At 38.1% G+C, this 72089-nt stretch overlaps 1 protein-coding gene across 2 annotated transcripts; it reads right to left on the minus strand.

Moving 5' to 3' along the window:
• Window positions 1-242: 242 nt before the first annotated feature.
• kcng2 (potassium voltage-gated channel, subfamily G, member 2) lies at window positions 243-41696 on the minus strand. 2 transcript variants are annotated; one of them, XM_048201882.1, is made up of 3 exons: window positions 41022-41696; window positions 27961-28841; window positions 243-2786 (listed from the first exon to the last, which is right to left on the minus strand). In XM_048201882.1, the coding sequence occupies exons 2-3, from the start codon at window positions 28762-28764 to the stop codon at window positions 1950-1952; spliced, it is 1641 nt and encodes a 546-aa protein (XP_048057839.1). In that variant the 5' UTR covers window positions 28765-28841; window positions 41022-41696; the 3' UTR covers window positions 243-1949. The 2 variants fall into 2 exon arrangements, with proteins under 2 accessions (XP_048057839.1, XP_048057840.1); XM_048201883.1 differs by lacking the exon at window positions 41022-41696 and having other exon boundaries at window positions 27961-28987.
• Window positions 41697-72089: the final 30393 nt, after the last annotated feature.

A 72089-nucleotide genomic window follows, 5' to 3' on the forward strand; every position in this document is an offset into this window, starting at 1 on the left:
GTGCTTCAAAAAAAACAGTGTCCAAATCATATAGTATGGCAATACCAAGGTACTTTTAGTACTTTTTTTAAATATAAAATAGTGAAAATATTCTGCTTCACATTCTTGACTTTATGTAATTCCATCTCTCCTAATATGGAAAGAGGGAACAAGTAACATCTGTTGAGTTCGAGACCACTTTCCTTTTTAATTAAAAATATGTATAGGCCTATATTCTACAAACCAGCTATCACTCAAGACAATTTGAAAATAAGAAACCTTTATTCTTTTAAAGGGTATTTCATTGTGTTTATTACAACTGGCAGATCCTGAGACTATGGCATCTAAAAGCAGAATTATACAGAAATATGTTTAATTGTGTTTTCATAAACATAGTTATTGCAAATCAGCTATATAGGAGCATAAATTAAAGTTCAATAGCCTGTTTTGAACAGTGTGACACAATATATGCTCTTTCACCAGAGAAAAGCTCATTTTACCTTAAAGGATGATGCAAAATAAAATGTCAATCTTCACAGTCATACAGTTTTCACAGGTAGGAGCATCCATCTACCAGGTACACGAGCTTAAATAAAATTCAGTCATCACTCACTCTCATGCCATTCCAAACCCATATGATTTTCTTTCTTTGGTGGAACACAAAAGGAGATGTTTAAAGTGATTGGGGACAAACGTAGCTGAGCTCTCAAATCTCAGAACTGCTTTATATATATATATAGGAGGCCAGCTATTAAGAGCTGTGCAGGTAAACCTCACTTACCTGACCTCAAGAGACACATTTAGGGGCTGCTGATTTTAGAGTCCTTGTTAGCGGGCCCTTCTCCCATGCCGGTTAATGCTGGTTTGAATCGCACTCGGAGTGCAAGTAGGACCAGTTACATTGGTGCCGTGACCCGGAGGAGAGGTTTAGGTGAGTGGTATATAGCTGTGCAGGTAAACCTCACTCCCTTGGCCTCAAGAGGCAAGCTTTTAGCGCCTCGTTAGGACACCCCCCTGCCATGCCAGTTGATGCTGGTTCGAATCCCGCTCTGAAGCAGTGTAAGACCAGTTACATTGGTGCCGTGACCCGAATTAGAGTTAGGTTTATACAGGTGAATGTAATGAATGCCAGCTGGTAGATAGCTGTGCAGGTTTACCTCACCCTTTGTCCTCAAGAGGCAAGCTAGGGACAGTAACTTTTAGCACTTTTTTTTGGAGGTCCACCTCCCGTGCCAGTTTACGCTGGTTTGAATCCTGCTCTGAAGGAGTGTAAGACCAATTACATTGGTGCCTTGAACCGAATTAGTGAGGTTTAGGTGAGTGAATGGAACAGAAAGTAAACCTCACACCTCTGGCCTCAAAAGGCTGCAGTGTCTTTAGTGTCTTTGTTAGCAGACCTGCCACCTATGGCAATTGATGCTGGTTTGAATACCACTTTAGAGTGGTGTGAGTAGGACCAGTTACACCTCTTCAAAGGGCTTGGCATGATGGTTTACTGATGTCAAACCTATGCGTGACACATTTTTATTCTGAGTCAAAAGTGAGTAGGAAATCAAGTAGGAAAAAAATAACTTAATTTTTGCTTCTTTTTTCTCACACCAAGTTATCAGCTGGCTTCAGAAGGCTTTGAATAAGGTTACCATGAGTTGTATGGTGTTTTTTTTAATTGTTTGTGGAGTTTATAGTCCCAGTCTCCATTCATTTTTTTAACAGTTCCATTTGTGTTCTACGGAAGAAAGTCATGCATTTGGAACATGATGGTGAGTAAATGACAGAAAAATCATTTTAGGGTGAACTAACTCCTTAAAGGATTGTGCTTTGGACATACAAACCTGTCCATTTCAATGTTCCTTTCCCAGTGTCTATTATTGTCAAGTCACCTGATCAAACAGGTACTATATATATGGCCGCTCACCTGTAGCATGTCTTTGTACGTGGGATTTTTCTTTAGTCTTAGTTAGCTGTTTGCATTATGACTTTAATGATCGTCTGACCTGTGGAACTCCTTGACTTGCCACAGCCACAGATCTGCGGTGGTGCGCACTGACTGCAGTGGTCTCTATGATTCCATGTATCGAACTGTCAGTGTCTTGTGAATCCTCACTGTTTTGGGACTTGGTGCTGTCTTGTGAATCGGGTTTGTGCCGTGAGGCCCGACTCTGCTCCTCTTTTAGTTCCAGGTAGGAGCGTGAAAAAGTGTGAAATATGGATGTGACTGGGAATGCCATGAGCAGGATTCCACTTAGGATGCTGCTGAGTGCTACCACCTGGCCAGGAATGCTGCGTGGAACCATGTCACCGTATCCAACTGTGGTCATGGAAATGACGGCCCACCAGTAGCTCCCAGGGATACTGGTGAACTCCTGCTTGGCGCCCAGCTCGCTCTCAGCCAGGAAGACCAGAGGAGAGAACAGTGCCATGGCAACGCACAGGAACAGCAGGAGCAGTCCGAACTCTCGAGTGCAGCGGCGTACGGTCAACCCTAATGTCTGTAACCCCAAAGAGTGACGTGCTAATCGCATCACGTAGAAGATCCGCAGCGCTCGAAGAACTCGCAGGACCAATCCCACTTTCTCCAGGTAGTTGTTTCCTGAGCCTGTGGGACGGTCGCTTACAGAGAGTGAGTCCACTATTAAAGTGATGTAATAGGGCAGGATGGCCACCACATCGATGATGTTGAGGGGTGTGCGCAAGAACATGCACTTGCTCTGTGTCTGGATGAAACGGAGCAGGAACTCCAGGGAGAACCAGCCCACACACACTGTTTCCAGCACAAAGATGTTGAAGCACCTCTGGGAGCACTCACCCTGATAGAGGAAACACATGTTAGTTGAGGTCAGGGTCTGGGTTTCACATTCTGTTGAATCTCTTTAGTCATTAGAGTCTTTGTGTAAGGGTCATTATGCAGTATATGTCTCAATATTTTGGATAAAATATTATGCCCTGTATTCTAAAAGAAATAAATCCTATTAGTTTTAATTGGTGAATTAATTTCAATTTAAATTCAATTTATAGTTTTTGTCCCTGTATCCTCATTTTCCATTTCCATCATGTTAGTCTTTTATATCAACAAGTGAGTTTACCTAAAAATGAAGATTCTCTCATTCATACTCACCTTGTTATAAACCCACAAGATTATTGTCATTTTCATAGCACAGATATTCTAATAAAAACAGATATTTCTATCCATCCATTCAAAGTCTAAATAATCAAAACTTTCAAGCTCCAAAAGGTTCATAAAGGCATCCTAAAAGTAACCCATTTGACTACAGTGGTTTAATCAAAATTTAATGAAGCATTTTACTTATTGATAAATTCGGTTGTGTTCAGAAGGCTTTGAACGTTTGGAACGCCATGAGGTTAAGTAAGAGAATTTTAATTTTTAGGGTGAACTATCCCTTTAACTAACAAAAGCCAATTTCATAATGACATTGTCTTTAACGAAGTGACATTATTTTTGTGAGTCAACAACAGCACTTACATCATTAAAGGGGGGATCACACATAGTTTCTGCCAATCTCATGTTAATACTCTGTCATACGTCCAATTCATGTTTTGAAACTTTGGCCATGTTTAGCTAGAGAATGCACCTATTTAACAGTCTAAATAAGTCCGAATTAGCAATGGATTTGATGAATTATGTGATGTTGTTGTGTCATTTGATTTGTCTCTATAAAACATTCATTCATGTTTGATAAAATTACAGAAATTGGTTTGTTATTATGAACATTTACCAAATTTATCTTTGTGCAAGCCAACTGTCAATCACTTTCTGAACAGATACTAGCACTTTGTATAACTAATCAAGTTATAATTAATAAAGTTTAAAGAATCTCTGAGCTTGACCAAAGCATGTTTCTGAAAGTCTGCTCTACACTTTTATAGAATTTCTTAAATTATAACACAATCACATTAATTTTAAAAAGTTAGAGAATTTAAAAGCTATTGTATAACTTCAGTGACTTGTAATTACTTGACAAGAGTCCACTTGAAGTCTGCAACTGAGGTACTGCATTTAATTTCATAATAAGTACACTTTTGTCTGGGAAACATTCTACTTTTGGGGTAATTTGTAATCATAAAGACAAAAACAAATGTTTCATGAATGCTGAAAAAATGCTGAAAACCAGGCAGATTTAATAAAAAAAATGTAACACATTGAATATACTTTGAAGAACAGTGAAGGTCATCACTAAATGTGAGGGAGAAACCGCACTGAATGTGCCCAGAACTGGCCACCCACCAGTGTCAGGACAAAAAGAAATGTAACCCTCTGGTTGTTCGGTCATTTTAGATGAAATGAATGGGAAATATGAAAAATACAAAAAAACAGAGCAATTTTTGGGGGTAAAATCTCCAAACTCCGTTAAAAAAAAAAAAATCTAATTTTTGGCGAAAACTAGTCTTTGATAATCTCCAAATACTTAAATCTAATAAAAGTAAGTAATTATGTCTGAAAACACTGTATTTATTCATATATAGGGCTATACAGGCATCTAGTGGCTACATCATGGTATTACAGATGATTTTCTTTATTTTTTTCCCACCAGGTGGCACTAATCTGCCTCCATTCAATAGATTTGAAGTACTTTTGCTCCATTTTTAACTTAAATACTGCGTCAATTGAAAAATCAATTGGTGCTTTTTTAATATAATTTTTTAAATATTTTATATAGAAATAAATGGTCCATAATGGTTCATAATTTAGATATGAATATTGTTTAGTGACACAAAAAAATCTCCTCAAAATAACAAATATTAAAGAAAAAACATTATTGAAATCAAATATAGTGCATTCATTTTATAAAATAGAAATGATTATACAATTAATGTTTCTGGTCTATTGCGAACAACACGAGTGTGACTCAAATGGAAAAATACCAGAGGTTTAAGGCAACTCTAAAGGAGTTAAGGTTCTCAAACTGTGCATGAGGCAACACAGAAATTTAGCCTGAATGGAAGGCTGGAGAGAGGAAAGACTTTAAGCCTAAAATTTGCCCAAAGGCATCTTACTCCACATTTAGATTAGTCTGTCTTCAGTGCTACATGCTAAAGCACACAACACAATAGACTGAGAACACCCCCTCAATGAAGAGCAGTGGTGGCACACATGCTTTTATGCAGCAGGACTGGAGAAAATGGGGGAAAATTGTAAAGGAAGCCTTAAAAGCATGAACGCCAATGATCTGGAATGGCCCAGAAAATGACCAGTTGAGCAACAATGGAATGACATTCTAACATTATAACTTGCTCAAACCAGCTCAGCTACAATTACTGCCAAGGGCTTTCAAGTACTAATATAAAGTGACCACAAAAAATGTGGAGACTTTTTAGATATTTAAAAGGTCTAAATGTCATTGCATCAAATACAAAATATTAACTCAAGTGGCATCTGCAAACAAATGCTGTTAAACTTTTTCTCACAACTTGTCACATTCGCAGCAATTATATCATGACTTCTAATCAGCTGGTGTGTGTAGGTGATTTTAAGTGGATGCATTAGATCAGGTTACCTCAAACTGCTTGTAGTATTTTTTGCAAGTGGGTTATATAATGTATTTATATGTTATATAATGCACTTCATACATTTTAAGGGATTATTCACCCAGAAATTAAAATTCTGTCATCATTTACTGACCCTCATGTCATTCCTGTTTGACTTTCCCTTTTGTGTTGAATACAAAATAAGATATTTCTCTTTTTATCTTTTTTTTCTTTTCTTTTTTTGTCCACACAATGGAAGCCACGCCTGGCTCCTCTCTCTCTTGTTATAAAAACACACAAAAGTACATAACTGCAGAAAAGCTAGTTCATGCGTTCAAGACCTCAAAGCTATTACTGTAATGCTCTACTGGGTGGTTGCCCTGCACGCTTAATAAACAAACTCCAGCTGGTCCAAAATGCAGCCGCTAGATTTCTTACAAGAACCAGGAAGTATGACCATATTAGCTCAGTTCTATCAACACTGTATTGGCTCCCTGTGGCGACCAGGGCGGGCGAGAGCCGTGAGGGAACGGCGCGAGGCCGGTGACGCAAGTGATAACGAGCATCACCTGGGAGGCGCACCGGCCTTGAGTCTCTCACGGAGGAGCTCCGGGAGCATAAAAGGAGGAGCAACGACCGTGAAGGACGAGAGAGGACCAGGACCATTTTATGTTTTATTATGTTTGTGTGGCCGGCAGACATCCGCGAGGGTCTGCCGGCATTACTTTCATTTTGTTCTTTGTTTATTTTGAATTAAAGTTTTGTTGAACGTTCGCCGGTTCCTGCCTCCTTCTTCCCACATTTACGAACTGTGTTACATTGGTGCCGAAACCCGGGAGGAAGGAGGGACATGCTGTCGGAGAGCCCTCGCTGCTGAGGGGGATCGCGGTGCTGCGGAGTTCGGGCAGCAGTGTGAAGACCGCGAGGGCTGCCCGAGGCGGTGGTGCTGGAGCCTAGTGACAGGTGGGACGGAGAGCTCGAGGCCGTGCCCCTGGGACGAGGTGGGGTGGCTGCCGTCCAGGAGGGAGCGGAGGAGTCGCCGCCGTCCGCCATGGGCCAGAGCCTGCTGCCGTCCGCCATGAAGAAGGAGGCGGGAACCGGCGAACATTCAAACAAAACTTTAATACCAAAATAAACAAATACAAAATGAAAGTAATGCCGGCAGACCCTCGCGGACGTCTGCCGGCCACACAAACATAATAAAACATAACGTAAAGTCCAGGCCTGGTCCTCTCTCGTCCTTCACGATCGTCGCTCCTCCTTTTATGCTCCCGGAGCTCCTCCGTGAGAGACTCAAGGCCGGTGCGCCTCCCAGGTGATGCTCATTATCACTCGCCCTGGTCGCCACACTCCCTATTAAACATCTTATACATTTTAAATTCTTGCTAAATACTTACAAAGCACTAAATGGTTTAGCTCCCTAGTACTTGAGCGAGTTCTTAACGCATTACAGTCCTTCACGTCTATTGCATTCTGGCTAGTTGATAATACCTAGAATATCAAAATCAACTGTAGTTGGTAGATCATTTTCTTATTTAGCACCCAAACTCTTGTATAGTCTTCCTAGCCTTGTTCGGAAAGCAGACACACTCTGTCAGTTTAAATCTAGACTAAAACACATCTCTTTAATCTGGAAAACCCATAACACATTATCAATTTCTATTATTTGAATCAGTTAAATGATTGTTAGGCTGCATTAATTAGGTCAACCGGAACAGGGAACACGCCTAAAACACCCAATGTACTTGTCATAACAAGAATAGCATCTATGCTAATATGTCTGTCTACCGTAATACCGTAGGTTACCCTAGTCAACAGAATCCAGTCCATATCCAGATCAGATGGTGGACCTGCAGCTAGACATGACCACAACGCAGCCCTGAATGTCAGCAGAGACTACTAGACTGCTACCGATCCGATGCAGTCTGAATTATAATCACACCATGTTTGTTTGTTGGCCGAAGGAGAACTGGCCCCCCAACTGAGCCTAGTTTCTCCCAAGGTTTTTTTTTTTCTCCATTCTGTCACCTGATGGAGTTTGGGTTCCTTGCCACTGTCATCTCTTGCTTGCTTAGTTGGGGACACTTAATATTCAGCAATATTATTGATCTGACTGTACTGACGCTGTTGTATGAGAACTGAACTGAGCTGGACGTTGACATCACTGTTTTCGGCAGAACTGCTTTATAGATGAAATTAACTAATTTAATATTTGATGATCTTTACAACGGAACTGAATCGACACTGAACTGACTTGCTGTATCTGTATTGTATAAAGCGCTATATAGCGCTATATAAATAAAGATGACTTCACTTGATAAAATCAATGTGCATTCATGTGGATAAAAAAGTGTCTAGAAGTTTTAGAGTTATTGTAGAATACGGATTGTAGTCATTTTAAAGTATTATATATGTTAAACATTGGTAAATATTTCTAAAACAAAATGCTGAAAATTCCACAAGGTGGAATCATTAAAGCCATCATAGATATAGTATCATCAGTCTAGATGTATATAGCCAACACTGATATCAGAACCCACATATGTCTCAATTTTTAAAATTCTGACTAAATAATTAATCATTAATAATGTCTCAGTTACAAAGTTACAGACTATAATGAACTAATGCCTTTATTTATAATGCTAATTAACAGAGATTTGCAAACTTTGCAATTTAATAACTTATTAATATGTTATTATTACTGAGTCTGACACAGATACTGCAAACTGATTAGTAGATCAAATTGACTTTTCTGCTTAATGGTCGTGTCAAGAATTACACAGCAGACCAGTCATACTTGAGCTGTTTGACGCATAATGCTGTTTCTGAGGGAACAGACTTGTACAATCCTGCAGGCCATGTTTAATTACAAATTACTCTGGGGAAAAAATAATCAATCTACTCTGAAGCCCTGATTGAAATGTATTAATGAGTTTCATCCAGACAAATATGGTTTCCCATCACAGATCAGACAGGCAGTTAGAAAACTATTTCTAATTTATAAAAGGTTTCATTTTCCTTACGAGCCCTGCATGATCCCCAGCTTCCTCTGAAACAATCAGGTTTTTGCATGCAGTTAATGAACTGCATTAATATTAAAAGGTATAATTATATGTGATTATTGCCTAATAATGAAAAGAGTTAATGAAGAGAATGTTTTAGTTGTTATTTTAGAGTTTTCTCAAGTTAAAGTGCATGCCTTAAAAGGGATCATTTAAATTTGCCATATTTATTACCCCTTATGAGATTTTCTGTGGAACACAAAATGAGATACATAGCAGAATGTCCATGTTGCTTGATTCCATACAATGAGAGTGAATAACTGGATCATTCAAGTTCTAAAATGGACAAAGAAGCACAATAAAAGCATCATGAAAGTGGTCCATATGACTCGTGTGCAATATTTCAAGTCTTCTGAAGCCATTTTATGGCTTTGTGTGGTGATCAGACTGAAATTTGAGTCAACAATCTTGAAAGCTTCAAAAGATGTGGTCACCATTCACTTTCATTGTGTGAAAAAGAGCAACAGAACTAATATTCTGGATAACTATTGTTCCACAAAAAAAGTCATACAAGTTTGGAGAGGTGGTTAAATGATGACTATACTTATTTTGTGGGCAAACTATATCTACTATATAAGCAGCCTTGGAAAGGCATGGATTAGATTTACATGTTACTGTACATAATATGTGTATGTATGTGGAGGAATGTTCTCATACAAACAGCAGTGCTTTTACTCTGAGCTTCCTCCAGGCACATTTGCCACGAGGCAATGTGGAAACAGTCATCTGTAATACATTGTGTTTGTGTGTTGTTTCTTATATTTTCCGTTTGTATTCACAAATGTGTACTGTCCAAAGATGTTATAGTTGTGAATTTTAAATATTCTTTTTTATTTCTCATTTTATTTTACAACCAGAATTCCGAAAAAGTTGGGACGTTTTTTAAATTGGAATAAAATGAAAACGAAAAGACTTTCAAATTACATGAGCCAATACTTTATTCACAATAGAACATAGATAACAACAAATGTTTAAACTGAGAAATTTTACAATTTTATGCACAAAATGAGCTCATTTCAAATTTGATGCCTGCTACAGGTCTCAAAATAGTTGGGAAGGGGGCATGTTTACCATGGTAAACCATTACCATGTGGTTTTCTTTGACATTTTTTTGTTTGATGTTGCTCTAAAACCTATATACCTTTCAGCATTCATAGTGCCGTCCAAAACATGCAAGCTGCCCATACTGTATGCACTTATGCACCCTCATACCATCAGAGATGCTGGCTTTTGAACTGAGTGCTGATAACACGTTGGAAGGTCTCCCTCGTCTTTAGCCCTGAGGACACAGCATCCGTGATTTCCAACAAGAATGTCAAATTTGGACTCGTCTGACCATAGAACACTTTTCCACTTTGAAACAGTTCATTTTAAATGTGCCTTGGCCCACAGCACACGACGGCGCTTCTGAACCATGTTCACATATGGCTTACTTTTTGCATGATAGAGCTTTAGTTGGCATCTGCAGATGGCACGGCGGATTGTGTTTACCGACAGTGGTTTCTGGAAGTATTCCTGGGCCCATTTAGTAATGTCATTGACACAATCATGCAGTGATGCAGCCTTGTCCCTTACGCACAGAGATTTCTCCAGTTTCTCTCAATTTTTTGGTGATGTTATGAACTGTAGATGATGAGATTTGCAAAGCCTTTGCAATTTGAAGTTGAGGAACATTGTTTTTAAAGTATTCCACAATCATTTTTACACACTCTTTCACAGCTCTGCCCTTTACTTCTGAGAGACTCTGCCTCTCTAAGACATCCCTTTTATAGCTAATCATGTTACAGACCTGATATCAATTAACTTAATTAGTAGCTAGATGTTCTCCCAGCTAAACCTTTTCAAAATGTCTTGCTTTTTCAGCCATTTGTTGCCCCCGTCCCAACTTCTTTGAGACCTGTAGCAGGCATCAAATTTGAAATGAGCTCATTTAGTGGATAAAAGTGTAAAATTTCTCAGTTTAAACATTTGTTATGTTATCTATGTTCTATTTCATTTTATTCAAATTTAAAAAACGTCCCAACTTTTCCAGAATTCGGGTTGTAGTTTTAGTTTGTGTATTTTGTTTCTGTATAGTCTGTACAATGTCCCCACAGAGATGGCAATATCCAAAATCCTTGTCCTTGTAGGGACATTTTTTGGTCCCCATGAGGAAAACAGCTTATAAATAATAAAAATGATGTTTTTTGAAAATCTAAAAATGCAGAAAGTTTTATGTGACAGGTAGGGGTAGGGAATAGAATATACTGTTTGTACAGTATAAAAATCATTATGTCTATGGAAAGTCCCCATAAAACATAAAACAAAAAACCCAACGTGTGTGTGTGTGTGTGTGTGTGTGTGTGTGTGTGTGTGTGTGTGTGTGTGTGTGTGTGTGTGTGTGTGTGTGTGTGTGTGTGTGTGTGTGTGTGTGACAGAGTAAATGCATTTAAAATCCATTAGGTCAATTCTTTGAAATGCTCTTATGTTGTGATTTTATTGTTTTGTTTTGATGGGAAGCTTTTTGGATGAGGGCTAGGGCTTGTTTTTTCTCTTTTGTGCAGTAACACTGATCAAATTAAAACCAGACAATTACCCATTTGAGCGAACACAGAGCCTTGATCCACTCTGAGCTCAAGACATGGCTTAATCACGCTGCAGGATGAGCTGTGAGTGCGCATGAGTGGCCATCATTCAACATGACTGATCGGATATACGCTGATCCAGCATTTTCCCCAAACAAACAGAGAGAAAGAGGCCTATAATGCATTTCATCAATATTATTTAGCATATGTTCAGTTAATTCACTTCACTGAGTGTGAAATTTACTTCAGCCCACCTCTCTCGCACATACAGTTTAAAACAGTTCGTCAGGTATGCATCACAATCACAGAAAGTTTGCCACAACAGGTAGCCTACCAGAATAACTACATTTTACCTTATTGAGAAATTCACTACAATGCCACTGTCAAGACACTGAATGAGAGTCTTGTGTCAGAAAATTGCAATCTATAAAAGCAACTCTGGGGCTAGTTGTCACATTGGTTTTAATGACCTTGTTCAAAATTGTCTAAAAGAGAATCATTTATGTGAATTCTGTCCAAAATATAACTAAAAATATATTTTTTGCTATAGCGGTTGTGTAATGACACAACTGACATACACAGGACTTTTTGATATATCAGGTTGGGCTATGTTGTCAATGTGTCTTTTATGTGTTGTATATTAACATAATTTATTCATATTTTATATTAAATTATCATTTTTTTCTGTTTCATAAAAATTAAAAATCTGTTAAAACATGCTAAATATTTTATATAATTAATAATTATGTATTTAATACAATTTAAATACAGATATGTATTGTAATTCTTTTCATATTAAAACAAAAGTATTCTTTAAATCTGTCTGTTTCTATTGTGACGATTTACCATTTACAACATGCAGGCTTTCTTTGGTTATAGGTTTTTTTGTTTTGTTTTTTAAGGTATGTGTCTACAAAAAAAGAGAGAAATATTCACTGGAGTAAAAGCCCCAGTCCCACCTACACGTCAGTTAACGTGTGACAATGTAAAACAGTAACAATGAATCAAATGCAGTTTTAGTAAAGGCTGTTATTTTTTAGCAGAAGTAAGAGCAGTGTTTTAATAACTGTTATTTGCCGTGAGATACAGCGGAAACAATCGCACGACCCTCTCACATTCCCCACGCTTTCTGAAGTCTGTCAACTTCAAAATTCAAAGAGCTGCCTGCTAACAGCTTCTTTGAATTTCATTTCCAAATTTCAAGTGAATATGCACGCAGCCTTTGCTTTTAATTTGTTATGAATAAAGACTTTTTGCATAAATTGAACTCTGTCAACTAGCTTGTCAGTCTACCCTGAAAGTCTCTGAAAGTCTGCATTCATGTGGATATGAAGTAGAGCTGCTTCCCTGTGCTGGCAGTCCGTTTGAATACATGTCTTTGCCAGAGAGAGTATGTGTATGATAGTAACCTGTAGGATAATCAGTTCATAAAAAAGTAACTGAAGTCATTTTTTGTAATTAATGGGAGTAAAATCATGTGTTTAGCAGCCCTGCCCCTATTGAAGAACATATGTCTTCTTTATCAAAGTTTGCTCCTCACTAGACAAGTTTGTGGAGGTCTGACATCCATTGTAAAAAAGTATACTTTAGCATACTTTCATAAAAGAGTACCGGAATGATATACTTAAAAGAATTCACTTAAGTGTGAACTGAATGAAATTTATGTAATTTCATAATTAGGGCCCGGGCACCAATGGTGTGAGGACCCTATTGTAATTGCTTGGTCAAATTATTCTTCTTCTCCAAAATGAATTGCATTTTTGAGGGCTTAAACATGCTCGAAAACGTATGAAACTTTGCACATGCGTCAGAAGTGGTGAAAATTTACCTCTGATATGGGTTTTAGAATTAGGTGTGACAAAATGGCTCGATAGCGCCACCTTAAGAGAATCAATTAAGTGCCGTTTGCACTACATTTCACGTACAAGTATGAAATTCAGTAGACAGATGTAACAGCCCATACCTACAAAAAAGTCAGTGAGAGCAAAATCTGAAAACCCAGCAGGAAGTAAGATATTTTGAATTTTCTCTCCAAAATGTTTGCAGTTTTTGCCATTTCCAGACGTTGTACTCTAACAAACTCTTCCTAGAGATTTTATCAGATAAACACAATGTTAAATTGCGAAGATCTAGAGTTTTCACTGAAGGGCATGTCCGTGGCGGCCTGACAAAATTCTATAGCAAGTTGTTGTAACTCAGGCGTACAATGTCCCATCTGCCCCAAACTATGTTTTATTAGAGTCCTGCCCTGAAGACATTTACATGACAATATTCAGTTATAGTAATAGCTCCACCCATTGGCGACAGGAAGTGACGTGTTTAACAATGTGATGCACTACTAGCAACATACTAAAATATGCAATTGAGTGCTAAACATGCTACAAACGTTCTAAAACATGCTAGCAACACTTAGCTGAGTTCTAAAGCATGCTATTATCGTCATGAAACAGGAAGTTGTTGTAACTCAAGGATACAATGTTCAATCCTCAAACTTCACATGTTTGATAATAGTCCTAGCCTGAAGACATCTACATGCCAAAATGTAGTCATATCGTCACCAGCTGGTAGCAGGAAGTGTGGCAAATACAAATGACTGATGCAGTAATATATAAGAGGATAAGAGGAGAGGTTTTCCTAAAGACACCGGGTGGCGGTGGCACGGGTGCGAGAGCCCTTTCATCACTGCTTGCAGCTTTAATTACGTCTGTTGTCTTTGAAATATGGGTTAAGTGTACTGCCAAATGTACTGACAAGCATTTATGGTAAACTAAAATAAACTTTAATGTCATTGCTATTGAAACTTGCATGTATGTCATGTATTTAAATTTATTTGTAATTACACATCTTGCAATCTAGTACATTTAAAATATGAAATATTTAAATGTAATATCAAATAACAGTCAAATAACATATTATGATCAATATATTAGTCAACACTTCAAAATAAGTGTACTTCTTTAAAGCATGACAGAATATTATCAAAACATGGTGATTTAATATGTACACTGTAAAAATTGCTGGGTTATGGGCAAGGTCAGTTTTTTTAAAGATATTCTTTTAATATTTGAAGTGCACTATACAATACACTATACACTACACAATACAATTAAGCTTTTTTTTCACAAGGGATGCCTCGGTCAAAAGAGATTTCTGGAAATGTTCACAAAACTTTGGAGTCTACCAATAGTGTGAAAATGTGAGAAATCTAAAAGTGGTCATCCGACCAAAATCTAGAAGTTTAATATTCACAAAAAACACCAGGGTAACGTCTAAGCATAGGCTATATGACTCTCTTGCATTGGCTAAGGTTAGTGTTTATAAGTCCACTATCAGACAAACATTGGACGTGAATGAAGTACATGGCAGGATATCAAGAAGGAAGCCAATGCTCTCCAAAAACAACATGGCTGGCATCTAAAGTTTGCCAAAGACTATGTTGACGAACCAGAAGTCCGTTGGAAGAATGTTTTGTACACAAATGAGTCCAAAATAACACTTCTTAGTTTAAACAAGACATTTACATTTAGTGAAAACCAAACTCTACTTTTAAGGATACTAGAAACAGCAACATAAAAGTGTCATTAAAAAAAGACAAATATTGTTATTATAACTTTTTTAGTTGTCCCAAACTAAATGATCTCCTAAAGCAATATTCTGAAATGCTTGTACAATACAATGATAATCAACTTTCCAAGATTCTCACCAGGCAATGCTATTGTATATTGAAATATAGCTAATCACATGTCCTGGGAATGCCATGTAAATATGATGACCTAATGTTCAAATAAAGCTACAAATAATAACAATAAATCTAGTTACAAAGCTATAATAGTAAATCTAGTTTTTAACTGCTTTTCCTAAATTGACCACTAGGAGTGATAAACCAAACAAATATGCTCACTCTCAGTTTGGCTTTATAATTGCTCCATTTAAAGGGGCTCTATGTAGGAATGACACCCAGTGTTCAAAATAGGTACTGCAGTCCAAATTCAAAATATTGTTTGCCCCGCCCCCTCATTCAAAGATGCGGGTAGCCAGCAACAAGATGGAGCGCAATTCACAATGAAAGCTAAGGAGACTTACACACTGTAAGTTGATGAGTTTTATCAGTTTTAATATGCTGTTGTTCATAGAGATATTTAGATGGATTCAGAGGCTTTTTAGGGTTGACCCAGTTTGTTTGTTGGTTTCCATGGTAGCAATACGCGGTGTTTTCCGCCAACTGGCAACCTACTATTGGATAAACTGGCAGCACATGGTTTTGCACAGACCAAAACGAAGACAGACATTCCGACACGGAACGCACATTTTCAAAGTAGAATATCTGGCTGTAGCATTGTTTTTCTGAGAAACAAGTAGGTGAACTTAGCATGTTTCCTAAATATCTGCAAACATATTGGGGTATTTTTATGCTTTATTAAAGTAAAAATCCTACATAGAGCCCCTTTAAATGTATTACATTCACAATTATAAAAATAGCACAGTTTCACAATAAGTATATTGTCTGTCCTGATCTCCTCAGGTACAGGCTGTTTATTGCGGTTGCGTAACGGTTCTCAGGATGAAATACTTTCTGTCCATCATCACCTTTTTATTTCCTTCTAAATCGGGCAGCAATTCGGCAATCATCTTTGACAGCCCTCTCATATGTCTCTTGCTTTATCTCATTCTCTCAGTCAGGGTCAAATGTTTCCAGTGCTCTCCTGTCTGAGTGTGTGGGCACGTCTGAGTGCTTCAGCTGGATTTTGGTGCTCCAGAATCCATCAGTACAATTGGCCTGTCCTATAGTTGCAGACAGCTTTGATATATTAACTGTAAAACCCTATACAGATGAGTGACAGGAGTAATTATGTCTTCCAGCTTTAATGATATTATCAATATTTTTTAATTTTCACTATACATGACTGCTTCACTTGCGTCATTCTGTCAATATTCATTTAGAATCACGTAAGAACAAAATGTTTTGTGAGACCGTCTGTCCTCCTTTCTCTCACTGGACCCTCTCGCTCAGTCCCAGCGGCTGCTAGACACCATAACTCAGGGTCAAGTGCTCAGTTAGACGCTAAATAGACTGACAACTATGATATTGCTCTCTTCTCTTTGTCGGAGCCTGTTTGGGATCTCAAGAGGGGCATTTTAGCTCTGATGGATGGGACCAGTTGCCTGTGGTATAAAGGTGTGTGTGTGTGTGTGAGTGCAAAAATCATTATTTTTGTCAATAACCGTTTCAGTCTTAGCACTAGGTTGCACTCAGAGATCACTACAAACAGCATAATTAATGTTTATGACAATCCTGACCAGTGATTGGAGTAAATGGTATTTACATGCAGTGGGGTCCAAAAGCCTTTCCAAAATATCTCCTAAAGCAATATTCTGAAATACTTCTACAATAAAAGCACATACACAAAAACATTCACATTACGAATGTTGATAACAATTCTGAACTGTGATTGGTTTATATGCAGTGGAGTCCAAAAACCTGAGACAATGCTGAAAATCTGGAATTTATTTCATTTAAACCCATTTATTTAAAGGTCCCGTTTTTCGCAGTTGGACATAGTGGTGTATTAGAGGTAAAAAATGATATAAATACTGTTCGGTTTCTCGCACAAACCGATCGTTTTGTGTCTTAGGACATCAATGTGTCGTCACAAGCCGCAGGGTTTAATTTGGACTTGTCTATGCATGATTTATTTACTCTTAAAGTAGAAGTTCCCATCCACTAGCATTATTTGAGTGACAGACGGCAACGGTTGGAGTTAAAAATCATCATTTGTGTTCTACTGAAGAAACAAAGTCACCTACATCTTGGATGCGCTGGGGGTAAGCAGATAAACATCAAATTTTCATTTTTGGGTGAACTATCCCTTTAATAAAACATAATGATTTAAAATGTACTTTAAAGTAAAACTTCTAATTTGACATCACAAAATGCATTATTTTAAAGTGTACTTAAAGGGTTAGGTCACCCAAAAATGAAATTTCTGTCATTAAAGCTGCAGTCCGTAACTTTTGGCGCTCTAGTGGTTAATAAACAAAACTGCATGCGTCTTGTGGAAGAATATTGTAGCCGGAGCTACTCTTCTCTGACGAGTCGCGCAGGTACTGGGCTATAATATACGCACTTATTATACATGTACTGTGGTGATTCAGGATAAGACAAAAACAGAGTTTGGAAAATGGATTCATGATATACTCACTCAGTATATAAATTTTGTAAATTTTGAACACAAAAAAGTTATGGACAGCAGCTTTAATTACTCACCCTCATGTTGTTCCACACCCGTAAGACCTTTGTTCATCTTCAGAACACAAATTAAGATATTTTGATGAAATCGGAGAGGCTTTTTATCTCCCATAGAAAGCAACAAAATTACCACATTCATGGTCCAGAAAAGTAGTAAAGACATTGTTAAAATAGTCAACGTGACTACAGTGGTTTAGCCTTAATATTATGAAGTGACAAGAATACTTTTTGTGTGCAAAAACAAAACAAAAATAACAACTTTATTCAAAAATGTCTTTTCTAACCTGTCAGTCTCCTATAAGTACCCTTAAGTGGCCTTTTATTTCATTAATGTTATATTATGTGCAAATAGAGGGTTTTTTTATTTATTTTTAAGATGTGAAGTACACCACAAGTGTACATTCAATACAATTAAGTGCACTTCTGTTTCACAAAAGCCACTGAATCTGTGGAATAATCAGGTGTGCTCAGAAAACATGCCATTTATCATTGTCTTCTGTGCGAGAAAAGCTATTCACAGGACTCATCAAGTGTTTTCTCTTTTCAGACTGTCTCTGAGTCGCTCAACTAATTCTCTAATTGAGGCACTTTAGTGCATCACAAACTCATTATAGATAACAGCAGGTTTCCTCAGAGGCCACAGATAATGTGTCTAGTGTGATAATGTAATTGTTTGCTGTTGTATAATGAATGAATTGAGAGTTAGGTCAGGTTTTGAGTTGAGTTTGTACACTTATTGTGACATTAGCGTAGGGTAATGTTGCATGTGAGGCTATCTCAGATGGCATGCAAACGGACTGCCTACCAAGTTGTTTTTAAGTTATTAGGCTGCTACAATAAGCACTTCTGAGAAAGGACCAGTGGCTGGATTTGCCAAGGGTTTGTGAGGTTCATGGCATCAAATTTTTCTCAGACATTTTGACCCCAAGTACTAGTATACTAACGAGAAGTACACTTTACAATACTTTTAATAAAGTTCTTATTACATACAAATAACATACTTTAAAATAATATTCTTAAGTGTGAACTGAATGTAATGTTTTTGGACACTTAATTGCATGTTAACTGCAATTAAATGAGAATGTATTACAGTTTAAATTTATATTCTATTCAATTAGCTAACTTTAGGGTGCTTTTTTGACCCACTTATACAGAACTTAAAGGTGTAGTGTGTAAATTTTAGCAACATCTAGTGGTGAGGTTGCGAATTGCAATATAGAGAAACTACGGTGGCCAACACAGGATAAAGATGTCGTCGTCTGAGACAGCAGAGAGTAGCCAGTCAAGCAAACGCGCTCTGTAGAGCAGTTTGTCCATTTAGCTACTGTAGAAACATGCCGGCACAAAATGGCGACTTAACATGTAAGGGGACCCGCTGTGTATGTAGATAGCAATGGCTCATTCTAAGGTAATAAAAATATGGTACACTATAGGGACTTTCGCACCGAATAGTTATGAGAACTAGCCACTAGGATAACTAATTTCTCCCCCCGGGCCATGTTCCTGGTTGCATTCACACTGGGAATAGGAACTCAGAAGCCGCCGACAGTGGCGCCTTTAAGCGCTGCATTTATAAACGCTAAAAAATGGTGGATGGAGGAAGTCGTGATTGGAGCTGTGATTGTTGCGTGTCGTGGGTTTCATGATAACGGAGATGGAATGTAAACCAATAATTAACGTGACTGAAAGAGCAAAAAGTGGGGCTATGAGACAAAATCATTTGACAACTTTCAGTATTGCATATCATCGAGTCTGAAAAAAGAACACAAGCCTGCAGACAACAGGTAAATGCTGTTATCGCTGTTTTCCATGTTCGTGAAGTAAAAATGTTTACATGGCTTTTCAAAAATGCAGGGTGCCCGTGTTTGACCAGTCAAACACAATGAGCTCATTTCAAATTTGATGCGGGGTACAGGTCTCAAAATAGTTGGGACAGGGGCATGTTTACCATGGTGTAGCATCTCCTCTTCTTTTCAAAACAGCGTCTGGGCATCGAGGTTATGAGTTTCTGGAGTTGAAATTTGGTTCCATTCTTGCTTGATATAGGTTGCCAGCTGCTGAAGAGTTTGTGGTCGTGTTTGACGTATTTTTCATAGGTGAAAGATCTGGACTGCACACAGGCATGGAAGGTCTCCCTCGTCTTTAGCCCTGAGGACATGGCGTCTGTGATTTCCAACAAGAATGTCAAATTTGGACTCGTCTGACCATAGAACACTTTTCCACTTTCAAATGTCTTAAATGTGCCTTGGTCCACAGGACATGATGGCGCTTCTGAACCATGTTCACATATGGCTTCCTTTTTGCATGATAGAGCTTTAGTTGGCATCTGCAGATGGCACGGCGGATTGTGTTTACCGACAGTGGTTTCTGGAAGTATTCCTGGGCCCATTTAGTAATGTCATTGACACAATCATGCCGATGAGTGATGCAGTGTCATCTAGGGGGCCCAACGACCATGTGCATCCAATAAAGCTCTTCGGCCTTGTCCCTTACACACAGAGATTTCTCCAGTTTCTCTCAATCTTTTGATGATGTTATAAACTGTAGATGATGAGATTTGTAAAGCCTTTGCAATTTGACATTGAGAAACATTGTTTTTAAAGTATTTCACAATCTTTTTACGCTCTCTTTCACAGCTCTGCCCATCTTTACTTCTGAGAGACTCTGCCTCTCTAAGACATCCTTTTTATAGCTAATCATGTTACAGACCTGATATCAATTAACTTAATTAGTTGCTAGATGTTCTCCCAGCTAAATCTTTTCAAAATGTCTTGCTTTTTCAGCCATTTGTTGCCCCCGTGCCAACTTTTTTGAGACCTGTAGCAGGCATCAAATTTGAAATGAGCTCATTTAGTGGATAAAAGTGTAAAATTTCTCCATTTAAACATTTGTTATCTATGTTCTATTGTAAATAAAATATGGGCTCATGTGATTTGAAAGTCTTTTAGTTTTCATTTTATTCAAATTTATTTAAAACATCCCAACATTTCTGGAATTTGGTTTGTATTAACTTTAAAGTAATTTTTAAATTCTTATGTTTTTCAATATTATATTTAAAGTAAAACTTTAATTTGGCATTATTACAAAGTGCACTTTTATCCAAAAGTACAGTTTTTTAAAAATATACTTTTAAGATTCGAATTACACTACAATTGCAAATTCAGTACTATTAAGTCATTGAAGGGTCATGAAAACCCCCTGTTTTACCCTGGTCATTCACACCTCAAAGCTCAAAAAACTTTGTTAAAATGGGCGTGTAAATCTCTGGAAAAGTGGGAGTGTAGAGGGGGAGAAGAGGGGAGAGAACAACCAATGAAACACAGACATACAACACACTCATTATATAGAATAATGAATATTAATATATGAGCACAGAGAAAATGACAACAAACTCCCAAGCACAAGGGAGAAATGCAAAATAATATTTAATAGGGCTAATACTAGGTTACTTTGATTATGTTTACGAGCACTGCAGTCTCAAAATCAGTCTTTTGTCTTTAGAATAATCGTGTCGTCGCGTTCAGATTGGCTACACCGCTGTATCAGTGTCCAGTTTGCACATATAATTCATTTGAAGCAGACTTGATGAAATATGTGTGCATACACCGTGCTGGTTCATGTTTGGTGCAGGAGAATGTGTGAAATGTCTATAAAAACTTTAAACACGGATACTTTATTCTGTATATGAGCTATGAGCCACATGGCTAGTGTTGAACACAACGCGAAGCTCTGCGCTGAAACCGATCATATGCGCGCTCCGCGTGTATATCATAACAATAGTATTTTTCATGTGTTCGTATTCAAACTCCAGTTCTGACCGCATCGTGGACAAAAAACAACACAACACTCATGTGCTGTCGTGCTGAGGGAAACATACGGCTCGTGTGTTTGAACGCAGCTAGAGCAGGCAGAGGTGAATGAGCAGCACTTTTGTGACATTTGAATTGTGCAAACATATTTTCCTTATGTTCTAGTAGATTACAGCAAAACAATCCACATGCACCCAAACTTCTGCTCTGGTCGTGTTGCAGGAAAACGCATTTTTGTGTTGTAGCACTGAGGAAACGAGCACCAACAATATGTCTCTGAATGACAAGAGACCGAGGCAAGAGAAGTGATACTCCTCATGCATAATATCGCAATTATAATCTTACGCATACTACAGCGCAGTGATTGGATTGAATGAGCTTTAAAGGTGCCCTAGAATTAAAAATGTAATTTATCTCGGCATAGTTAAATAACAAGAGTTCAGTACATGGAAATGACATACAGTGAGTCTCAAACACCGTTGTTTCCTCCTTCTTTCCTTCCTCCTCCTAAATCTCATTTGTTTAAAAGACCTCCGACGAACAGGCGAATCTCGGGGTGTACGCCCCCAATATTTGCATATGCCAGCTCATGTTCAAGCATTAGACAAGGGCAGGACGTCTGGATGTGCACAGCTGAATCATCAGACTAGGTAAGCAACAAGGACAACAACGAAAAATGGCAGATGGAGCAATAATAACTGACATAAGTCATGATATCATGATATTTTTAGTGATATTTGTAAATTGTCTTTCTAAATGTTTCGTTAGCATGTTGCTAATGTACTGTTAAATGTGGTTAAAGTTACCATCGTTTCTTACTGTATTCACAGAGACAAGAGCCGTCGCTATTTTCATTTTTAAACACTTGCAGTCTGTATAATTCATAAACACAACTTCATTCTTTATAAATCTCTCCAACAGTGTGTAATGTTAGCTTTAGCCACAGAGCACTATCAAACTCATTCAGAATCAAATGTAAACATCCAAATAAATACCATACTTACGCGATTAGACGTGCTGCATGATGAACACTTTGTAAAGAACAATTTTGAGGGCTATATTAGCTGTGTGAACTTTGTTTATGCTGTTTAAGGCAAGCACGAGCTCCGGGGGTGGGGAGCGTGAGCATTTAAAGGGGCCGCAGCCTGAATCGGCTCATATTTAATGATGCCCCAAAATAGGCAGTTAAAAAAAATAATAAAAAAAAATCTATGGGGTATTTTGAGCTGAAACTTCACAGACACATTCAGGGGACACCTTAGACTTATATTACATGTTTTAAAAAGACGTTCTACGGCACCTTTAAGTCATGAATAAATGTACAAACTGTTGACGTCAGCATGTTCGACCAGCCCTACTTGGAGCCAACCAGCACTCCGGATCTTGCCGGTAGTACACGATGACTTCAGATTTTGTGACGTTGCTCCGACTTTGCTTTTCAAACCGGAAGATAGAAATCGCTCTGAAAAATGCAAAAATAACTAATTTTAACTTTTAAAAAAAATGAATGAGTACCTTTAGTGTTTTCAATGATGTGCAGCCTATACATATCTGTTCACAGCTCAAAAAATGTGTTCTGGGGTTTCATGACCCTTTAAGTAAGATGCTTACTTACTTACTAAAGTGTTTGTTAGGTGATTATTAATAGTGGCCTTATGGCAGTACAGTGGTTATACATTAGCCATTTTCACCAAAGACACAATCCCACAGCACAGAGATGCAGTGCTTTAAAAAAAAAAAAAAAAAACAGCCCTGTACAATATGCCTCTCAGACCCTGTAGGTTAATAAGAGACAAGTGTTTGTGTATGTGTGTGTGTCCACGCATGAGTGTTTAGTGTTGGTGACTGTATATGCATGTGTTCACATGGATATTCATATTTCTGTTTCAGTGCGTGTGTGTGTGAGGGGGTTCCGGAGCAGAATTCATTGCTGGCAGTGATTGATTGTCTCTTTGAAGATAAAGAGCTCCCTGGATTCCTCCTGCTGTTCTTCGGTGTGGCCCTTTGATTGTGGAAGACACCTCTCTTTCTCTCTCTCTTTCTCTCTCTCTCTCACTTTCTCTTTAATCTCTGCCGTCTTTATTGATGTCATGCGGAGGGCTGCGCTCCAGTACACAAACACTTCTTAGTCACAACTCGGAATGGTTGAGAAATGCACCGACAAGCCCTGGGCACAGGATTATCATTGTGGATGTTGAGTTTTCCCTTAAACTCTAATCACATCTGATGTCAATATTATCACTAATAGTCAAGGCATTTCAGATATAGCCTCGTATTACTAGTGTTATAACATGCCTTAGGCTTGATTAGCACATTATAAATAGTGTATCTGAAGTTCACTGCAGCAAATATGACTAAAGTCTCTTCTATTGTTACATTTTTAATGAGTAAAATATTAAAACTGCTTTGTATGTTACCAACCAAAAAGCAAAGATAAAAAAATGAATGAATGTGTGCGGGGGTCAGATTTTGCTGTTTTTGTGATGTTTAGGTCTTAGGATATAGCAAATATATTAGCATACTATATATATATATAAAACAACAGAAGTCTCCTTCATGATAAGCTCTGAAGTTCTAAAGCGGCATTACATGATTCATAGGAAAGGCAATCCTAAAATGCACTAAGAACTACCAAAAGCTGATTGAAAAATAAATCCAAGATGATGGATGAAGCGGGATAATTATACTGTAAATATATTTAATACGCTTATACTAATTCCAGTACTATTGATACAAAGTTTGTTTTATTTTAAGGTGTCATTGTTACAGTGTAATTATATAAATAAGTACTCGGTAATATTATTTACTTACATTAGATGTTGTAATTATGCCTGATTTACTCTTATTATTGTAGTAGTACATGTAACATGTATAAATATAAAAACAAAGTGTTGCTATGGCGATTAATCACAAATTTTCCATTTGGCCTAGTATTTGTGTGTGCTATGTATGTTTTGTGTAATTCCAGAAACGGCAGCTTTGACATGTTGATCATTAGCTTAGCATGACGCTAACACCAAACTCTATTGGAATCAACTGTGATCAGAGTTGTTGCTTATGTACAGTATTTCAAATCAGACATGTGTATGTTAGGATGTGTCCATAAAAGTATGTGTGTTAGTGTGTACTATATATCTATAGTTTGAGGACAAACTATACAAACTGGGTTTTGTCCCAGAAACAGAGCTTACGAAATCTGACCAAACCTCACTTTGGAGACATTTTGGGACATACTAAATTATGAAATATTTTCTAAATAAAGAAATACTGTTGTTTAACAGTTTAAAAGTCCAGTTTTCTTTCAGGGGTTGGGATAGTCCCTGCAAGTGACAAAACCTCTCATTAGAGATGTCCTTAATTGCTAAACTGATTCATAAGTAAAGAAAATACTATCGTTTGAAAGACTAAAGTGTTAGTGTTTTAGGGGTTGATTTGGTCTATAGTAATTATAATCAGCTTTAAACAATAGAAGTCACTGGGATGTCCTCAGGAATACAATGAAACAAAGATGTGTGAGTGAGTGTTGGCATGCATGTGTTTGTATGTGCGTGTATGCGAGTGAGTGAATGAGTAAGCACATGTGTGTTGGTGATAGAGGAACAGCTGCCAGGCTTTTACAATAGTTCTGTGGAATATGGCTAATTTGGTATTCATGAGACTGGGCCCTGGACTTGAGATGCTGTCCCCCAGGCTGTCATGCCTCTTTCTGTCAGAAAAATATCCCTCTACAGTACACAGTCTAGCTACTGAAACTCTCTCCTTCTGAGTCTCTGTCTCTCTCTCTCTCTCTCTCTCTCTCTTACACACACATAGACACACACACATACACACACACACACATCTCATGTAACTGAATTGTTTACAGAGAAAATGATTCACTTCATCAATTGCAGTTTTGTCAAAGGCCAAACTGAGAGTCGGGTTTTATACCCAGAGGTCTTTTAAGTAGTTATACTTTAACTGAAATATCATTAACTTTACATTTTATTAGTTTAAAAATGTTTGCTGTAGTTTTGCTTAGCATAAATTCTTAAGTGAAAAGTTCACGCAAGTTCACTGAAGTCTGAATCAAATTTGATTTCCAGTATAAATCTCTTCTGTTTAAGGGTGCGTTCACACTTGTCATGTTTGGTTCGATTAAAACGAACCCTGGTGCGATTGCTCGGATAGTGCGGTTCATTTGAACATATGTGAACGCTGCCATCCGAACCCTGGTGCGCACCAAACAAGCGGACCGAGACCGCTGAAAAGATGGGTCTCAGTCCGCTTCCAAACGAACTCTGGTGCGGTTCGAATGATATATGAACGCAACACGGACCAAAGACATGTAACCGAACCAAAAACAGGAAGACGAGACCCTAAAAAGGACAGAATCCTCACGCATGTCGGTTTTTCTCGTCATAGTCATGAGTTTGCCCATCACAGGCATCAGACGCGCGTCTCCATGCAGCAGATCATTTGTGTGTGTGTGTGTGACGGATGGATTCCCGCCGGTGTTTTGACTACTTTACACATTTTATAAGCTCTTCACGAGTTCCCAGCTGGCCAAAATACCATCACATGCAGGCTACGTGACGCTACGCACACACAACGAGCGCATTTACCTCAGAAAACAGCATTGTTTTGGATGTTCGGTAAGTTCCGTCTCAAAATAGGCAATACGTCATAAAATCCGACCAATCACGTTGTGAATGTATCCCTATGCCTTAAGGTTCGGTATCTTTTGGTTCGGTGATAAAATTGCCAATGTGAACGCTAACCGGACCAGGACTAAATGTTTTTTTTTCTTCTTTGGTCCGGACCAAATGAACCAAACGAACCGAACTACAAGTGTGAACGCACCCTAACATTTAAAGGGATAGTTCACCCAAAAATGAACGTCCAGTTGTCATGTCAGTCTAAATCCATTTGATTTTCCTTCTTGCATTGAACACCAAGTTGGAAATTTTGAAGAATGTAATGTTGTTTGTTTTCGAAGCAATGAATAAGTACTGGAGCTTTCAACCTTCAAATAGGATGCAAAAGCACCATAAAAGCAGCCCAAATATATCATATATCATCTATATTCATAGCTTCCTAACTTCTGTTTGACCTGTTCACAGTCCAAAACCAGTCAAAACTCATTCAAACTGCTCTAAAGACTCCTGAAAATAACCATGTGTGACTCTGAGGTTGACAGAAACTATAAGTGAGTGGGACATATCTGTTTTGCACCATCTATGTCGATGCAACCCACATCTTTAGAGATATGCAAGAATTCATTCCTTAGCCACACATAAACTCTCCAGCTTACTGTCAGACCGCTGATGCTGCCTGGTGTGATATTTACATTAATAATTACACAGCAGAACAAGGTTTTTCATAATCCATTTTTTAGTCTTGTTTCACAGTAAAGAAACATCCTTACAATGAGATATGTTATTTAAGAAGCAAAAATGCATAAGTCCCCACACTGACCGTAATAAATATTTAGACATTTAAAGAGATAAATTAATCTTCTGATGAAGATTTTTAGAAAAATAATCCATCTCTGTGAGTCCATATTGCAAGTGTATGGGACCTTTAAATTTGGTGCTTTAAAAAAAAAAAACACACACTTCCGGCCAACTGTCATACGCTGTCATCAGTATGTTAAGAAGGGTAATGTAAGTGTGTTTCACAACATGCTTACATTCATTACAAGTGAATGCACACATGACGGTTGGCCATACATAATAGTTTATAGTTAAAGTACCTATCATTTAGCTTTAGAAGACATTAGGGCTTATCATTGGGTATTCATAAACTACTGTTTCACACTGCACATTCCTAAACCCCGGTTAAAGTCCTTATCTGCATATTTGCAGTGTCAGTGTCACGGACTGGACAAAAGCAGCACGTGACCTATTTATATAAAGGCATAGCATTGTGCGTTCTCATATTACACATTGTTGACTGTAATATCAAGTTTTTTTCTGAGTGAACTTTTCGAACTATAAAGGTAAGAATCGCAGTCTCTTCACTTTCAAAACACTGCTTCATGAAATTTCGAAGCTTTTGTTTCGAATCAGTGATTCGGATCACGTATCAAACTGCCAAACTGCTGAAATCACGTGACTGGTTCTCCGAACCACTGATTCGAATCAAAAGATTTGTAAAGCTCCGAAGCAGTATTTTGAAATCGGCCATCACTAGATATTGTTGAAAAGTCGTTATTTTTTGCCGCACAAAAAGTATTCTCGTTGTTTTGTAATATTAAGGTAGAACCACTGTAGTCACATGAATTGTTTTATATATGTCTTTAGTACCTTTCTGGATCTTGAGAGGTTCAGTGACATTGCTGGCAATAGAGGCTTCACTGAGCCATCGAATTTCATCAAAAATATCTTAATTTGCGTTCCGAAGATGAACGAAGGTCTTAGGGGTGTAGTCATGTTTAGAACGACTATAACCTGGAGTTAAGCGCAGTGTGAAAAGCCCTACTGATTCACAAACGGGAGTCGTATCGTATGGATTATTCATCTTTACTTTGTGTGTTTTTTGAAGCCTTAACTTTGAGGTATCTATTCACTTGCATTATATGGACTCATTATATTATTTTTCTAAAAATCTTTGTTTGTGCTCTTCTGAAGAAAGAAAGTCATATACATGTGGGACAACATTAGGGTAAGCAAATGATGAAAGAGTTTTTAGGTGGAGTATCCTTTAAAAAAATTCTATATTGCCTGAAAGGATGTTTAGATATTTTCAACTGGAAAACTAGCTTAAAATACTGATGAAGAAAGTATTTTTCTGTCACACAAGCCCTAGTCTAGAGCATTTAAGTGTACACTCACCCTCTCCTCCTCCTCCCTCAGGTCAGGCATGGTGCTGACACACAGTGTAACTGCCGTGATGGCCACAAACACCACCGAGAGGCAGGCAAAGATCTTCCCAGGAATCCCAGAGTGAGGGTTCTCCACCATGTCTCTGAGGCTGTGCATGCACCCACCCAGACGCCCCTCCTCTGGGCTTCCGACAGCCGGCGCCTCCTCACACGACTGGGGCGTGGTCAGCTCGACCTCCTCCTCCTCCTGCCGGAGTCTCTCCCGCTGCTCCTCTTGCCGAAGACGGAGTTTTCTCAAGCAGCACCACTCCAGGCTGGCCTCCTCCACACCCCAATACAACAGCTCCTCCTGAAAGGACAGCGCGCACATCTCCCGCAGAAGACGGAGCTTCCCGGCCGCCAGGAAAGTGACAATGGAGCGGAAGGCGCTGGGGCTTCGGTCAAAGAAGAACTCATTGCAGTGCGCGTCATAGTCATCACATAAGTCGAGGATTTCCTCAGCATTGCTGCAGCTACGTAACTTTCCCAGGCGTGTCAGTGGGAACTCCTCAAGAGTGGACCATGGTATGCGATAACGAATGCCGCCCACATTGATGATGGCTGTACGGTCAACTAAAGCACCCTCGTCCACTCTGGCCCCTCGATTCCGGTGAACCTCGTCCTCCTGTACGCCGGGCTTGCACTGCAGTTGCGCGCGTTTGTAGAACACACCCTTTTTGCTGCTGATTTCATGGGGGTTCTCCAAAGGGTTAAAGTGGAAGGAGGTAAACTGATGATCAGTGCTGCCTGCTAGGAAAGCCACCTCTTGGTACATCTCTGCCACGTGGCTGTGCAGGCCGTACACTCCACAAAATCACAGTCTACCAGGTCACGGTGGTCATCATGGTAGAGCTTTGAGAGATAAAAGAGGCAGATATTAATAAAGACTTATGCTATGCAGTAGTTTCTTCTCCAAGTTGCAAGCACAAGGGTCACAACACAACAAAATTAGCACAGAAAACAACAGATTAATTAGTCCTGATATATCCAAAACACACTGGATATACTCCACAACACAAAGGGAAAACTCCCTTGTACACTGCACATAATTAAAGGGTTTTTATGTTTTGTATTGTTGCAATGTTGGTAGTATATGTGAATGAACAATGTACACTTTTTCTTCATGTTATCTGCACCCAGATATCCCTATTTATTGTCAGCAAATGTCCAACAGATGACACAAAATGTGTCATTTTGACAGCTACAGTGCTTTTATTAAAACTACAGATCAGATGTCAGCATTTTTATATTCCCAGCCATGGACAGTCAGAGTGACAGAAGGGCAGAAGTGTTTTTGGCAAAAGGAGATGCCACAGCTCTATTTATCTGTTTTCTCTAGTCAGCACAGATTTAAAAAAAAATTAATAAATAAATAAATAAAATAAATGTGTTTCTACTGCATAGAAACCAAGCTTTGACAACCCAGACAGCAACATAGTGTGACCCAGATCCGGCCCACATCTGGAATGTGTGGATTACATGCGGACCAGATGTGGGCCGGATCTGGGCCGACACTATGCTGCTGTCAGAAAACTCTTTCAGTCTTTCAGTTATTTAATCTTTTTCCCTGAAAGTCTGAGTTAGAATAGTTTACAAGAATGTGATTATGACCACAAAAAGGCTATCACACGGACTCCATTTCTGTCACCTGATGGAGTTTGAGTTCCTTGCCACTGTTGCCACTGGCTTGCTTAGTTGGGGACACTTAATATTCAGTAATATTATTGTTTTGACTGCACTTGAACTGAATTGACAGTTGGATGATGACAACACTGTTTTGTGCATAGTAGCTGATTCAACTTTGTTTCATAATTGACAAATTTTGCAACATCGACACTGTTATTGAACTGAAATGAATCAACATTGAACTGACTCGCAGTGAATAAAACACTATTGTCTTCTGTAGAGCAGCTTTATAGTGGAATTAGATTCATTTCAAAATTGATTAACTTTACACAGTCATTGAACTGAACTGAATCAACACAGAACTGACTTCAGCTGAATAATGACACTATTGTCTTGACAGCAGAATTGAATTCTGTTGGCATCATTGATCATAATTTTCCTCTTTATCACTGTATTATTTGATCAGATGTTCAAAGGGGACCTATAATGCCCCTTTTTACAAGATGTGATATAAGTCTCTAGTGTCCCCAGAATGTGTCTGTGAAGTTTCAAAATACCCCACAGATCATTTATTATAGCTTGTCAAATTTGTCCCTATTTGGGTGTGAGCAAAAACATGCCATTTTTGTGTGTGTCCCTTTAAATGCAAATGAGCTGCTGCTCCCATGCCACTTTCCAGTCGAGGGCGGAGCTTTAACAGCTTGTGCTTCAGTTGAAGAAAGCTAGAAAATCTCACGCAGCCAAAATGAGGATTGTCAGTAACGGTGTTCAGCCTAACATTGTTCAAACCGGAGTCGGACGCTGATGGAGAGACTCAGGAAGAAGTTACAACTAATAGAATACATCTAGACGTTTCTGAATGGTTAGTGGATAAATATATGTAGTTGTTGTGGAGTTGATTCAACTCATCGAATAGCATGTGCAAATCCAGAGTTGAATTGACCCTTGTTTGTGAAGCAGTCCGGCGTAAAATGACAGCATGGCAACAACACTCTACTACAACAACTCTTCCTCTTCTCTAAAGCAGCCCAACATGGCCACGCCCCCTTTGTTGTGTGTTCTTCGGGGTTTATGTAAATTTTAGGGTTAGTGATGTCACTAACTGAGGAAGAAGCTTGTTGTAGTTCCTGCCAGCCGATTGTTGTAGTAACTTTGCAGATGTTGTTTATGCTCTAACAGCAACATTACACACTAACTAAAGTTAAAAAAGTGAAATCATAATCAAACACCCCTTTAATGTCCCCTTTAATGTTTAAAACATCCCTGCAGCACTCTATAGACAAAAACAACTCAACACAATCAGAGCCAGACATAACAGAAGGGAATTGTGCACAACTTCCATTGTGTTGTGTCTTAAAGGAATTGTTCTGGTTGTTATTTTTCCCCATGCAATTACAAATAATATGGACTGAACCTTTCAAGCTTCAAAAATGGACACAAAAGAACCGGGTGCTTGAGGTATATTCCATGTCTTCTGAAGCCATATAAAAGCTTTGTTTGAGGATCCTTAGTGTTCATGGGAGTTTGTGAGACAAGTATGTTTGGTGATTTGGATCGTTTAAATGAATCCGGTTCACAGAACCATTGTGAATGATTTTTTCATGGATCAGTTTAACAAACTTAATGATTTAGTTACACCATTTAACAAGTACATATGAATGTGTATTGAATATGCACTTGTAGCGTACTTCAAATCTTTTTTTTAAACTGGACTTGCATATATATCATATTAATGAAATTAAAGGCCACTTAATGATACTTGAAAAAAGTACTTTTTAAGTTTTACTTTAATGTACATTTTATATTACTATGTTTTAATAATCTTTTGTCATGCTTTAAAGACTATTGTATGTTATTCAACATTACATTTAAAGTTAATATTTTGAAAATGTACTAAATTGCTTCATCATTTACAAATATTGTATGACCTGACATACAGATTTCAATATAAATTACATTAAAGTATATTTTAGATATAAGTAATAAGTATAAGTAATTAAATATAATAATAAAATGACATATATATAAAATTACTAATAAAGAGAACGCGCTGTCTGTGAATGTCCGGTCACACACACAAAGCACAGAAAGCAAGCCGAATGGAGTTCTCTGTCACGCTTGAACAAACAGTAACACGCACAATAATGCCGAAAATAACCGTTTTGTTGAGTATCCTCATAAGAGCAGCCTTGAATGAGTTAAATGAAGTCTTAAAACGAAAGTAAAGAGCTGTGAGAAAGTGGGACGCGTGTGAGATGTGCGTCATGTGCAGCAGCTGCAACTCTTAAAGTGACAGCAACCACTAATGCCTTCTGTCATTGAAGATAATGAAAGAACAAAGGTAACAGAGAAAATTACTTACTGCTCTTGACTAAAAAACTTTTGTAGTTTTAATAATGATTATCTATATTTAATTTAGGCTATAAATTATGCAGTGTAGACTGTTAGGAAAAATACAGAAACTGAATAAAGTTACCAATCTGTTAGACAGGAAGGAAAGGCACAGGTAAATATGACATTTATTATGGGTTTATGTGAGGATTGTTCTAAGTTCACTTACATTAAAAGTTGTTATATTTTTGAAGCCTAATAAATGTAAAAAATGATATAGCTTTCAATTACACTGTAATGTTGAATGGCTATAATTCATGTTTAAAATTGGGGGGAAAAATCAATTTCATTGAGACATCAGTGATACTGGCCTTCAGGTGCCATTAAACAAGTATATACTGTCTTCATGTTGTTTCTTTATGTTGTTTTAATTTGGAGATTAACTGTGAAATTATTACATAATAAAATATATTAAAAACGTATAAGATTTTGAGTGAAAATGAGTACACTTTTGCATGTGTGCAGAATTTAGCCTTTCCAATCCATCATTCCATGAACTCTGGATTTAGAATAAGTAGCTTTCAGCTCGTTGACTGTATCGAGGGCAAAAATACTCACCAAAAATACGTAACGAAAGCATAAAAGTAATAAAGTAAAGTAATATATTCATTGCCTTAGTCCCTTAATTTTTTTTTTTTTTTTTTTCAAACAGAAGAGAAAATAGGTTCTCCCATGGCTTTGGAAGTTGTAATTGCTCATGAGTATCGGGATGCAGTAAATTCATGTCAGCACAACACAAGTTGAATCCCAAAGCAGAGGAATTAATTATGATGTTTTCTTTTCTATTCATGGGTAAGTTCCTAAATGAGCCATGTTCTCTACACAATAACAGAGTAAGGTCCAGTGCTCTCAAACGAACATAGGTATAATTAGTGTGACTGCAATAAGAGATTTATGAACCTTCTTACGCCAGAGGATTCAATCTGTAATCCTGAGAAACGGCCATCAGTCTCACATAGGCTAGTCAACCTTTTGTGAAATTAAAGCATGATGTATTCAAACAAAAAGGAATCTAAGACTGTCATTTCCCTCATTATGTTTATTTACTAAGACATCAGAAATGACTAATGAAAGGTGGTGCTATCATATTACTGAACATTAAAAAGCAGCAGGCAGAATTTTAAAGCTCACTTAAATCAAGTTTGTATTTCTATCCTAATTTTAATACAATTTATGAAATCTCTTTTAGATTGACTCCTCTAAAGTTATGATATGAGAAGCAATTAAAGAAACTTTGGAACGTCATACAAGATGCAGCTTCTGTCTCGCCTGGGCTTTAATTTTATTTCTTAACATGTTGCCTGAGCCTAGAGGCTTCTGACAATCCAAATGAATCACTGTCTAACTGAAAGATGCCATGTGTTACCGCTCAATCCATGAGTCAATATATGACCCAGCATTTCCTGCATGAAGCTCATACTGCGTATGAGCTCAAACTGCACATAATGTGCCAGTTGAAGTAGGTGCCAAGGCGTTTTGAAAAATGCAAATGAGGCAGACTTTCTCTTGTCCAAAGATGACACTAGGAAGCAACGTCTAAAAATGATAACTGATTTTTAAACATGTTTGAGTATAGTTGCGCAATGTAGATGAATGAGAGATCTTTCCAACATGAGGTGACTTTCAAGTGAATGCAGTACCAAACAAAGCAATATGACTGATCCTAAATTTTTGAACGGTATTATACATATATATATATATATAGCCTATATAATATATAATAATTGTGACTCGTTCTGGCAAAATGAGTCACAATGAGCAAATTTTCAAAAATGAGTTATTGTTATTTTTAATGATTTGTTGGAATCAGAGAACAATTGACTGAGCTACACCTGTTTGAAGTCGATAGAGTCAGCAAAGTCAATTTTGAGAAAAATCGAGTTAAAGTTTTCTGAATATTCAAAACAAAATCATTTAGCAACCATAGGCCTTAAAGGTACAATTTGTAAGATATTCACAGTAAAATATCCAAAAACCACTAGGCTAGTGTTATATATTTTGTCCAGCTGATTACTAACAATATCTCTAATGTTTTCAACTACTTGTAAATCATGAGAAAATTCCCATTCTAAACAGTGACACATGACAATCACATGACAACAGTGTCGTGGACAAATGTGGAAGTAGTGTCTAGCTTCCAGCAAACCACTAGCTTGCTTCAAGCAGTTCCTTATTTACTTGCACATTTTATGGTGGATTGTGTTACTTATTTACGGAACATAATTACTGTTTACCATCTGCCGCTGGTTCTGTCGACAAGGACAGCTCCCGTAAACGTATGCGTACGGGCCAACCAAACGACCCAAGAAGAGTTTGGGACAAGAGGAGAGAAAGAGCGAGGATCAATATCGGTGTTGCATTTTCTAGATGGAGAGAGCTTCGCGACAAACTTCACCTAGAAAGAGATGCCGATCTCGCTTGTGTTTTACTCGACAGGTGAGTTGTTTTGATTCGTATCTTTACAGAAAACGTATGCCATTATAACGATCAACACTATTAGTATTATGGGGCATACACGCCAAACGCGGGGCATCGCGTCTATAGACCCGCGCGAGGACGCGTCTTATCCATAGTTTATACTAGGGCTGGGCGATATATCGCATGCGATTGTCACTCGCATTTCGTCAGTAAAGCCGGTTCCCTGATTACCGCGAAATCGCCATCACCTGCTTTCAAATGGAGCGGCGTTTAATAGACAGAACCGTAGATCACCTATAAGCCACGCAATATCGCGTTCATTATCGAAGGCGATTCATATGCGATAATGAACGTGATATTGCGTAGCTTGTCAGTGATCTACGGCTCTGTCTATTAAATGCCGCTCCATTTGAAAGCAGGTGATGGCGATTTCGCGGTAATCAGGGAACCGGATTTACTGACGAAATGCGCGTGACAATCGCATGTGATATATCGCCCGGCCCTAGTTTATACATTTATAAAACTTTACCTCATCCGTTAAATCCATGATTTATCTTTCCGTCTGATTGATGGCCGTCAGCGGTTGGGTAGAAGACAACAAATCCCATCATTCCACGCACCTTCTTAGCGTCATCAAACCACGCGATTGTTATTGTTTTGGTAGTGCGCCCTCTAGTGGCAGGTCCTACAAATTGTACCTTTAAAATCCCTCTTAGTAAGACTTATTTTGGCGCACACACCTCGTCTTTTTTCAATATTTTACTTAAATATTTTGATGTAATGTAATTCTGTTTACATGTATAGGCCTATATTGGGATCGCACGCTGTCTGTGGCGTCTTTGTGCACAAGGTTCGGATCTGTCAGTCAACTTGAGTAAGATCGATTTGTTTACATCAGTATGAGAGTTTGAAAATTACATTTCATTGATTCAGACTCTTGCCTTTAAAAAATTGCTATGAATATTCACAAAGTTGGAATGCTGCACTTTAAAACAACACAAAGTTGTGCTGAGGGGAAGTGCGAGTGGTGAAGCGAGCAGAGAAAAACTGCATTTTTTATGGACAAAGGAAAGGTACTCTTCTCAGAAAACATACATATACTTTTAATGATGTTTAATTGCTATAAGAAGCATTTGGTTCACTAGACGAGGGCTTAATTAACAAATTTTTTTTTTTAGAAAATTTCAAATTTGACCAAAATCGACATGTTTGATGTTTTAGCTCAGCCCGTGCGCATCCTGACTCATTTTTCCAGCACGGGTCACAAACTTCACAAAAGTGGTGTTTTTTTTCTGTTCCTGATGGAAGTGCTGAGGACACTGCTTTATTAAAGCGAGGTCTGTGGATTTTGGGGGGTAAGAGAGAGGTCAAAAACAAAGAGAATGTCTGAAGGAGTATTCACTTTTATGGCAGCAATAGTGCTCAAGGGAAAACGCAAACTGTGGTGGCCTTTGTGGATCATTCTGTGATCAGACAGTTATGTCTCAATGCTCTTCTGAATGTAATGCAAGTCTCTCTCCCCAGACAGACTTGATTTCATTTTGACAGTAAAGACATTTATAATCTAACAAAAGATTTCTATTTCAAATAAATGCTGTTCTTTTGAACTTTCTATTCATTGAAGAATACTCAAGAAACATGTATCAGGATTTTCACAAAAATATTCATCAGCACAACCATTTTCAGCATTGATAATAATGAAAAATGTTTCTTGAGCAGCAAATCACATGTGACCCTGGACCACAAAACCAGTCATAAGGGTCAATTTTTTAAAATTTAGATTTATACATCATCTGAAAGCTGAATAAATGTGACCCTGGACCACAAAACCAGTCATAAGTCACACATGTATATTTGTAGCAATAACCAGCAATACATTGTATAGGTCAAAATTATCGATTTTTCTTTTATGCCAAAAATCGTTAGGATATTAAAGGTGCCATCAAACGTTTTTTTACAAGATGTAATATAAGTCTAAGGTGTCCCCTGAATGTGTCTGTGAAGTTTCAGCTCAAAATACCCCATAGATTTTTTTAAATTAATTTTTTTAACTGCCTATTTTGGGCCATCATTAACTATACACCGATTCAGGGCTGCTGGCCCTTTAAATCTCGTGCTCCCTGCCCATCGAGCTCGCGACTCTATAATACAGTGCATTTACAAAGTTCACACAGCTAATATAACCCTCAAATGGATCTTTACAAAATGTTCGTCATGTATGCTGCATGCATGCTTCGGGTCATGTGAGTATAGTATTTATTTGGATGTTTACATTTGATTCTGAACGAGTTTGATGGTGCTCCGTGGCTAAAGCTAACATTACACACTGTTGGAGAGATTTATAAAGAATGAAGTTGTGTTTATGAATTAAACAGACTGCAAGTGTTTAAAAATGAAAATAGCGACAGCTCTTGTCTCCATGAATACAGTAATAAACGATGGTAACTTTAACCAACAGTAGCCTACATTAGCAACATGCTAACGAAACATTTAGAAAGACAATTTACAAATATCTCTAAAAATATCATGATATCATGGATCATGTCAGTTATTATTGCTCCATCTGCCATTTTTCGCTGTTGTTATTGCTTGCTTACCTAGTCTGATGATTCGGCTGTGCAGATCCAGACGTTACTGGCTGCCCTTGTCAAATGCCTTTCATAATGTTGGGAACATGGGCTGGCATATGCAAATATTGGGGGCGTACACCCCGGCTGTTACGTAACAGTCGGTATTATGTTGAGATTCGCCTGTTCTTCGGAGGTCTTTTAAACAAATGAGATTTATACAAGAAGGAGGAACCAATGGAGTTAGAAACTCACTGTATGTCATTTCCATGTACTGAACTCTTGTTATTTAACTATGCCAATAGAAATTCAATTTTTAATTCTAGGGCACCTTTAAGTAAAGATCATGTTCAATGAAGATATTTTGAAAATTTCCTACCATAAATATATCAAAAAATATATTTATGTGAGTGGATATGCATTGATAAGGACTTCATTTGGACAACTTTAAAAACTATTTCTCAATATTTTGATTTTTTTGCACCCTCAGATTCCAGATTTTCAAATAGTTGTATCTTGGCCAAATATTTATTCAGCATTCAGATGATATATAAATCTCAATTTCAAAAAATTAACCCTCATGATTGGTTTTGTGGTCGCGGGTCACAAATAAGCTTTCCATTGATGTATAGTTTGTAAGGGTATACAACTATTTGAAAATCAGGAATCTGAGGGTGCAAAAAAAATCCAAATATTGAGAAAATCGCCTTTAAAGTTGTCCACATGAAGTCCTTAGCAATACATATCCACTCACAAAAATACATTTTTTATATATTTACAGTAGAAAATAAAAAAACATGATCTTTTCTTAATATCCTAATGATTTTTGGCATAAAAGAAAAATCAATAATTTTTCAATGTATTGTTGGCTATTGCTACAAATATGCCCGTGTGACTAGTTTTGTGGTCCAGGGTCACATATTAGAATGATTTCTGAAGGATCATGTGACACTGAAGGCTGTTGAAAATTCAGCATTGCCATCACAGGAATAAATAACATTTTTTTCAATATTACTGTTTCACTGGATTTTTGATCACCCTAATGTAGCCTTGGTGAGCATATAATAGACTTTCAAAAACATTTAAAAAATCTTATCAACCCTGAACTTTTATACAGATTTGTTCTATTGTATAATATGAAAGCATTCACACACATACATGCACAAGAGGAGTGAAAACACAAAACATTGAGATGAAATTCCCTAAAGGCAAAGAGTGTAAGAGTGTGTTCAGACTGAGACAGTGTGGGCAGAGTTGTCTGTCTGCTTTCTTTCTTTCTTTCTTTCTTTCTTTCTTTCTTTCTTTCTTTCTTTCTTTCTCTCTGTTTACTCTATTAATTAAGCTCACAATCACTTTGAATCCAGTCTATTCCTTTAGTCCTGTGGGTCTGTACTGAAGCGAGAAGTCGGTTTTGAAGCTGGTCTGTGAGATCTATAGAACGATGGTTAAAGACCTCGGAGACAGTCATCACTATTAGCAATCAGCACAGATCCATACTACGATGCCCGTAACATGGATTTCCTTTTATGTGAACTACTTCATAACAGCACACAGGTGCCTGGAGGTCTCCGTATAGACATATTAAAGCACAGCCACACAAACTCTCCAGCAAAACCAGACAGCTGATGTGAGAGATGAAAAGGAACATGTTCGGCTGCCGTACAGGAGCCTGAATGAGTGATGGTGCTGATGATGAATGCTGCGGTGCTGTGCTGTGTGTCTCCCGCGGAAGATGAAATTCAATAGTGCTGATGGGGAGATTTCTGCAAAGGCGCTTTGAGTTAGAGACTGATAAAGGCACTCGTGAATCAATATGAGGTATTTGTGCTTGTTCTTAATAGATGTTGATGTTATTCACGCCACTGCGCTGTAAAACGAATGGGAAGACAATAAGTGGGTTGTTTTTCTGTCACTCAGTTTTATGTCTCTAGTGATGGGTTACGCTACTAGGCAACCCTTAAAGTTTATGATACAACTGTCCTCTCATTCAACAAAACATACAGATTAACTGCGCATTGTTTCAAATCAAAACCTTGTTAATTTTTTATGTATATTAATATTAAGAAATGAAATTAATTCTATTGTAATATATTAACTTTAACATTAAGATTTTATTGTTTTACATACAGTAAGCTTTGATTAAAATGAATCAATTGATATTAATGTGCATATTAGGCATTTGCCAGATGCTTTTATCAGGTCATGCATATTCCCTGGGAGTGGAACCTATGACCTTTGCTAGCAGGACCAGGATATATACCTCCATAACTTGAAAAAAAAAGGATGTGCACATCACACTAAGATTAAAATGTCAATTCAGACACTACAAATTGAGTAATTTAAATAAATCTCTGCTGGATAACTGTGACAGGTTTGGAATCTGTTTCATTTCTAATTAAGGGGTCATTTCTCTCTGCCGCAGTAACAGAAACTGTCAGATCCTCAGGATTAAAAACACATTTATGAATGAATTTAATAAATGAAGCTGGACGAAATAACCGAGAGAGTGTCAAGAAGTTTCAAGAGGCAAGAAAAAGTGAGTATAGCCCTCTTATTATTTTTTTTAAGACTTTACACAGTATCTATAGAGATCACATTTATGCATGTCAGTCCCAGGTTAACAGTCAAAACCAAACAAGGACCATTCAATAAGATCTAATATGGTTTGAAAGCAGTTTTTTGATCCTTGTGTTAACAGCCATTGTACCAAATGTAGGCTACTTTAACTCATGAGTTAGACAGAGTGTGTCACCTGTTGTGACACCAACTCACCCAAATGATAAATGTACTATTAAAACTGACCTAGATGTCATTTAATTTCCAAAGGACTTGTACTATCCATTCCGCCTAAATAAACATGTTAGTTATGTCACTTCAATAATAGGAGGTCAGGCTGGCAGATCACCTCACTCTCTCCTTTATCAAACACACATACTTAGACATAAATTGCTGTAGTCCACTTAGTACTTTCTTCCACATTTAACCATCAAATTAAGTTTAGGTCCCAACTACTACCTTAACTACTATGTACTTATATAAAATAATAAGTACAATGTACTTATTGTGTTCATATTGTATTGCAAAACGCTTTTGCTACTATTGAGCTGGGATACAGGTAAGGTTAGGGACAGGTTTGGTGTTAAGGGTAAGTTTATGGGTGGGTTAAGGTGTAATGGGTCAACAGTGTAATTATAAATGTAATACAGAAATGAATTACAGATGCAATTAGGTATTTTTAAAAAATAAGTACAATGTAAAAACATTGTATCTGTATCAAATGATTAATTGAAATGCAAGTACATACTGTAGTAGTTAAGGCCACCTATAAAGTGGGACCATGTTTTCTTTTTCTAACACTTTTAACTTGTAATTGCTTAGTCATTTATAATATAACAGTGTACACGCATATATGAATATTTATGAAAATATATGATTTCAAAGTCTCATGACAATCTAGTTGTCTCTAGTTACTTAAATGTACACATAATAATCTGGAAGCATTATAATACAATCGTATTAAAATATTGTAGAGTGGCCATTAAAACTCAAATTGCTTTTATCATTCTGGTTTTAGTTTGCAGCTTTAAAAATGATCAGGTTATAATCATATTGTTTTGTCATTGCTGATATGAAAAGGATGTATTAATGTGCTGGTAAAATGGAGCCATGTTTTTATTAAATATAGCTTTTAAATTAATATTAATTCTCAGTTATGTAACTTAATAGTTTGCCATCTTGATTAACATCTTGATTTGCCTGAACTCCTCTATTCCGTGTTATAATATCATATACAGATAAACATATTAATGAAACGCAGTAGATATGAAATTAAGGCTTTGTATTTAAAACTAACATTGCGTTTTGGAACTCAGAAGAGCAGCGCACTCGGTTTGGAAACGCTCTGCTTTATTTACCTTCTACGGTTTGCGATCACGCAGACAGAAACAAACATACAAGAGCCGCAGATATGAACAGACTTATTGCAAGCAAATGCAAACTCATAACAATACATAATGAGAAGTCGACTTACCCGTTTTAAGCCCATTGATTTAGCGCTGCCCTGCACATTTTCAGCTTGGACGTGCAAGTTGTGTTGCGATGCATTTGCACATTTACTTTTATTCCTTTATTCGCATTGCTGGATGATTTGATTCCAGCATCAGACTGACTCCAGCTCACAGCTCCTCCACAACTGCTAAAGTTCCTCAGTCTTCGTGTCAGATCCGGATCTGTTAATGGGTGTTACTGCTGCTCTCACGCGCACACTCGAGTCCCCATCTCACCCTGAGCCTGCTTGCTTAGTAATAACAGAGCATTACCATGCAGAAATACACTAAAACACTTCTCTCTCTAATTTTACGTGTTTACTAATTAAGTTATCCACATTATGTGTAACCCATCCTGTTTAACAGCCCATTTGCGCGCGGATGCATGTGGACGGGATGTAGCGGAGCCCATTTCCATCGAGTTTCAAAACATTAAATCAGTTATTTAACTTTTTGCATTACACACATAAAACCTGTGTATGCAATTCATCAATAAAAATAGGCAAATTATATCATTTTAAATAATAATAATTACATTCATTTTATAAATAATAACAAAAATGTCATATTCATATATAATATTGAGATAAACGGTAATTTTAAGCATTGTCTGTGAATGATGTAAAAAAATGCCGTGAATTTGGCAGCTCAACTAGACCGGAAATTGGTTTAGAGGAAAACATATAGCCTACATTAGAAACATGAATATAAGAACATAAAATCAATGTCACTCTCTCACTTTTTCTGTGATTTAGATCTCTATAGTGGACACAGTCTGACCACTGAGGGGAGACAGAGAAGTCGATTCTTCTATCACTTACAGACTGTCAATGGCCTGTAATGTCAGATTGTCCCCTTAGGTTCACATCTTTCTTTTTGTGTCCAACATTTTGGTAATGAGACCTCAAAAACAATGCCTGATTAAGGTTTCATAACCAAAACGTATTAGATTTAGAATTGAAAGCTATAGCAGGGTTTTTGTTAGATTATTTGCTTCTATTTATTCCTAAACACACCTTTTTTAAGGAGTTACTGCTGCATATCATTTATATTTTGACTGTCCGTTAACTAAAATCACCCGACAATAGCTTGGGAAAATCTGTCAGGTAATACGGACATTTTAAAAAATATCGCTTACAGCACTTTTGATGACAGACACAAAGGCACAGTTAAAGGATTAGTTCACTTTCAAATTAAAATTTCCTGATAATTTACTCACCCCCATGTCATCCAAGATGTCCATGTCCTTCTTTCTTCGGTCGAAAAGAAATGAAGGTTTTTGAGGAAAACATTCCAGGATTTTTCTCCATATAGTGACCTTCAATGACCTCCAAACGACTGAAGGTCAAAATTACAGTTTCATTGCAGCTTCAAAGCATTCTACACGATCCCAGACGAGAAATAAGGGTCTTACCTAGAGAAACCATCGCTCATTTTCTAAAAAAAAATACAATTTTATACATTTTAACCATAAATGCTCATCTTGCACTAGCTCTCTTCTTCTTCTTCTTCTCTATTAGAATTCCGGCAGTGTAGACGCTGCTAAGCGTATTACTGCCCTCCACAGGTCAAAGTTTGAACTCATTGTTATATACTTGCACTAGCATATTGTATATAGGAATTTAGTTTAATATTAGTTCATTTTTAGTTATTTTTTTTTAGAAAATGAGCAATGGTTTCTCTAGATAAGACCCTTATTCCTCATCTGGGATCGTGTAGAACGCTTTGAAGCTGCAATGAAACTGTAATTTTGACCTTCAATTGTTTGGAGGCCATTGAAGTCCACTATATGGAGAAAAATCCTGGAATGTTTTCATCAAAAACCTTAATTTCTTTTCGACTGAAGAAAGAAAGACATGAACATCTTGGATGACATGGGGGTGAGTAAATTATCAGGAAATTTTAATTTGAAAGTGAACTAATCCTTTAATAAACATATGGCCTATGCAATGCACTTAAAGAATGAAATAATGATTCCCAAGACCAGCTCAGAATAAACTGTATTTCTTGTTTACAAAAATGTTTCTTTGCTCTGAGAGAAATCAAAATTAACAATGTATCAAGAGAGCTTTGTAATTAAAGGCTGAGAGCTGATGTGTAGAAAAACTTCTGTGTGTCAGATCTCAGCATCATCCTGCTTATTATTGTTTTCTGCACACCAAACAAACACTGAACATTATGTAAATCAACTGAGTTTAATGAGAGCGAACTGGTTGTGTATTCCAATTGTGAAGTTGAAAGTTGTCTGTTTTTTCCTTGTATCCTCAAAGAGGATGTTATGTGACTATACAAATTTTTGATGAGATTTGGATGGCCTGTAAATTTTTCATTGTTTTTGTATGCAAGTTTAAAGTCTTCAAAATGACTCAACAGTCATTCTGGTATTGGGCAGAAAAATCAAGTCCCTCATCTAACCATCATCCTCATGAGATTACAGTAGGAGTGCAGTGGTTCAAATTACACACGCTTCGGTTTTTATCATAGTTTTAGGTTCACGGTTTCAGTAGGTTCGAAATGTGCTATGTTTAGGGAAAAAATGGACTACTGTTAAATAAAACTAGAGGAAATAAGAAAAAATAATCAAACTACAAGCAACAGCACATATACATACAAAATAAACAGTGCTTTTCAAGTTTTTCAGGTATCTAACAGTAGTTTTCAGGTACAGAAATTGAATTAAGTAGCTAATCTTCACTATACAGGTGCTGGTCATATAATTAGAATATCATCAAAAAGTTTATTTATTTCACTAATTCCATTCAAAAAGTGAAACTTGTATATTATATTCATTCATTACACACAGACTGATATATTTCAAATGTTTATTTCTTTTAATTTTGATGATTATAACTGACATTTAAGGAAAATCCCAAATTCAGTATCTCAGAAAATTAGAATATTGTGAAAAGGTTCAATATTGAAGACACCTGGTGCCACACTCTATTCAGCTAATTAACTCAAAACACCTGCAAAGGCCTTTAAATGGTCTCTCAGTCTAGTTCTGTAGGCTACACAATCATGGGGAAGACTGCTGACTTGACAGTTGTCCAAAAGACGACCATTGACACCTTGCACAAGGAGGGCAAGACACAAAAGGTCATTGCAAAAGAGGCTGGCTGTTCACAGTCCTCTCCAGGGTGCGGTTATCCCTATTGCTTGTACACTTTTTTCTACCACATCTTTTCCTTCCCTTTGCCTCTCTATTAATGTGCTTGGACACAGAGCTCTGTGAAACAAAACCCATTCAAAAATGTGGGGGAGATTCACAAAGAGTGGACTGCAGCTGGGGTCAGTGCTTCAAGAACCACTACGCACAGACGTATGCAAGACATGGGTTTCAGCTGTCGCATTCCTTGTGTCAAGCCACTCTTGAACAACAGACAGCGTCAGAAGCGTCTCGCCTGGGCTAAAGACAAAAAGGACTGGACTGCTGCTGAGTGGTCCAAAGTTATGTTCTCTGATGAAAGTAAATTTTGCATTTCCTTTGGAAATCAGGGTCCCAGAGTCTGGAGGAAGAGAGGAGAGGCACACAATCCACGTTGCTTGAGGTCCAGTGTAAAGTTTCCACAGTCAGTGATGGTTTGGGGTGCCATGTCATCTGCTGGTGTTGGTCCACTGTGTTTTCTGAGGTCCAAGGTCAACGCAGCCATATATATTTTAGAGCACTTCATGCTTCCTGCTGCTGACCAACTTTATGGCGAAAGCTACAAGTACCTGGTTTAAGGACCATGGTATCCCTGTTCTTAATTGGCCAGCAAATTCGCCTGACCTTAACCCCATAGAAAATCTATGGGGTATTGTGAAGAGGAAGATGCGATATGCCAGACCCAACAATGCAGAAGAGCTGAAGGCCACTATCAGAGCAACCTGGGCTCTCATAACACCTGAGCAATGCCACAGACTGATCGACTCCATGCCACGCCGCATTGCTGCAGTAATTCAGGCAAAAGGAGCCCCAAATAAGTATTGAGTGCTGTACATGCTCATACTTTTCATGTTCATACTTTTCAGTTGGCCAAGATTTCTAAAAATCCTTTCTTTGTATTGGTCTTAAGTAATATTCTAATTTTCTGAGATACTGAATTTGGGATTTTCCTTAGTTGTCAGTTATAATCATCAAAATTAAAAGAAATAAACATTTGAAATATATCAGTCTCTGTGTAATGAATGAATATAATATAGAAGTTTCACTTTTTGAATGAAATTAGTGAAATAAATCAATAATTTATGATATTCTAATTATATGACCAGCACCTGTATAAATTAAATAAAGATTAATCATTATTAATTATTAATTAAGTTACAAAAGCTATTCAGTCAAGAGCAGTGAGTGATTTCCTTGTCTTTTGTTGTTTGATTAACATTAAAAACCCATTCAGACAGCAGGAATATTAGGCTGCTCTCACTTAAAGTTATAATGCACATATACAGTACACTGTCAGTATCCTGTCAGTAACATTGATACTGAAAATATGCTCTTTCTCGAGTGCTTAACCTACCTTAACCTACTTTGCTAGGATACTCGCCAAGACAGGCATGTTGACTTAATTTTGTGTGAATTTGTCCATTCAAGCTCAAGACTTAAAAGAGAACAAAATATTTGCGCTGTACACACCATGCACTTCCGCATGCTTCGGATGAGTGCACAAATCTCACAGCGCACGCAAGTTCTCTTTCGTGTCTTGCGCTTGAATGTTTAAATTGGCAAGGCTTAAATGAGTTTAGTTTAAACCAGGGGTGGGGAACGTTGATCCTGGAGGGCCAGTGTCCTGCAGAGTTTAGCTCCAACCCTATTAAACACACCTGAAGCTAATCAAGGTGCTCAGGATTACTAAAGTTACAGGCTGATGAGTGTTTTTTTCAGGGTTGGAGCTAAACTGTGCAGGACACTGGCCCTTCAGGATCAATGTTCCCCACCCCTGGTTTAAACAGATAGCAACGCCTGCTGTTCAGGTCTCACCTGCGCTCGCTCGCTTCCAACACCCTGATAATGGCGTAAATGACTGGTCATATAGAGCAAACAGCACTTTCATTGAAGCCAGAAAGTGTATCCATCGATAGAAACATACATTAGCCTAACTCTGTCTGTCTGTTTTATTTATTTTCAACAAACCATGTTATAGATGCGCATGCGTCGTTAGATACGAGAACCGCAGTGTGCGTGCTGAAACGTGTGTGGGGAACGGTACGGTTTGATTATGTTTAACGAGAACCGTTACACCCCTAGTTTGCAGTGATGTGCTGATAAACTAACATCCTGTAAAGTGCCCCTATTATGCTTTTTGGATGTTACATTTCATGTAGTGTGTATTATAGCTGTTTACAGAGATGGAAACTCGAGTCTGCGACTTGGACTCGAGTCGCACTTAAGTCGCAAAAATAAACGACTTGCGACTTGGACTCGTGAACTACTAACTCGAGACTTGACTTGCAATCAATTAATCTGAAGGGAAGATGCGATGTTGCACAGCTGCAAAGGCTTGCTTGTGGTCCATTTTCAAGAAGTACATGTCCTTTTCATTTTTTTATTTATTTTTGCCCCCGTATTTGATAATGCATATAATATCCAGTTTTACCATGTTAAATTGTATTTGGCTAGAACGAGCACTTCCATGCATGCGCATTTTATGACCCTGTCCGTCCAACTCATTTCCACAGATCGGTTTATTAAGTCACAGTGCGTTATTATATCGCCTTATCGCAAACGAGACACACAAAAGAATGTTGTTCGTCCTGTTGTTTACTGTAACGCTTGTCTATACATAGGTTTTGTTACCGCCGGCGCTCACTGGGAAGACTACATTTTCCGGCATTGCTTGAGATCTACAGCAAACTACGGCAACTCATATAGCTCAAAATACACAGCACTTTGTTCCTTGCAGTGGTTCTAAATGGTATAATTTTGTATAAAGTTAGAAAGTAATAAAAATGATTTAAGTAGTATTTTGTGTGCTTTATTAGACAATTTTATAGTAAAAGTAATCTGTTTTGATATTTAAATACACTGTTAATTACAATAACAACTAGCTGAAAAAAATAAAATAGAACAAAGACTTGACTTGAGACTTGACTTGGACCCCTAAAGACTTGAGACTTGACTTGGACTTGGACCTCAAAGACTTGAGACTTGACTTGGACTTGACTTGACCTGGACCTCAAAGACTTGAGACTTGACTTGGACTTGACTTGGACCCCTAAAGACTTGAGACTTGACTTGGACCCCTAAAGACTTGAGACTTGACTTGGACTTGGACCTCAAAGACTTGAGACTTGACTTGGACTTGACCGCAGGGACTTGTGAACATCTCTGCTTATGAATGTAAAATATCTGCAAAGTTTCAATGATCAAAGTGCACAATAACTGCCTGAAATGAGGTGTCAGTAATTTCAGTCTTACTTCCTGCAAGAACCCACATAGGTTTGTAACAAATACCTGCCTATGGTCTTCATTGGTTGCCCACAAACAACGTCTACTTTGACAGACTGGGTCATCTGACCAATCAGAGCAGAGTAGGCTCTGATAGGAATGGAGGGGTTTAGAGAGACTGGATCCTTGATCGAATTGTTTTAGCGACTGTGAGAATAGATGTGACGCTGCAGTGTATATTATGAGAAAATTAAAAGTTTTGCATGTAAACTTATTGCAGGAGACCTACAAAACATAATTACGAACCTTTAAAATAGCATTTACAAGGTACACTTTAATATACATTGACAGCATTTCTATGAGCTTTGCAATGGAAAATGGATTAAGCAGAAGCTGTCTTGTAAGTTCTGCAGTGACACATATACAGTACAAGACCAGCTGAAGTGTTGTTTGGAAGCTGTACTGCACTAGCCCACACAAACACAAGTGACGCAAATGCAGTATTTTCTCCCGAGTGTTGCTCCTGAAGTCCCGATGGCGATGGATCCAGCTGACAGTGTCATAATGAGCAGCAATGCTGTGGGTAGGAGGGCTTCACTCATGTCAGATACACAAGCTAATGACACACGGAGAAAGCAAGATTATGTCCAAACATATAACTTCAATCAAGTGAGTCCTGCAGGCGGACCATTCTGTGGATGGCACAGCCGTCTTACGATAATGGCAAATGTTCATGCATGTGAAACAGAAAAACATAGTACCACATGGGATGTTTAGACTGCAATGGATTCAAGTAAATGTGATTACACACATGATTACATACAGTAGCGGTTTTTCAGAGACTGTTTGATCATCAACTTCAACACTAGCTGCCGGATGGTGTTCGTGTAAGCGTCGTGTCTCTTCAGTGTCTGCTACCTGTAAGCACAGCACCGTGGCAATTTTGAGGACTTGTAAAAATGTACCACAGCTGAATGAAAAAGGCTTTAAAGCCCCACAGCAGAACTCATTTCTCATTCCTCAGCTCTTGCAGGGATGCTTTGCGGGTTTCATGGCTGAACCATTACATTTCCATAGACTACAGCAGCCTGGATTTAGCACAGTGGTATTACAGTGGGTACATTAGTAGAAAAGGTTTTTGGCTGCTTAGCATGGCCTCATTACCACAAATTCAAAAACATACTGAAACAAAAAGAAAAGTAAAAAGATTTTCACATTTAAATGTATTTTATTCAAAAGTAAATAGTATTTTAAAATAATGTTACTCTTTTAAAGAAAAGCTACAATTTTCTCAGTGAAGTCATGAAAAATTTGAAGTGTACGATATATTTTCTCCTCCACTAACTCAAAATGTTCACTCTGGCTGGATATACTTAAAGTTGCCATTAAAGCTGCCGTAGAACGTCTTTTCAAAAGATGTAATATAAGTCTAAGGTGTCCCCTGAATTGTCTGTGAAGTTTCAGCTCAAAATACCCCATAGATTTTTTTTTTATTCATTTTTTTAACTGCCTATTTTGGGGCATCATTACATATGCGCCGATTCAGGCTGCGCGGCCCCTTTAAATCTCATGCTCCCCGCCCCCGAGCTCGCGCTTGCCTTAAACAGCATAAATAAAGTTCACGCAGCTAATATAACCCTCAAAATGTATCTTTACAAAGTGTTTGTCATGCAACATGTCTAATCGCGTAAGTATGGTATTTATTTGGATGTTTACATTTGATTCTGAATGAGTTTGATAGTGCTCCGTGCTCCAAGAATATTTTTTGTGTGCCAAAAATCAAAATACAGACTTTTCAACAATATAGTTAAGGGGCGATTTCAAAACACTGCTTCAGAGCTTTACGAATTGAATCAGTGAATCGGAGCGTCAAAGTCATGTGATTTCAGCAGTTTAGCGGTTTGATAGAAGATCCGAATCACTACTTCGAAACAAAAGATTCATAAAGCTCAGAAGCTTCTTGAAGCAGTGTTTTGAAATAGGCCCATATAGATACTGTTGAAAAGTTGTTTTGTTTTTTTTGTTTTGTTTTTTTGGCACACAAAAAGTATTCTTGTCGCTTTATAATATTAAGATTGAACCACTGAAGTCACATGAACTGTTTCAAATATGTTTTTAGTACCTTTATGGACCTTGAGAGTTTGAAGGGCTTTGCTCTCAATAGAGGCCTCACTGAGCCATCGGATTTCATCAACAATATCTTAATTTGTGTTCCGAAGATGAATAAAGGTCTTACGGATGTAGAACGACATGAGGGTGAATAATAAATGACATTATTTTCATTTTTGGGTGAACTAACCCTTTAAAAGGTGTGTTCATGCCATGTCGTAATTACAACTTGTAAACTCTGAATGTTCTAAAAGCCCTGACTTCCACCTGATCGCTGCAAATTCTTATTGCCATTCATAGTGTTGACATAGAAACTCATAATTTCGAGTCCTTAAATGTTTACTTTTTCAAATTGATCTCATGTTTACTTTTTTAGACATCTCAAAATCCAAAAAACAGTTGACCCACCCTATTTTTTACTTTGTCAATAACTCACTCTGATGTACGTCACAGCACAAAAGAAAAAATCTGTCACTGTTGTGTTTCATTGCTATTTTAAATCACAGTAAGAACACTTTCCTATCACATGTGCACACTTCAATAAGCTGAAAGAACGAGGGTTAAGGTGTTTACCGTAGCCTACTTGCTGGGTGAAATCAGAGTAATAGTCAAAAATCTAGCTGTGTCATGTCAAAGCTGTTTATGACTGATGCACAGATAAAGGAAAACATGATCACATGCATCATTGGCTTATTAAGCATAATCAGTTTAAAGTCCTCCTGTGGTGAAAATCAAGTTTTTAATGTTGTTTATATGTCTATGTGGTGTTTTTAATATGCTTTAAGACAGACTATGTGCAAATTCATAAGTCAACACAATTGCTGAACCGTGTAGATTGAACAATATGGCAGGTGTATAAATGTATATTACGATGTTATGATAAACTATGCCTTTCTCCACTGACTCACATTGGGAGCATTGGGCTACTGATTGTTAGAAGGCAGCAGTCTGACTCTGAGGTGGCGAACGGGAACATTACACCAACACATTAGCTGTTTGATAACATAGTCAAGTAAAAGGCTTATCATATTAATTACCGTTATGTACTGATGTTGTAAAGAACGATACCATTGTGCTGCGTTTACCTCAGTAAGTTGACCGAGTGGATCTATGAGCTGCGTGAGTGAGTGGAGGTGGGGCTAATTTGCATATTCATTGATCCACGTATATTAAATGAGGCAAGGGTGTAGAGTTACATTCAAGCTATTCTAAGGCATTAAAAAAAAAATTCACAGAAAAAAAATGTTTAAATATGTCATTTTGGTGATCAAATATGAGTTTTAAGGTATAAAATTATTGACTACAGGAAGACTTTAAAAATGTGCATCTAAAAGTGCTCAATGTTCTGGCAATAGGGGCTTTCATATGGTGTAAGAAATCTGTCTTGGCCAATCATGAAGTGATGACGGTGATGAAATGATTACTTTTTGCTGTTTACACCTGTCACTCCAAAAAATAATTTGTCAAATTGGACAGACAGTGACACTAAATCATTTCTCCTTATCTTGGTGGATGAAGAAAGCGGCGTCGTGTTTAAAAAAATTTTTTGGGCTTAATCTTAATGGTCATTGCTAAAAGTCATTGCTTGTGTCAACAGTAGATATAATTTTAATATATATATATATATATATATAATATATATAATGGGTACGGAAAGTATTCAGACCCCCTTAAATTTTTCACTCTTCGTTATATTGCAGCCATTTGCTGAAATCATTTAAGTTCATTTTTTTCCCTCATTAATGTACACACAGCACCCCTTATTGACAGAAAAACAGAATTGTTGACATTTTTGCAGATTTATTAAAAAAGAAAAACTGAAATATCACATGGTCCTAAGTATTCAGACCCATTGCTCAGTATTTAGTAGAAGCACCCTTTTGATCTAATACAGCCATGAGTTTTTTTGGGAAAGATGCAACAAGTTTTTCACACCTGGATTTGGGGATCCTCTGCCATTCCTCCTTGCAGATCCTCTCCAGTTCTGTCAGGTTGGATGGTAAACGTTGGTGGACAGCCATTTTTAGGTCTTTCCAGAGATGCTCAATTGGGTTTAAGTCAGGGCTCTGGCTGAGCCATTCAAGAACAGTCATGGAGTTGTTGTGAAGCCACTCCTTCGTTATTTTAGCTGTGTGCTTAGGGTCATTGTCTTGTTGGAAGGTAAACCTTCGGCCCAGTCTGAGTTCCTGAGCACTCTGGAGAAGGTTTTCGTCCAGGATATCCCTGTACTTGGACGCATTCATCTTTCCCTCGATTGCAACCAGTCGTCCTGTCCCTGCAGCTGAAAAACACCCCCACAGCATGATGCTGCCACTGTGCTCTTAGGAACCTTAAGTGCAGCAGAAATTTTTTTGTAACCTTGGCCAGATCTGTGCCTTGCCACAATTCTGTCTCTGAGCTCTTCGGGCAGTTCCTCTGACCTCATGATTCTCATTTGCTCTGACATGCACTGTGAGCTGTAAGGTCTTATATAGACAGGTGTGTGGCTTTCCTAATCAAGTCCAATCAGTATAATCAAACACAGCTGGACTCAAATGAAGGTGTAAAACCATCTCAAGGATGATCAGAAGAAATGGACAGCACCTGAGTTAAATATATGAGTGTCACAGCAAAGGGTCTGAATACTTAGGACCATGTGATATTTCAGTTTTTCTTTTTTTTTAAATCTGCAAAAATATCAACAATTCTGTGTTTTTCTGTCAATATGGGGTGCTGTGTGTACATTAATGAGGGAAAAAAAATGAACTTAAATGATTTTAGCAAATGGCTGCAATATAACAAAGAGTGAAAAATTTAAGGGGGTCTGGATACTTTCCGTACCCACTGTATATACACACATTTTTAATAATTTTAATAATATATATGTCACGATCACGTCTGTTCCTGTCACATCCCGGACTACATTTCCCATGATCCTCCATTGCTCATCACCTGCACTCACTTCACAATCACTCCACACTAATCACCACACCCAGCTGCCACACATTACCTGGACTATAAAAGACTCATACACACACCACCTCACCGCGAAGTCTTGTTTACCCAGTGTGACATTTCCGAGCGTTATATCCCTGTTTACCCGTTTGTTACTGTTCCTGCCTGATTCCTGTTTTACGACCCATTGCTGCCTGCCTCGATCCTTGCCTGTACCCTGACTACGACTCTGCCTGTTCCTCACTGTTCCTGTTTGTTCCTGTTTTGACCCTGCCTGTACGACCACTCTTACTTCTAATAAACGCTGCATTTGGATCCCACTCTGAGTCCCGCCTTCGTTACAGAAGACTTCGCCACACCAAGATCCAGCAGCTACCGTGAGTGTTTCCGTCACATTCAGCATCAGCATGGACCCAGCTATATGTCTCATCCACCTTCGTCAAGGTAATAGTACCCTGGAGGACCATATTCAGAAGTTTCTGGATATTGCCCATTATGCAGACTGGCCTGACTGTGCTCTTATTGACTTTTTTTGTGATGGCATCAACCAACCTCTCCAGAGTAGATTAAGACGAGAGGGACCGCGTTCATCACTCTGCGGTTTTATGGACTATGCTCTGTTGTCAGTTGGTTCTCCATTTACTGTGGGAGTCGCGGAGGAACACGACACCGCAGTGAATCACGTAATGGCCGCCGCACCAGTGGACCCTCACAAAATGGCGGCTACCATTACAACATCACATCACGCCTTCGCTGATCGCCCAGAGCAACGTCACGCCTTCGCTGATCGCCCAGAGCAACGTCACGCCTTCGCTGATCGCCCAGAGCAACGCTACGTCTCCGCTGATCGCCCAGAGCAACGTCACGTCGCCGCTGATCGCCCAGAGCAACGTCACGTCGCCGCTGATCGCCCAGAGCAAAGTCACGTCGCCGCTGATCACCCAGAGTCACGTCACGTCTCTAGATCAGTCCGGGAGCGGAGAGGGTTGCGTTCCAGTGTGGCTGATCCTCCACTGACTACGGTCCGAGCAGCTGGCATCCCCAAGTCCTCGCCGGCCGCTTCGCTCTCAAACCAGTCGGCCGCTTCGCTCTCAAGCCCGGTGGCCGCTTCGCTCTCAAGTCCGCCGGCCGCTTCGCACTCAAGCCCGGTGGCCGCTTCGCTCTCAAGCCAACCGGTTGCAACGCTCTCAAGTACTCCGGTTGCAACGCTCTCAAGTTCGCCTGTGTCTACGGACAAGATGGCCGCATCGCCTGTGTCTACGGACAAGATGGCCGCATCGCCTGTGTCTACGGACAAGATGGCGGCATCGCCTGTGTCTACGGACAAGATGGCGGCATCGCCTGTGTCTACGGACAAGATGGCGGCATCGCCTGTGTCTACGGACAAGATGGCCGCATCGCCTCATCCTCGGAAGAGGAGGAGGAGGAGGAAGGCTTCTTCCGTTCTTCCCCCTCTTACGCCCAAGCTGCTTGCTCGGCCGGCGCCACCTGCGCTTCTTGCCCTGCCAGCGCCACCTGCGCTTCTTGCCGTGCCAGCGCCACCTGCGCTTCTTGCCCTGCCGGCGCCACCTGCGCTTCTTGCCCTGCCGGCGCCACCTGCGCTTCTCGCTCTGCCGGCGCCACCTGAACTCCCTGCCTTGCCAGCACCACCTGAACTCCTTGCCCTGCCAGCACCACCCGAGCTCCTGGCCCTGCCGGCGCCATCCAAGCTCCTAGCCCTGCCAACGCCGCCCAAACTCCTTGCTCTGTCAGCGCCACCCAGGCGTCTCGCCCTGCCGGCACCACCCGAACGCCTGGCCCTGCCGGAACCACCTGAACTCCTTGCCCACGAGGCCGCAACAGACCCCGTTGAAATCCCCAAGAACTTTTTGGGGGGGGCAGTATACCTGAGGGCGGGGAGCTTATGGGTGGGCACTCTGCCTGGCCACTGCCGTCATTGGCCTTTGAACTATTATGGCCGTTTATGGACCCTAACCTGCCGTGGTTACCCAAACCACCTGACCTACCGTGGTTACCCAAACCACCTGACCTACCGTGGTTACCCAAACCACCTGACCTACCGTGGTTACCCAGACCACCTGACCTGCTGTGGCTGCCCAAGCCACCTGACCCGCCTGACCTGCCGTGGTTGCTCAAGTCACCTGACCTGCTGAGGTTACCCAAGCCACCTGATCCCCCATGGCCTTCTGACACTCCGGACTCACCATGGCTGCCCGTGGCACCTGACCCGCCATGGCTGCCCATGGCACCTGACCCGCCATGGCTGCCCGTGGCACCTGACCCGCCATGGCTGCCCGTGGCACCTGACCCGCCATGGCTGCCCGTGGCACCTGACCCGCCATGGCGGCCCGGGAACCTGCATTGGAGACTCCGTTCCTGTCCGCCACTAGAGCTCCAATGCACCCACCCCCCCTCCCTATTGGTGTCATCTACGCCGCGAGGACGCGCCTTCCGGGAGGGGGGCGTTATGTCACGATCACGTCTGTTCCTGTCACATCCCGGACTACATTTCCCATGATCCTCCATTGCTCATCACCTGCACTCACTTCACAATCACTCCACACTAATCACCACACCCAGCTGCCACACATTACCTGGACTATAAAAGACTCATACACACACCACCTCACCGCGAAGTCTTGTTTACCCAGTGTGACATTTCCGAGCGTTATATCCCTGTTTACCCGTTTGTTACTGTTCCTGCCTGATTCCTGTTTTACGACCCATTGCTGCCTGCCTCGATCCTTGCCTGTACCCTGACTACGACTCTGCCTGTTCCTCACTGTTCCTGTTTGTTCCTGTTTTGACCCTGCCTGTACGACCACTCTTACTTCTAATAAACGCTGCATTTGGATCCCACTCTGAGTCCCGCCTTCGTTACAATATATATATTAAAATAATATAATTTTGCTCCATGAATTCAAGCAACAGCCTGAAATCTGTTGACTAAAACCCAGGTGAAAAAAAAGTACATTTCTATAATATAATTTAAAAAATGTATTTAGATACCACTTATAGTACATCTGAATCCATATTGTACTACAAGTGGTAGCTAAATATATTTTTTAAATACAGAGATAGTATATTAAAAGCACGTTTTAGTTAATATTTCATGCCGTCTCAAAATAGCACAGTTGAGCACACTTAGATGTTCTTAAGATGATCTTAAGAAGTATTAAAGAGGAATTTATAGTATATTAAGTACAAAATTAGTGCACGAAAATAGAGCACTTTAAGTATATTATAGAAATGTACTTTTTTTCACCTGGGAATAGTTTCTGCCGCTGATTTTATAGTTGTTCGACATTTTACAGTCAAATTCATCGCTCTTTTCATGTTTATATTTGAAATCTGGACTATTGCTTCGTCAAAGACTGTGTTCTGTCTTGACTGAATGAATCAATGAATATTGCAAATGCTACAAAAATATTGTGGAAATAATTTCAAATCTATTCACAAATGGCAACAGTTGGGAGAGTCTCTGCCTACTGTACTTTTTTGTAAGGAACAGGACAGTATGGTTCAGGACTTACGGCTGGGATTAGTGATAGATCTGGTTTCTCTTTTTCCCATTAGTGATGGTTTGTAAAGGTGAATGAGTTCTGAGTGGGGCTGAACAGTGATGGATGAGTGTTAGTTCTGACTGTCATAGTACAATATAAATGTTTGATTGATTCTGCTGCTTTTCTTCAGGGCTGTAATCTTGTTGAATTAAAGTGAACTCAGAATACATCAAGCGTCACAGTGAGGATTACGTGAAGTGATATGTGCCGTGTGTGACAGGAACCCAAGGTTTGATTATCATTTGAAACATTTGAATTGTTTTCAAACACAATATATAATAGTTATACATCTGTGCAAGTAAATAACCGTAAACAATTCTTCAGCCAAAGAATTAGTAGAAAATATGTGCCTTTTGTTGTAAGTTGTGGATGTAAGCAGTGGCTGACATAAACCATTGTGTGTGAGTGAACAAATTAATAATGTGTCGTGTTTGACAGAAACATTGCCAAGGATACTGACTGCACTGAACAATTCACAGCCAGAGCTTTGTGAGCTGTTTCATGCTCCAATCCAGTTTTTAATCAAATTTACATGTTGACTCAAATGTTTTGTTTTTCTAGTTATAAACATATTTAATCTTTTTTGTATCAGTGCCATAGTTCCTGACAACTTGTCTTAAACCTTTTGCTTGATCATTTCTTCTGAAAACTTTTGACAATGTGTTAAACTTCTGATGTCTTGAGTAGATCAAAGTTGGTTTGCGGTTCTCTGTTTAACAATAGGTTAGTCGTGCACTCTTAAAAATAAATATTGGCATCGATGTTTCCATGAAGAATGTTTAATATTCATGGAATCTTTCCATTCCACAAAAAGTTCTTTATAGTGGAAAAGGGATTAAAATGTTCTACGCATTCAGAAAAAAATGGCTCATTTAAGAACGGTTTACTGAAAGGAACTTTAGCGAATCAAAAATGGTTCTTCTATCGCTGCAAAGAGGGTTAACTGATATTTAATAGTTGGCTTTGTAATATATCATGATGCACTTTTAAAAGCAATTGGTACAAAAGCTGTCACTGTCACATATTAGTACCATTTAGGTACTAATATGGACACTTTTGGTAACAATATTTGAGGTACTAATATGCACTCTTTAGGTACAAAGGTGTACCTTTTGAAAGGGTACCGTCCCAGTGACACCTTTTTTGCGCCTTTTTATTTCAGAGAAGATTGCTTTAGCTCTTCCCTGGAGCTTGTACTTTAAATTTCTCATTTGCATCCACATAATGAAAAATCAAGTTCTGCCACTGGACAAGTCATACAGTTAGTTTAATGTAGTGTGCTGTCCTGTAAGTGGGCGAGAAGCTGTGGAGAAGCTGATGAAGTGTTTTGTCATAATGCTGTCATGTGCTTCATGGTCTGATCACAATGTCCTACCATTGGTTATGTGATGTTGTGCAGTTTTAATGTATTGTACAGCGTCTCCTGTGCTTGTTAAGTTCTCAGCTTGTCAAATGTTTTCTCAGTGGCGTGGCATAACAGCATCCTCTGAACGACAACTACACGGGTCACTATATCTTTCACTGGACGCACAGAAGCAACAAAAAGGCTTTGAAACAACACTGTCCTTAATAAAAAAAAATTGCTAACTGATTTGCAGATGAAGATTATATTATTATATCATATATTTTTATTCAAATTAAAACTTAAAACACTTTCTGTTCTGTTCCGCATGTACATAAGTACTTATAATAACTAACTAGGTAATAACAAAGACTATAGAATAACACAAGACGCAACACTTGTATTATTATGAATGGGAGAAAGTGCAACGGGCAATAGAGGGTATGCATCGACGTCACTTTCCCGCCGAAAACGCGCTCCCTCAGCTGGACTGAGTGGCAAAAGAACCTGCTGCATGAATGGATTTAACAGGGGAAACTGCGAAAACGCGAGTAAAACAAAAGATTACACTAAAGGTTGGAATTGAATGTGTTCCTTACAACTTGTCAAATAAACCTAATCCATGGATATTGACATGCAGCCTGGAGTCGTGTTTCCTGACATTTATATGTGCCTGATTTCGACGGCGGGGAAATAACGTAGACTAACCATGTTCCGTGCAGACGACCTTTTACCGCCAATCGCTGAATAAATACTTCCTGGTCATACATAAACCGCCTCCGAAATGAGACACGAGAGACGTGCATTTAGGACTGCGCATGCGCATTAGCTTGATCCAGCCTGGAAAATACCGTTTTTTGTCATGAATCGAGTGTTTAGTTACAAAATGTATGAGACAGTTGTTGTCATATTTCATTGGTGATTTCAAATATGAAATTTAATCGAAAGCTTGGCAAACAGCTTTGGAGAATTTGATGTTTCCCCATTCAAAGACATATGAGCTGCACTTGCATGCCCAAGTAGCGTTTCAAAGATGGCCACCAAGTGAAATGACTTGTCTTAAAGGGACTTAGTACTAGGTACCTCTACACTAAAAACCCATTTAACCTATTCTTAAACCTTACCTTAACCCATGTAGTTCCCTTATATTACTCGGTACCTTTTTGGGTAAGTACTGTAAGTGTACATAAAGCACATCCAACATTTTATTGCATTTATTTCTTTTTCTGGAGTTTTCTTTTTCTATTCTATTTTCTGTCTGAATATTTTATATCAAGAGTCTGTATGCTCTAAAAAAAAATGCTGGGTTGTTTCAACCCATGTTTGGGTCAAATATGGACAAACCCAAGCGTTGGTTTAAATCAGAGGTCTCCAAACTCGGTCCTGGAGGGCCGCTGTCCTGCAGAGTTTAGCTCCAACCATCTCCAACACACCTGCTTGAAAGTTTCTAGTATGCCTAGTGAGACCTTGATTAGCTGGCTCAGGTGTGTTTAATTGGGGTTGGAGCTAAACTTTGCAGGACAGCGGCTCTCCAGGACTGAGTTTGGAGACCTCTGGTTTAAATAGTAAAATTAAATTCCTAAACAGAACATTTGGTCCATATTTGACCCAAACATGAGTTGAAACATACCAGCATTTTTAGGGTAGCCTACGTTTACATGACAACGATATGCTTAAAACAGATACGTTTTTCCTTAGAGTTTTCTACGTGCAGACGACACCATTGTCAAAACGATCCCCATTCATACTTATCAGTGAAAATGACTAGAAACGCTGTAATTTGCTGGCAGGCCATTAGACGGTGATAAAACACTATTAACTGAAGATGTACTACGCATGTGCATGACATAATAGTTTTCACAGATTCGCTTTTTTGTGGTTTACACGGAGACCGTTGCACAAAAACTTGCACTTTGAAACCCGTTTTAAAAAGTTTGCATTTTCAGGCCACCAAAACACTGTTGTCGTGTAAATTAACAGACAAAATGCATAAAAAGTCTTCCGTTTTTAGTTGAAAATTGTGTCGTGTAATCAGCCCCTTAGGTTGTTACCAGTAAGTTTAATAACTAAATAATAAAAACTACTATCAAAAAGTCAATAAATGTGTATTTCACATCAAAAGGTGAATGCGAATGAATTGTGTGATTTTTCAGCTTTTTTGATTTTTGTTGCATAAGAGCAATCATTTTAAGTGTAAACATTTGCTTTGTAAATCTACAATTTTATACTGCTGTGCATCACAATAAGTATATATTTGCATAACATTATCATACATACTGTATATTTTTGTATTTAAAAAAAATCTTTTATGTCTTGCTTGTCTGTTGAACTGTGAATGCATAGCTGTTCAATTGGCTTTCTAGAAAAACTCAAAAATACTGTCATACCATTTCACTGATTATGAAGTTGAAGTCCAGTGCCGAAGGGAACTTCAGCTATAACAAGCTTATCTCATTTGTGTGTCGACCCCAGAGAAACTTGCAGTGAGTACATGTCAAAGTGGAGAAATAGCATGCCAAAAATCAGAAGTTCATGTGCTTACGTGCAGGACACATTCTGAACTGAGAGAGCAAACTGACCTCCACTCAGAGTGAAAGATCTGACTGTCGTCTCCAAATAGCATTCATACATTAAATGATGTTTACTTCAGTGGTATGAGTCCACTCAGATAACCTCAGATTTATTTGAAGAAATGGGTACAAACATTTAGATAAAATCTTTATCAAGTACTCTGATGCTAGCACATTCTAATTAATGTCAATTACTTTGCCTCCCATCAAGAGGACTGACAAATGAGAGCCAGTGATGTAGGCGACCTTTATAGTTTCCGGTCACAGTGCAGTTCCTCCATGAAACCATCAATCCAGCACACATACAGGTTTGCAAATTAAAGGTTATAAACTTGTCTGTTTTGTATCTTGCCAATTTTAACATTTGATTCATCAGGACAGTCAAAACAAAATCTCTTCTGCTTTTCATTTGGGGTCACTTCAAAATCCTTGCTTGTGTGCTCATAAAAAATGCTGTCATTAAAGGGTTAGTTCACCCAAAAATGAAAATTCTGTCATCAATTACTCACCCTCATGTTGTTTCAAACCTGTATGACTTTTTTCTTCTTCTGAGGAACATATAAGAAGAAATTTTGAGAAATTACTGTTTTCTTTGTACCAAGCGTGCCATAGGAGTCCTGAAAAGTGAAGCCAAAGCGTCTCGATCGCCCCCAGGTGGCTGGAAGCAGTATAGGTCATTAACCCCGCCCTCTTCATGAAATGTAGTGGGACACGAGACAAACTAAACAATCAAATTACACTTTAAACATTTTTTTCAAAAGACAGTTTCTATCATTTTAAGCAGTTTTTATCACCCTGGTGTTAGTTCAAGTGTTCGTTCTTTAAATAAGTTTGTTTTTAGTTAGTTATTTGATGCTATAGTGGCGCAGGTGTAACGTCACCTTGTAGGCCAACCGGCAGTTAGCATCACACTGGTTCCCTCGACAAAATCCCAATAGGATTTTTTTTTCTATAGGCTTTTGGATTATCGCAAAAAACAAGCTCTGTGATAAACAAAGGTTTATAATACTTACACGTTTTGTCCATCAAGATAATTTTGACAGAATGACACAACTTTTATGAAATTTGAAGCATAAATGCAGTCGCCAGAAGTAAAAAGCTAAAGGTAGGCTAAAACGAACTTCATCACAGTCGCTCAACTTCAATGTCACCATCACTAGCTTCCAACAACTCTTTCAGTTTTTATCTAAAAACATTTTCCCAGAACATTTGAGTTAGACTAGATTATGAGAGCACAATTATGAGCATAATGAGGCTGTAAAAGCGGATTGAGCTCACCTGTTTGTTGTGATGACATTTAATATTGCCGACAGCCTCTGTAGTCCCATTTAGCCACTTGTTAGCAACCACCTTTTTCAAGACACATAACAGCTTAACCCTTTGATGCGCAAGCTATGAAAACCCCTTCTAATGCGCAACATGGGTCAAAAATGACCCGTATTCATTTCCTATGTAATTTCAATCATGGTTGAGTGTTTCTTTGCTGAATCTTTGAAATAAATGTATTTTATCATTCATTTATTCCAGGTATTCTTTAAATATCTTGTTTTTGATTGTCAAAAATCATTATGTTCATTTTTTATTTCTTACTTTATAAACAAACACAGTTTTTGTATGTCTACATCAATTTTACACACATGGGTCAAAAATGACCCGTATTCATTTCCTATGTTATTTCAATCATGACTGAGTGTTTCTTCGCTGAATCTTTGAAAGAAATGTAATTTGTCATTTATTTATTCCAGGTATTCCTTAAATATCTTGTTTTTGATTTTCACAAATCATAGCTTTTGTATTTCTACATCAATTTTACACACATGGGTCAAAAATGACCCATATTAGAAACCATTGCAAATTTTCGCAAGTAGGAACATATTTACTGCAGACAACTATTCATCCGCCACACATTTCACGTCTCAACATGGCTGCTTTTGTATATTTGATGGATGAAAGTCATATTATATTTCATAGGCTATATATTATATTTCATAATCTTTATTTTTTTGTCATAAACCAATGCTACTGGTCACCTTTTACATCTATCAGTGTTCCTAAAAAGTAACAGTTTTGAACAAGGTTTCTGTCCAACAGTGAAAATATATAATAAGTGTATTTGAATTTGAATATTTGAATATTCTTGTGCTTTTGATTTTCTTTATCTAGAGTGTTATTGGCTGGTCCTCAACAGAACTGAGGTGGATGATTACATCACTGTAAAAAAAAGTTGAAAGTATACTTTGCGCACAGTCGAACACAATTTAAATGTGCAGGTTGCACATACACAGTTACAGAAATCTGGTGGAAATTATAAAAAGTTACAAAAATCTGTATGCTGACCCTCACATACGCATGAAACATGAAGTATACTTTGGCCTTTAGAAAGATAATGACACAAAAAAAAATTCATTCAAAAAGAAAGGAAAAATTTAAATAAGGATTTGTTTATTGAGTAATACCTGGAATAATGAATGATGAAATTAATTTATTGTAATATATCGATATAGAAAATAACTCATTCAGGTCACTTTAGACCCATGTTGTATATGTCCAAAACTGTTACTTTTCAGGAACACTGACAGATTTAAAGGGTGACCAATTGCATTGATTTATGACAAAAAATAAAAAATTATGAAATATATAGCCTAATATATTAAATATAATAAGACTTGCATCCATCAAATATACAAAAGTAGCCTTGTTAAGATGTGAAATGTGTGGCAGATGAACAGTTGTCTGCAGTAAATATGTTCCTACTTGCAAAAATTTGCAAATATTAAATATTTCTATATGGGTCATTTTTGACCCATGTTGTGTAAAATTGATGTAGAAACTGCGTTTGTTTATGAAGTAAGAAATAAAAAAGAAACAATTATTTGTAGAAAATCAAAAACAAGATATTTAAGGAATACCTGGAATAAATAAATGACAGAATACATTTCTTTCAAAGATTCAGCGAAGAAACACTCAGTCATGATTGAAATTACATAGGAAATGAATACGGGTCATTTTTGACCCATGTGTGTAAAATTGATGTAGACATACAAAAACTGTGTTTGTTAATAAAGTAAAAAAGAAAGAATGAACATAATGATTTTTGACAATCAAAAACAAGATATTTAAGGAATACCTGGAATAAATGAATGATAATGAATGATGAATGATTTTTGACCCATGTTGCGCATTAGAAGGGTAGTGATACAAAAATTATTTTTATTCAAAAAGTAAGAAAAAAAAAATGAAAATGAGGATTTGTGATGATCAAAAAGAAGTTTATTGAGGAATACCTGGAATACTGAATGATGAAATTAATTTCTTGCAAAGATATAGAAAATAAAAACTCAGCCGCGTCATTTTTGACCCATGTTATGCATCAAAGGGTTAAAAAAAATCACGAGTGGGGTAATACTTATGTAGTAAAATAAAAAGTAACACTTTAGAATAATGGTCCGTCATCATAAGTAACTATGCAGGAAGTAATGCAGGACAAATGAGAAGTACTACATTAACACTTCAGCTACTACTATTAACTAATATAGAAACAAGCTTAAATAATCAGTAAGTAATATCGAACAATAAAGAATTACTAATCAATTACTAATCACATTAAAGTGTCTGAGATGTGAGCAATTGTCTTTTTTCCCCCTCTCAACGTGATCATGAAATGCATAATTACTCAAGTGTTACCTATACTATTGTAGCGTCTGGAGCGATCAAACACAATTATTCAATATATTTAATGAATTACCCATAACTCACTCTATCAAAGTTCTGTGAACCCATCCCCCTAAAACTGCAACCAGCATCCCAAATGTAGCTAACACACAGGCAGAACTAGGTGTCCTGTTACAGATACATGGTATTTTTACGATCAGAAAGAATGTTGTAGAGACTAGTGACTCATTCTTTCTGAGAAGGACAAATAAACTCTCTTAATCCTACGCATTCTCTATATAACCACTTGGGAAATGTATATCCAAGTTTCCCATCTCATGACTTTCCTTTTATAGGCTTTATTCTATGTATTAATTTTCGTTATTAATATAACTATTTTGGTATTAATATTCCAGAGCTGCAATTTATAGTTAACTGAAATCACATTGGTAGCATGTTTGGTATCTAGGGACTCCAACCTTCATTTCCTATTTGGTAATTTATGTTGCATGTTACTAACTCTGTGACACATCAGTATTATAAGAATCTAGAAGGTCCTTCTCCCATTCATCCAATCCAGTGTCTTGTGCTAATATCCTGCCAAAGTCACAAAGACTTGTAAAGTTCCCTCCGAGGGGGCAACTCCTTATTGGCTCAGACATCTCAAGAGGGTGTGACACCTTCACCCCTTATATTCACTGATCACAAGATCAAACTCCTTTTCCTCTTCTCTTTTACTGACAAATGCTGATTTTAAGATGATGCTGTAAGAAGCTAGAAGCTTCTAAGGAACCCCAGGCTTGTGCCAGGCTTCGACCTAGACCTTCCATTCACCAAAGATACTCTGAATCCAAATGGTTCTCTTTCATCAAGACAATATCAGCAAAGATTTAACGGGAGCCTCCGCAAATTGCATCAGGACAGTTTTAATTCAACTTGGAGAGACATGCAAGTATTAAACTTAGTCTCATTACCTGATACATTAAGTATCCTTACCCCTTTTAAAGTAGGGCCTGTTAAAACAAAACTGATGGTTTGCTCAAGGCTGTTGAGCTGCTGAATGTCAAACAATGCTGTAAAGGCAGGAACACACCAAGCCGACGGTTGGCCGTCGGGCATTTTTCCTTCGTCGGCCGACTAAGTTTTCTCAGTGTGTTCCACACCGTCGGCTGAAGTTGGTCCTTGTTGGCATGTTTTTGGCCGATTGGAAATGTTGAATCGGTATCGGAGCTCGTCGGTCTGTCGGGCCATCTGATCATTCTGATTGACTGTTCAGATACTGCCACCTGATGGTTCGGAAAGGCATTTCATCTCACGCAGGCTTAGAACTGATGTGCTACTTGGCCGTCGGCTGTTTAGCGTTGGTTTGGTGTGTCAGGCCAACTTTGGACACAGATGCTACCGATGTGAGCCAAACCTGCAGTCTGCTTTCGTCGCCACTAGTTCGTTGGCGTCGACTTGGTGTGTTCTGGCCTTAACTTCTTGCTTCCTGTACTCTGCTTTAGCTCTCTTTCCTTTGGTAAACTGTATGCATGTATGTGTGTGACTGTTAGAGTAGTTTAAGTGTTTAGTCTAGTTAATAAAGTCTTGTTCATGTCACACGTAAAGTTGTCTGTGTTTCACGCTCATATACTGGAGTCCCTATTCATGCAGATCCTGACTACAGGCTCTAAGCAGTACTGTACAATAAGATTGTTATTTCCCATAACCTGGAAATGAACATTTCTTAGAATTAATAAACAATTAACACTGTGTTTTCATTGGACAACAGGTTAATTGATTGTAATATAAATTTTATTACATTATGTTAATTTTATTAACTGATCCAAATATTTACAATTAATTATAACTAGTTATGATTAATTATTCATATTTATTTTGAGCTAATTTGCTACACTGTGCAGGAACTACTAGTGATTTGGCTGGAGTTTCTCAAAAGCATCGTAAGCCTAAGTTGATCGTAGCTCCATTGCCACCAATGGAGATACGATCAATTTAGGCTTACGATGCTTTTGGGAAACGCTACCCTGGACCATTATTTTAAAGTGAAAAACATCTTTTTCACTTTAAAATAATGGTCCAGATCACTAGTAGTTCCTGCATAGTGACTAATTAACACTTGAGTAATTAGTGATGCAATTAGTGACTGATTACGTCTCAAACACACGATAATGTTCTTTACAATTTGTCAGTTAGTTAATCGTTATTAATGATGCTAATCTCATTCAGTAATTATTGATTAGCTAATAAGGAACTATCTCCTAAATTCAATATTACTTACTGATTAGTTAAGCTTGTTTCTATATTAGTTAATAGTAGTAGCTGAAGTGTTAATGTAGTATTACTCATTAGTCCTGCATTACTTACTGCATAGTTACTTATTATTGACAGACCATTATTCTAAAGTGTTACCGAATAAAACGTGAAAGTGTCTTGAACTTGTGTTCACCACAGACCTTATTTCAGCCATTAAACCAAAATCCCGTTCAAAAAACCCATGGATTTGGCACAATGGAACCGGAAGTGCTAAAATGCTAACTCGCTTCCGCGTTTTAGCCTACAAAGTGATGTCATACCTGCACCACTCTATAAAAACGGGAGTGAGACGTCATGATTGACAGCTAAGATTGACAGCTTCTCTGAGTGAAGTAGTCACTGAGGCACCAACTGACTGTTTTCTGGATCTTCGCGAGGAGATTGGAGCTTTAACTTTAATTTCTACATTTCCATAACTGTTTATTTCACACCGACAATAAGTTGTTCTGAGTGTGGGCGGGACCTTGATATCGCAGCTCGACTTTGTGCTCACTACTGCACAGACTCGGGCTTCAAGTTCACTATGCGCGACTCGAAACTCAAGATGTTAGCGCCATATTGGCACACTGGTGGCTTTAGTTACTACAATGGAAAAGAGTGAAGGTGCATCATCCATCTTTTTTTACAGTCTGTAGTACATAGAATAGAAGTAAATGGCAACCAAAATTGTTTAGTTACCAACATTATTCAAAATACCTTTTTTATGTTCCACAGAAAAAAGAAAGTCATAAGGTCTGAAACGACATGAGGGAGAGTAAATTATGACATTTTCATTTTCATTCTGCCTATTTTCATTTTGGGCAGTCTATACAGAGACTTTATTTTATTTTTATAGTGCTGAGTGAATGCTGTGTTGAACTACATTTTGACATTTTCTGGAGCATTTAAGTGGTGTTTTCCCATGCAGAAGTCTCTGCAACAATGCTGTGGGTGGTTTTAGGGTGTTTTTATATATTTTCTGGGTGGTTTCTAGGTGGTCAACAGAGGCCACCCCCACGTCTCTATGATATTCTCTTCTCTATATGACTCAGGTCCCTCCTTCCCTTGTCCTGAACATCTCTGATTCAGCGTCTGCTCTAAAAATGATCAAATTAGTCCCATAATTAAGGTGTACTTTACCTAAATGAGCACTAATGAGTAATTAGCTCTTATGTAACTTCATCACATTGGTTAGTTTCCTGTTGGACTGAGCTGCTGGGTCAGCTGTCTCAGGCATTTTTGCCTGTTAATTTTCCCATGGATTGCCTTATGCCTGTCTGTAGCTCAAACAGTGGAGCATGGCACTACTGTAGCATGTCATGGGTTTGATTATAAGGGAATGCATGAACTGATAAAATATGTACCTTGAATTCAATGTAAGCAAATTTGGATAAAAGTGTCTGCCCAATGCATAAATGTAAATAAAGCATATACAGTAAATGCATGTTTATATGCAAGAGTGCACACATATAAATATGCAAAAGCAATTGCATACAAATGCATACATGCTGTTTGTTTGACCATGATAATGAAGATATGTTCTGGTGTGGTGACAAACACAAATACTAGGAACAAATATTATCATTCTTGCTTCATTTCCATCTTCAGTTGCATACAATGGCACAGCGTGAGATTTCCCAAACTATTAGATAAAGATGTTTTAACGTGCAATTTATCAGCATAATGCAGTAATGCAGCACAATGGCCATTTAGACCTCGCCATGTGATAGCGTTTCACTCCTTTTCATTCCACTCTGGGGAAATGTCATATTCATAATGACTCGGCGCTTGAGTGCTTTCATGAGGCTGTTTTTTAGTCTTCTGTCGGAGGTCTTGAGGGTGAGTTGACGACTGATTTCCGCTCTTTAACAGACGTCTTGATGGAGCTAATTTGAGCAGTGGATGGAAATGTGGAGTGATTGACACTATAAAGTGAATGCGTCACTTTGACTCTTTGCTCACCATATGCATTAAAATAGTATTATGGGAGACAAATCAAACTGTTATACAAGTATAGTGTACTACACCATTAATATGTTGTTACGACATTGTAATAAATGTGATAATTCTAAGTAACTGTTAGATAATGTTTTAATTTCAGTTTGTTCTCATTTTTTTTCTCATTTTAAGACACAGATATTGTGCAAAATCAGAAACACTTCAAGATTAAATCCCAGGATCTGTTCATATGGCATTTGTCTTGAACATGACAGAACTATTATTCCATCACATTAGGCACAGAAAATGAAACATGTGCTCATTATACAAGCGTGACTGAACAGGTTAACACTGCTGAGTGTCTTTGCTCTCTTTCTTTTGGTCTGACAGTGTGGATGGTAATCTTTCTTCAGTAAAACTCTTAATTCTGAGAATGAATTTGGGCACCAAAAAAACAGGCACCAAACTGATGGCATTGTTTGGGCAAGTGTTGATGTGTTTTGATAGCATCACAGCATTTACACTTTAGGGGAAATTAAACTATATGTCTCATTTACTGTTCACTTTACCATGGGATAGGTTAAAGTAATTTAACATGACATTACTTTATGAAATGGCACACATGTTAGAGAGAGTCCAATTAAATTCTATTAGTGACAAACACACAGTTGAGATTAACTTACAGAATTTAAGCATATTACTTAAATTAAACAAGATGCTGTTGCTGGATCTCAAGGTTGATCGTTTAACATTAACACGTTATACATGCATGGATAATAAAGGTTTCTTTCCAGGAACTGCCAATGGAGGTGGAAATGTAAGAGTGAGCAGAGTGAATAGTGAAAATCTCTAATTTTTAAGAGGAAAATCACAATGTACTAATAGTAACAGTAATATACATTATAGACTGATATATAATGGCATAATATACATTATATTGCCAAAAGTTTTGGGACGTCTGCCTTTACATGCACATGAACTTTAATGACATCCCATTCTTAATCTGTAAAGTTTAATATGGAGTTGGCCCACCCTTTGCAGCTATAACAGCTTCAACTTTTCTGGGAAGGCTTTCCACAAGGTTTAGGAGTGTGTTTATGGGAATTTTTGACCATTCTTCTAGAAGCGCATTTGTGAGGTCAGGCACTGATGTTGGACGAGAAGACCCCGGAGTGACTTAATAGGGAACCTGTGATTGAATGAAATATCTGGGAAAAAAGCAAAACAAAGGAGAACAAAAACAGTGAAATATTCCTCAGTAGTACTGATTTACAGCAATAATCTGACATTAATTAGATCTCAAAAGGAGTCATTACTATATACGTTATTCCACCTGCATGATGTCATTGAACTACAAACCCGATTCCAAAAAAGTTGGGACACTGTACAAATTGTGAATAAAAAAAGGAATGCAATAATTTACAAATCTCATAAACTTATATTTTATTCACAAAAGAATATAGATAACATATCAAATGTTGAAAGTGAGACATTTTGAAATGTCATGCCAAATATTGGCTCATTTTGGATTTCATGAGAGCTACACATTCCAAAAAAGTTGGGACAGGTAGCAATAAGAGGCCGGAAAAGTTAAATGTACATATAAGGAACAGCTGGAGGACCAATTTGCAACTTATTAGGTCAATTGGCAACATGATTGGGTATAAAAAGAGCCTCTCAGAGAAGTCAAGATGGGCAGAGGATCACCAATTCCCCCAATGCTGCAGCGTAAAATAGTGGAGCAATATCAGTTTCTCAGAGAAAAATTGCAAAAAGTTTGAAGTTATCATCATCTACAGTGCATAATATCATCCAAAGATTCAGAGAATCTGGAACAATCTCTGTGCGTAAGAGTCAAGGCCGGAAAACCATACTGGATGCCCGTGATCTTCGGGCCCTTAGACGGCACTGCATCACATACAGGAATGCTACTGTAATGGAAATCACAACATGGGCTCAGGAATACTTCCAGAAAACATTGTCGGTGAACACAATCCACCGTGCCATTTGCCGTTGCCGGCTAAAACTCTATAGGTCAAAAAAGAAGCCATATCTAAACATGATCCAGAAGCGCAGGCGTTTTTTTTTGGCCCAAGGCTCATTTAAAATGGACTGTGGCAAAGTGGAAAACTTTTCTGTGGTCAGACGAATCAAAATTTGAAGTTCTTCTTGGAAAACTGGGAAGCCATGTCATCCGGACTAAAGAGGACAAGGACAACCCAACCCAAGTTATCAGCGCTCAGTTCAGAAGCCTGCATCTCTGATGGTACGGGGTTGCATGAGTGCATGTGGCATGGGCAGCTTACACATCTGGAAAGGCACCATCAATGCTGAAAGGTATATCCAAGTTCTAAAACAACATATGCTCCCATCCAGACGTCGTCTCTTTCAGGGAAGACCTTGCATTTTCCAACATGACAATGCCAGACCACATACTGCATCAATTACAACATCATGGCTGCGTAGAAGAAGGATCCGGGTACTGAAATGGCCAGCCTGCAGTCCAGATCTTTCACCCATAGAAAACATTTGGCGCATCATAAAGAGGAAGATGTGACAAAGAAGACCTAAGACAGTTGAGCAACTAGAAGCCTGTATTAGACAAGAATGGGACAACATTCCTATTCCTAAACTTGAGAAACTTGTCTCCTCAGTCCCCAGACGTTTGCAGACTGTTATAAAAAGAAGAGGGGATGCCACACAGTGGTAAACATGGCCTTGTCTCAACTTTTTTGAGATGTGTTGATGCCATGAAATTTAAAATCAACTTATTTTTCCCTTAAAATGATACATTTTCTCAGTTTAAACATTTGATATGCCATCTATGTTGTACTCTGAATAAAATATTGAAATTTGAAACTTCCACATCATTGCATTCTGTTTTTATTCACAATTTGTACAGTGTCCCAACTTTTTTGGAATAGGGTTTGTACATTGTTGGACCAACGTGTTTTGAATGTCGGATGTGCAACAAAAGTGCTACGGTTTGGGAAAACAGTCGTGACTAGCTAGTTCATTTCTTGAATTATTCATCGTACCACAGTGGTTAAGCAGAGGTTATGTTGCTGTACAAAAAAACCTGTGGTGAGTCCTGCTGTCATAAGGATCATAGGGCTGCCCATGGAGCTTTAAAAGTTTAAGAAAGTTATAAAACTGAAAAGTTTGAACTATCTTGTTAGAGGCATTGTGAAGTCCATGGTAAAAAAAAAAAATAAAATTATGAACACATGGTAGAAGTCAGACACTATAAGGTTCAGGCTGCCTGACTAAATTGAGCACAAAGGATAATTGACAGACAAGTGACTGAGAGAGCTGCACATATGAAGCCTTTATGGTCAAGTGGCTAGAAGAAAGACAGGACATGTGTAGAGTTCTTTGAGTTAGTTACATTTAGAGTTTGCTGAAAGCCATGTGACAAAAACCTGAAAGCCTTTTGGAAGGTCTAATGATACTAAAAGTGAGCTATAATTGATGGAAACCATGTACATACAGTACACCTTGTCAACAACTTTCCCATTCCCGCCACACTCTTGACTTGCAACTAAATGTCTATTTCTCATGACAGCTTATTGTGGCCTAAAAAGCTGCCAAATTAGACAGCAAGAGGCCGTTAGACAACATGCAAAGCAACCACAGCATAATTTAGTGGCTGATTTATCTGAAATAATGACATTATTTTCACAAGACGTCTGATTATTTCAGACTATCATTAATAAACCATGTGGCACATTTTAGTGTCAATTGTGTTATGAATAAATCATAATAGGAGTCAAGTTAAAGTAAAAAAATAATATGATTCATATGTATTCTTTAATGTATTTGATGCAAGTATATATTTAAAAGCTATTTAAACTAAAGTGTATTGAAACAATGTGTAATTGTTTCTTATGTTGGCTGAAAACAAATTTATCCACAGTGGGAAAGACCAATAAATCCAAAACTCACAGTAATATAATACGTTATTAATACTAATCATTATAAGGCATTCAAATCATCTGTAATCAATAGTATCCACATTTAACAGGTTTATAAACCCATTGCCTCCAGTCTGTATAATGAATTTCAGTCCAATTTACAAACCTTATGCCCCAAGAGTAATACATAACAAATGTGATATAAATACGTTTGAGGCCTTATGTGCAAGATAAGAGATACAATTTTAAATGATACTGATGACTGGTTTCTGCTTATCAGATTGGATTAACAGTTTAGTATGGAAGCCAATATAACTGCACAAATCCCTGGAGTCAAAGCAGACAATCTCCTAGAATCAAACACAGAGT

Source organism: Megalobrama amblycephala, linkage group LG9, assembly GCF_018812025.1.
Source record: "Megalobrama amblycephala isolate DHTTF-2021 linkage group LG9, ASM1881202v1, whole genome shotgun sequence".
NCBI classification, from domain to species: Eukaryota; Metazoa; Chordata; class Actinopteri; order Cypriniformes; family Xenocyprididae; genus Megalobrama; species Megalobrama amblycephala.

What these genes read in the sequence shown, in the direction of transcription:
- kcng2 (XM_048201882.1), bottom strand. Translation starts at nt 28,764, where the DNA reads ATGTACCAAGAGGTGGCTTTCCTAGCAGGCAGCACTGATCATCAGTTT. An exon ending in TGAGGGAGGAGGAGGAGAGG is followed by an intron (nt 2,787 to 27,960) that starts GTGAGTGTACAC and finishes TTCCTCTATCAG; the next exon opens with GGTGAGTGCTCCCAGAGGTG.